This window comes from Salvelinus fontinalis, chromosome 26, assembly GCF_029448725.1.
Source record: "Salvelinus fontinalis isolate EN_2023a chromosome 26, ASM2944872v1, whole genome shotgun sequence".
Classification (NCBI taxonomy): Eukaryota; Metazoa; Chordata; class Actinopteri; order Salmoniformes; family Salmonidae; genus Salvelinus; species Salvelinus fontinalis.
In genome coordinates this window covers 23,552,331-23,605,188 of record NC_074690.1, presented here as the reverse complement: position 1 = coordinate 23,605,188, position 52,858 = coordinate 23,552,331, and the positions used below count along the sequence as shown (strand labels likewise).

At 43.0% G+C, this 52,858-nt stretch overlaps 2 protein-coding genes across 5 annotated transcripts; one reads left to right on the top strand and one right to left on the bottom strand.

Annotated features, from left to right (window-relative positions):
• Positions 1-1,509: 1,509 nt before the first annotated feature.
• Positions 1,510-3,764, top strand: LOC129823966 (transcription cofactor HES-6-like). Of its 2 annotated transcripts, none has more exons than XM_055883138.1 (4): positions 1,510-1,891; positions 1,986-2,072; positions 2,198-2,267; positions 2,613-3,764. In XM_055883138.1, the coding sequence occupies exons 1-4, from the start codon at positions 1,814-1,816 to the stop codon at positions 3,074-3,076; spliced, it is 699 nt and encodes a 232-aa protein (XP_055739113.1). In that variant the 5' UTR covers positions 1,510-1,813; the 3' UTR covers positions 3,077-3,764. The 2 variants fall into 2 exon arrangements, with proteins under 2 accessions (XP_055739113.1, XP_055739112.1); XM_055883137.1 differs by having other exon boundaries at positions 1,512-1,891; positions 2,186-2,267.
• A 2,842-nt stretch (positions 3,765-6,606) lies between these two features.
• Positions 6,607-35,186, bottom strand: LOC129823965 (period circadian protein homolog 2-like). 3 transcript variants are annotated; one of them, XM_055883135.1, is made up of 20 exons: positions 35,018-35,186; positions 28,602-29,348; positions 25,801-26,051; positions 25,523-25,644; positions 25,027-25,228; positions 24,341-24,392; positions 23,819-23,961; positions 23,600-23,678; positions 22,509-22,615; positions 22,211-22,364; positions 21,723-22,011; positions 21,168-21,279; positions 20,725-20,917; positions 20,170-20,291; positions 18,152-18,418; positions 16,772-17,775; positions 12,830-13,049; positions 12,343-12,511; positions 10,196-10,346; positions 6,607-9,946 (listed from the first exon to the last, which is right to left on the bottom strand). In XM_055883135.1, the coding sequence occupies exons 2-20, from the start codon at positions 29,210-29,212 to the stop codon at positions 9,875-9,877; spliced, it is 4,320 nt and encodes a 1,439-aa protein (XP_055739110.1). In that variant the 5' UTR covers positions 29,213-29,348; positions 35,018-35,186; the 3' UTR covers positions 6,607-9,874. The 3 variants fall into 3 exon arrangements, 2 of the variants coding, with proteins under 2 accessions (XP_055739110.1, XP_055739111.1); XM_055883136.1 differs by having other exon boundaries at positions 21,168-21,276; XR_008754701.1 differs by having other exon boundaries at positions 9,857-9,946; positions 10,196-10,390.
• Positions 35,187-52,858: the final 17,672 nt, after the last annotated feature.

Below are 52,858 nucleotides of genomic sequence, written 5' to 3'. Positions count from 1 at the left end.
GGGGATGTAGTGGAGCAGGTTGAGAGCTTCAAGTTCCTTGGTGTCCACATCAACAACAAACTAGAATGGTTCAAACAAAGCAAGACAGTCGTGAAGAGGTCACGACAAAGCCTATTCCCCCAAAGCCTATAAAAATATTTGGCATGGGTCCTGAGATCCTCAAAAGTTTCTACAGCTGCAACATGGAGAGCATCCTGACTGGTTGCATCACTGCCTGGTACGACAATTTGCTCGGCCTCTGACCGCAAGGCACTACAGAGGGTAGTGCGTACGGCCCAGTACATCACTGGGCGGTGTCAGAGGAAGGCCCTAAAAATTGTCAAAGACCCCAGCCACCCCAGTCAGACTGTTCTCTCTACTACCGCATGGCAAGCGGTACCGGAGTGCCAAGTCTAGCACAAAAAGGCTTCTCAACAGTCTTTACCCCCAAGCCATAAGACTCCTGAACAGGTAATCATATGGCTATCTGGACTATTTGCATTGTGTGTGTCCCCCCAACCCCTCTTTATACGCTGCTGCTACTCTCTGTTTATCATATATGCATAGTCACTTTAACTATACCTTCATGTACATACGTCCTCAATTGGGCCGACCAACCAGTGCTCCTGCACATTGGCTAACCGGGCTATCTGCCTTGTGTCCCATCACCCATCACCCGCCAACCCCTCTTTTACTCTACTGCTACTCTCTGTTCATCATATTTGCATAGTCACTTTAAACATATCTACATGTACATACTACCTCAATCAGCGTGCCTAACCGGTGTCTGTATGTAGCCTCGCTACTTTTATAGCCTCACTACTGTATATAGCCTGTCTTTTTACTGTTCTTTTATTTCTTTGCTTACCTATTGTTCACCTAATACCTTTTTGCATTATTGGTTAGAGCCTGTAAGTAAGCATTTCACTGTAAGGTCTACACCTGTTGTATTCGGCGCACGTGACAAATAAACTTTGATTTGATTTAATGTCCTATTCTGTTAATTGTGTTGCATTGGGTTAGAATTGGCCTCAACTTTGGACACCATATGAAATGGCCCACAATTAAACTTGAAATACACACAAAGGTGACTAATGACTTACGATGAGAATTGTCTGTGAATGTCGCAAGAGGCTAATGGCTTTTGTCAATTGGTTGTGACTAGGCTAAGTGTTTGTTTGAGTTGTAAGGTATGGTGAGTAGGCCTACAATATAAAACATTTATAGGGCACATTCAAAATGATCCTTTAGGCATTTTTTTTACCTAGCGTTTTATATTTGCTAATTTAATAAATATTGTTTTTATGTGTTAAGTATAATGCTGCTTTTAAAGTTGACGATAAAATACTGTCTCTTTGCTATTTATTATCATCATTCCATTCCATCTCTTTCAAAACATATTGGTCTCAGGAGCACTACTAGAATGGTGGGTTATGAAAGAATAAACTATTTCGGGCCGGGACACAAACCAAAGAATAGCTCTCATACGGTCTAGCCAAGTCCTCTCTCTCTCTGCGGACAACTGCCATAGCGCTCAGAGGACAAAATGCTAGACCAGCGATTGGCTGATTCACATTGCGCTCAACAATCTTCTGCTCGCGTAGTCAGCCCCTCTATTCACATGTAAATTGGGTGAGGCGTTATAAATACCTACTACTGGCATTATCGTTGCGCTTGAGGCTGCATAACAAATCAAGTGCCCGTCTGCACAAGTACAGTTCGGCTTTGTTTGCAACAGGGACCGGAGGCCATCTGTCCCATTCACGGTGTGTAACGGTCGTGTGGATTTATCAACCCTCCGTTTTTGGCAGTGTCTGGGTTAAACTTCTCCAACATGGCCCCCACTCCCAATAATAAAAACGGACTGAGTAGAGACGAGAGTGAAAACTATGGCATTAAAGTGGACAGAAAGGTAGGCCAAAGTGTCGCTGATTGTTGTGTATTGAGTGTTATTTAGTGTAACTTAATATAGTTTATTAATGTGCGGTTAATTGGGTTTTTTTCAGACCAGAAAACCGTTGGTTGAGAAAAAGAGACGGGCTCGCATCAATGAAAGTTTGCAAGATCTCCGAGTTCTGCTCGCAGACACAGATGTACGTTTTTGCACATTTTATGTCACTTTATCTGACATTCTCCCTCTCTTTGTGTAGCCTATTGTCGTTACATTGTAAACCAGTTATTTACATTTTATCAATCTGACATTCAGTTACAATTAAAGATGGAGAACGCCGAAGTGCTGGAAATGACTGTGAAACGAGTGGAGAGTATCATTCAAAGCCGAGCACAAGGTAAGATAGGCCCATAGGCTAGATTTATGCACGTGGACATTTCATACAACTAGTGGAAAGTAGTGTGTAGACCTACATATATATGTAGGATCTTAATTTAAGACAGTTTGCTACAGCAGGAAAACAGGAAATGTGAATTATTATGTGGATTATAATTCATGGACATTTTTGTAGGGTTGATACAAGTCTGAAATTTCAAAGCGTTAATAACAAACTTCAGAAGCCGTTTTAAACCTCAAATACATAGCATGTGTTACATTTCACGCATTGCAGTAATGTTCTCCTGCAACAGGGTGATCAAATTAAGATTCTTATAAATGTATCTTTCTGTCTGTGATTTGTCAGAGGTCGACACCGTGAACCGGGAGGCAAGCGAAAGGTTTGCTGCGGGCTACATCCAGTGCATGCATGAGGTGCACACCTTCGTGTCCAACTGCCCGGGAATTGACGCAACCATCGCGGCAGAGCTCTTGAACCACCTCCTCGAATGTATGCCCCTAAACGATGAGGACAAATTCCAGGTGATGATCCAGGATATCATGACAGACTGCTCCACTAACAGTAACAGCACTTGGCCCAGTTCTGAGGGCATATACGCAGCACTGGTCTCCCCGGGGGGAAAGAGCATCTCCAGCGGCAGCTCCTCAGCCCTCTCCCCGGCGCACTCCACTACCTCCAGCGATGACCTGTGCTCGGATCTGGAAGAGACTGACTCTGAGCAGAACCACATCTCTGTGGATGCTGAGAACCAGGATGTTCTGAACATGCCCACAGCGGCTTATTCCGAGTCCATGTGGAGGCCCTGGTAGAGCCCAAATGAGGCCTACAACTGTCCTGTACTAGAGGAATAGCCTACAATAGTTCTTGTATATTGGGTTTTATTCTGTAACGCTGAAGATCAAATTCCTTGGAATGTTGTTAGGCTGTTGGATGAGAGATATTGTAGGACTAGCATGTGAAGTGGGACACTATAACTTCACTTCAATGCAAAGTGTTTTTGCAAATAGGCTAGAGGTGGCATCATTTTAAAAAAGCTCTTTTTTGTATTTCAACCATTCTATTAATGCGTTTGAACAACTAATAAGTATTCAAGTTATTTAATGAATTAATTGTATGTAATAGTTCAACTTTGAATAATTCCACATTGTTATAGATCTGAGATGTCTTTTTGCCAGATATAGGTGGTTTATTTACCTTCAGTGAAGGGAGGGTACAGTAGGCCTGAATGCAGATGTAAATATGTAATTGTTAATAGTATGGCTGTATAGAAAAGAACCTGTCCCATTAAACCACACATAGTAATACAGTATTCGTTTTGTGTAAATGATTTTATATGTTTAGGTTTAGGAAAATAAATGTTGTAACATTAGTCTGTAACATTGTAATAACACCGTTTTTTAAGTGTTTGTGCCTGATTATGTCATGTCCATATCTAATTTCAGACATAAATTGTCATACACTGACTTAGTTAATTTTATTAAAAGCATTTTCTCTTCATATTGGACTCAGTTTATCCTATTTATTCTAAACCAAAATATAAATGCAACATGCAACAATTTCAGAGATTTTACTGAGTTACAGTTCATTTAATGAAATCAGTCAATTGAAATAAAGAAATTAGGCCCTAATCTATGTTTTTCACATGACTGGTCAGGGGTGCAGCCATCGGCTGGCCTTGGAGGGCATAGGCCCACCCACTGGGGAGCCAGGCCCAGCCAATCAGAATTAGTTTTTCCCCACAAAAGGGCTCCCTCAAAACTTGAGACATCTGTGGCATTGTGTTGTGTGACAAAACTTCACATTTTAAGGTGGCCTTTTATTGTCCCCAGCACAAGGAGCACCTGTGTAATGATCATGTTTTTTAAATCAGCTTCTTGATATGCCACACCTGTCAGATGGATGGATTATCTTGGCAAAGGAGAAATGCTCACTAACAGGGATTTGAACACATTTGTGCACAACATTTTAGAGAAATAAGCTTTCTGTGCTTATGGAAATTTTAAGGGATTTTTTTTATTTCAGCTCATGAAATATGGCACCAACACTTTACATGTTGCGTTTATAGTTTTGTTTAGTGTACTTAGCTGTGAAGAATTGAACACAAAGTAATGGACAATCGATCCATTCAGGGAAGTCTACTGCATAGCACACTTCTAAAACAGGGACCAGAAATGGCAAAAATGATTGCCTGCTAAACTCAAACAGTCCTTCCACAGTAATCACATTTCAGCTTTACACTGGTAGCATTGTTTTTAAGATCTGAATCATACATGAACATTTGTATGCCATTTGTGTGTGAAGGTAGGCTTGGAAGTATTAATTTAGGCCTATTTTAGCACAGCTGGGCCAGTGGGCCATTATGAGGTGAGATGGTCTGCCTTGGGGCTTCTCTACAATGCAGTGTGAGATCTGACAGCTGGTTCATTTGATGGCTGGGCCTTCATTGATATTCTGACAGCTTTGATTCCTTGAAATATGCCAAGCAGATGTCAATAACATGAGATGTTAGTTCACCATGAGGTTGTGTGGGGAAACGTAAAGAAACGTAAAGTGATCCATCCCACTCCCTATTTATTTCTGGTTCATATCCAGACAATGAACTAAGCAGACCAGACACAGCTGCTATAGCATTGGTGCTTATGGGAGAGCCACCCTGAAGTAGACCGTAACTGTGACCTTTTTTTCCAATGGTAAACGACCGAGACTCTAAGTAAGACATCTTTATTTATCCACCATCTTGGATAATATGACCTCAGATTATGCGTCATGCGTAACGGGTACATGGACACCAGAAGAACATTGCACTCTGTTCACAACCTTTATATCCCGTTCAGTCACAAGTTGAAAGCACTAGCACGTGTGGGAATCTTTTAAGAAGTATACTGTTTGAGCATGAAAGATCTCAACAAACCCACAGACCCCCAACAGCCCACCACAGATACCTACACTGAATATGAAAGTGCCTAAGAGAGGAATAACAGGGTCTTAACATGTTTATGTTGGTGGGAGTTGAGACGTTGCTGGTATATGGAGGTGTCAGAAGTGACACTTAGGGACATCAGAGAAACTTCCAAGGTGCCACTAGGTCGTCCACTGAACCCGAGGAGAAGCGCTTTCATATTGTTATTCCTCTCTTAGTTTTCCAAACCACAGACGATAAACAATGTTTTTCTAAAGACTATTTCGTTATTCCAGTGATAATTGTTATTGTTATTGTATAATTGAATACATATTCATGCATGATGAGAAAAAAAGTCTAAGTTATAATGCCATTTCATTAGCCTATACGCAACGTTCAGTGAGTTATATGGCTAATTTGCAAGAGTACCCTAGCTAGCGTTTAAATAACACACATCAACAACCAAACACCTTCTCTGTAACATATAGCCTAGCCAAGGTGGCTCTATAACGATTGGATGAATTGTATATTCATTCTCTACCTGAAATCCACATTATTAGGAGACATTCACAGACTGTTTGTTGTCAGTTTAGGATGGAGCCGACTCCAGATTAGCGGAACCCCAAAGGTGGCCATCACCGCAGGGGGGAAACTGTCCAGATTCACACCTGATCATCAAATTGGGAGAGGTGCGAACGGCGAGGCATGTGAATGACCGTGGCCGCTTTGATCCAAGCTACTAAAAGCCGTGGGAAAATCGTTCCAACTATCCCACTGTCTGTCTGTCTTCCTGTCCAGTTCCCACTGATAACATCTAGCCATGGGCTTTTGGTCGCGAGCATTATGATTTTATTTGACCCTCTCCTCTTGCATTTTCAGGCAAATCGGAATTAAATGTTCTATACTGCAGGAAAAGGTGGAATAACTAACATGCGGTGGTTAATAGCCCTATTTTGGCTGATAGGCCTATTTTGAAATGCCACACTGCCATTCAATTCGAACAGTTAGTGAAGTGAGCATATGGCCAATCATTTCACCAACGGTCAATTTTCTGTAACTGCTTAAGTCATTCAGGTCCTCCCAAATTAAGAACGTGCCATTAATGGTCCATTACATCATCTACCGAAATTAACCTAATTAATTAAGAACTGAAATCACTTAAGAGTTGCAATGAATTGATCTCGGGAAAAACATGAAATTGTCTCTTTGGTCTAAAGCTTTAGGAGCTGTCGACATCAGAAGGAGAACTTGCTAGGATATCCTTCAATATTGATCTATTTCCACTGAACGTATTTCCACAATAGCCTTATCCTGAATACACACAAACACGAAAAAGATATCCTAACATATGGCATGAAATAAATGTATTTTACCTACTTGATTTTATTACAGTTATGTCCGATTATTGTGTTTTCATAAAGAGTAGGCTAGAAGCGTAAATATATTTAAATGTTAAAATGTTTGACTTTTATTTTGAAACATTAACACATTAACACAGCCAATGTGTTTACAGTTTTTAAAGTGACTATCCAACAACACGAGAAATACAGAAATACAGAGACATACAAGACCCACTGTAAAGAAATCATTTCGGAAAAATGCAGGTAAACAATGAGTGTTTCGAATGCTTAAAAAAAGAAAAAAGAAAAATAGACAGACGAGGAGACCTGACAAATTCTTAGACCCAATAACTATCCCAGCCATATTACAATGCAGAAAGTGTTGCTACTACCATGTGCTCTTAAACACTGTTTCAAGGCCAGCAAGCTTATAACGGTATGCTTTGTGCTTGGAAAGCGGATCCTAGAACAGTGCTATAGGACACTCTTTCCTCAAAGCTTGGTCAAACCATCAATCACAGGCTAGAAAGAAAATGGTGAACAAAAAGCACCTTCTCTATAAGCATCCCCTACCAACTGTACTCTTTAGTCAGCCAACACGCTGTACTATGAACCCTGTAAATTAAGCGCTTCAAAAACAAACACATTAATTATCAAATCAAAAATCAAATCAAATCAAATTGTATTGGTCACATACACATGGTTAGCAGATGTTACTGTGAGTGTAGCGAAATGCTTGTGCTACTGGTTCCGACAGCGCAGTAATATCTAACAAGTGATCTAACAATTCCCCAACAACTACCTAATACATACAAATCTGAAAGGGGTAAATGAGAATATGTACATATAAGTATATGGATGAGCGATGGCCGAGCGGCATAGGCAAGGTGCAATAGATGGTATAACATACAGAATATACATGCGATATGAGTAATGTAAGATATGTAAAGCATTATTCAAGTGGCATTACTTAAAGTGGCATTGTTTAAAGTGACTAGTGATCCATTTATTAAAGTGTCCAGTGATTGGGTCTCAATGTAGGCAGCAGCCTCTCTGAGTTAGTGATTGCTGTTTAGCAGTCTGATGGCCTTGAGATAGAAGCTGTCCCAGCTTTGATGCACCTGCACTGACCTCGCCTTCTGGATGATAGCGGTGTGAACAGGCAGTGGCTCGGGTGGTTGTTGTCCTTGATGATCTTTTTTGCCTTCCTGTGACATCGGGTGCTGTGGGTGGCATGGAGGGCAGGTAGTTTGCCCCCGGTGATGCGTTGTGCAATACGCACCACCCTCTGGAGAGCCTTGCGGGTGAGGAATGAGCAGTTGCCGTACCAGGCTGTGATACAGCCCGACAGGATGCTCTCGATTGTGGATCTGTAAAAGTTAGTCAGGGCTAACAGTGGGTGACAAGCCAAATTTCTTCAGCCTCCTGAGGTTGAAGAGGTTGAAGAGGCGCTGTTGCACCTTCTTCACCACACTGTCTGTATGGGTGGACCATTTCAGTTTGTCATTGATGTGTACGCTGAGGAACTTTCCACTTTCTCCACTGCTGTCCCATCGATGTGGATAGGGGGTGCTCCCTCTGCTGTTTACTGAAGTCCACGATCATCTCCTTTGTTTTGTTGATGTTGAGTGAGAGGTTGTTTTCCTGACACCACACTCCGAGGGCCCTCACCTCCTCCCTGTAGGCTGTCTCATCGTTGTTGGTGATCAAGCCCACTACTGTTGTGTCATCTGCAAACTTGATGATTGAGTTGGAGGCGTGCATGGCCGTGCAGTCATGGGTGAACAGGGAGTACAGGAGGGGGCTGAGCACGCACCCTTGTGGGGCCCCAGTGTTGAGGGTCAGCGAGGTGGAGATGTTGTTTCCTACCTTCACCACCTGGGGGCGGCCCGTCAGAAAGTCCAGGATCCAATTGCACAGGGCAGGGTTTAGGCCCAATGCCTCCAGCTTGATGATGAACTTGGAGGGTACTATGGTGTTGAATGCTGAGCTGTTGTCAATGAACAGCATTCTTACATAGGTATTCCTCTTATCCAGATGGGATAGGGCAGTGTGCAGTGTGATGGCGATTGCGTCATCTGTGGACCTGTTGGGGTGGTATGCAAACTGAATGAAGTGGGTCTAGGGTGTCAGGTAAGCTGGCGGTGATATGATCCTTGACTAGCCCTTCAAAGCACTTCATGATGACAGAAGTGAGTGCTATGGGGCGATAGTCATTTAGTTCAGTTATCTTTGCCTTCTTGGGTACAGGAACAATGGTGGCCAACTTGAAGCATGTGGGGACAACAGACTGAGATATGGAGTGATAGAATATGTCCTTAAACACACGGTAAACACACGGTAAACACATGTATATTGGTCCAAGTTCTCTTATGCTGGTTTCTTCCTATATTTATATTGTGAGACTCAGAACATAGAAACACATATACTGTACATATGCTTTCCTAGCAGATATTATTCTCTGGCATAAAAATAGAGTATCTCTTTGAAACCATTGGGGGTAAAATAACATTTCACCAACCATTTACAGGTGCTTCAAATTATATATATTTTTCTCATATTGAGAGATAGTTGAAAAACAGCAAGTCCACAAAATATTCTTGGCTACCATCAACACAAAAACAAGGCTATAAGTCTTAAACTTCTTCAGTGAAAGCATTCATTTTAATCAGTGAAACAACACAGGAAAAGAGATGGAATTGAAAGAACAGTGTTTTGCACACACTGGAACTCACTTATTTTACATTTTAGTAATTTAGCAGACGCTCGTATCCAGAGTGACTTACAAAAGGAATTAGGGTTAAGTGCCTTGCTCAAAGGCACCTCGATAGATTTTCCACCTAGTCGGCTCGCCGATACAAACCAGCGACCTTCAGGTTACTGGCCGATCGCTATTAACCGCTAGGCGACCTGCCCACCGCTAGGCGACCTCCCCACCGCTAGGTTACCTGCCCAACCTCAATCTCATCTTCTTTTTCTCACACATTCACACACAGAAAATTTATTGACCAGGCGGGCCGTTGGTCTCTCAGGTTGTAGCAGAGTTTCCATACGGTTTAGCTGGTTGTAGAAAAGGTGTGTACCACCAGCAGGACGCATGCATTACTAGGTAGTCCAATATGGTCATTCCCTGGTCAGGGACAGCTGTTGGTCTGAGGGTGGGACCCGGTCAATAATTGATGTCGCTTGAGAACTAGTCTTGGGCGGAAGTGCTGATGTTACAATCAACAGCGGTGGGTGGATTCAGGGTGTGGATGTGGCTATGATGATCCAAGGCCAGAAGAGGGGCAAGGGCAGGTGTCTGTGTTTAAGGGCTCCTCGCTGGGCTTCCTGGGGGGGCTGACCTCCCCAGTCTCAGTCTCTGTGTCTCACATGTCTAGGTCAGACTGCTCCTCAGACATCACTGCCTCTGGAGCATCCTCCTCACAGCACACACAGGCCTAAACAAAACAACACACACACATCTGTTAGTTAATGTTAGACTTGCTTTTGACAATCGTGAATGACTGCCCCGAGTATAAGAGAGAGAGAGTAAGAGAGAGTGAAAGAAGGAGAAAGAGAAAAAGAAAGGAAGAGAAAGAGAGTGATTGTGAAGAAGAGAGGGAGGAAAGAGAGAGGAAGAAAAAAAAGAGAGCGTTAAAGAGAAAGCAATAGAGCGAGAGAGCCATACAGAGAAAGAGCGAGCTCACCTTGACGTCCATGACCTTGGGCAGCCCTCCACTCCTCATCCAGGGGTGGACCTCTACCAGTTCCCTCTGCTGCTCCCCAGTGAAGCATGGCTGACTCTTTTGCATCCCACGCAGCCTCTCTCTGTCCTCTCTGAGAAACCTCTCGATGGCCCTGAGTAGACCAAGGGACATACACAGTATTCTGAACCATGGGACCTTTGTGACCAGAGAAAAGATACTCAAACAGTAAGAATACTATTGGACATACAGGTAACACAGAGAGTGGTATTGGGTATTAGGGTGTCGGGAAAGGTATGTCTGGTTAGTGGTTAAAAATGTGTATTTGGTATGAGGGAGTCATGTGTATCAGATGACAGTTTGATATAACTGATCTTCATGGTTAACTAGATTGGGTGTCTGGTACCTGGAGAGTAGTCAAACTAGCATTTAAGAAACCACACATTTCCTCTCAATCCACCTTGTCTAACAACTGTGGGTCTTTGTGTAAAAGCCCCATCTGGTGGACATAAGTCAGAACTGCAATTTTACTTTAATATTAGCAAAGCTTTTAATACAAATGGTCAATTATAATTCAGCATGCCAGGTGAATATGGTAAGGGAGTGGGAAACAACAAGGGTGTACAGTGCAATGTACTAGGAAAGTATTTCACAAAAATCTAGAGTGCTGTGTCCCATCTAAACATTTTCTTATGGCCTACCAAAAAATACCCAACAAATATTTAAAACCCCAGCATTCACAGCCACTCATCATGCCCTGGGTAGAAGCTGCCTGTAGTCACAGATCTAGGATCAGTTTATCCTCCCCCATCCCAAATCCCAAACTGACCCCAGATCTGCATCCACAGACAACTTTCTCTTACTCCAGGGCACATTGCGAGCTGCCTCTCTCCGGTCTCCTCCAACTCACCGCGAGGGCATCAGATTTTTTATTATTATTTATTGAACCTTTTTTTAACTAGGCAAGTCAGTTAAGAACAAATTCTTATTTACAATGATGGCCTACCCGGTCAAACCCTAACCCGGACGATGCTGGGCCAATTGTGTGTAATTTATTTATTTATTTACCGTTATTTTACCAGGTAAGTTGACTGAGAACACGTTCTCATTTGCAGCAACGACCTGGGGAATAGTTACAGGGGAGAGGAGGGGGATGAATGAGCCAATTGTAAACTGGGGATTATTAGGTGACCATGATGGTTTGAGGGCCAGATTGGGAATTTAGCCAGGACACCGGGGTTAACACCCCTACTCTTACGATAAGTGCCATGGGATCTTTAATGACCTCAGAGAGTCAGGACACCCGTTTAACGTCCCATCCGAAAGACGGCACCCTACACAGGGCAGTGTCCCCAATCACTGCCCTGGGGCATTGGGATATTTTTTAGACCAGAGGAAAGAGTGCCTCCTACTGGCCCTCCAACACCGTAAAAGTATAGCTTCCGTCCCTCTCCTCGCCCCAACCTGGGCTCGAACCAGGGACCCTCTGCACACATCAACCACAGTCACTCACGAAGCATCGTTACCCATCGCGCCACAAAAGCCACGGCCCTTGCAGAGCAAGGGGAACAACTACTTCTAGGTCTCAGAGCGAGTGACGTCACCGATTGAAACACTATTAACGCACACCACCGCTAACTAGCTAGCCATTTCACATCGGCCACACTCACCCCCCTTTTGACTTCCTCCTTTTCCGCACCAATCAGTGATCCGGGTCAACAGCATCAATGTAACAGTATAGCTTCCGTCCCTCTCCGCTCGAACCAGGGACCCTCTGCACACATCAACCACAGTCACTCACGAAGCATCGTTACACATCGCACCACAAAAGCCACGGCCCTTGCAGAGCAAGGGGAACAACTACTTCTAGGTCTCAGAGCGAGTGACGTCACCGATTGAAACACTATTAGCGCGCACCACCGCTAACTAGCTAGCCATTTCACATCGGCCACATGTGCGCCACCCTATGTGACTCCCAATCATTGCTGGTTGTGATACGGCCTGGAATCAAACCAGGGTCTGCAGTGATGCCTCTACTACTGAGATGCAGTGCCTCAGACCGCTGCACCACTCGGGAACCCTGATAGGTCAACATGACCTTGCTGTCAGCGTTGGGGGTGACCAAACACGGCGGGTCCTGCAGTACATACTTGTCGTGTTGGCCCTGCTCCATCTTCATTGGCCGCACCTCCATGACGCTACTGCTTCTCCCACTATCGCAGCCGGTGGAGTGCCCTTTGACCTTCTGGCTGCTGTTTCGGGAGGAATCCATGCTGCCAAAGTAGTTTCTGATTTTTTTGCTGGTGTGGCTGCTGCATACTTGGGGGGAGAATAACAAAACAGAGTTAGGATATTTTACTTTTGAATCACCAGAGTTCTAGTCTCAAAGTGCTTTATACATGAAGCAACAAATGTTTGAATGTAATGTCTTGCTGCCATGTCATTCTGTCATGTGTTTGTTATTGTCCCTGCCAGTCTTGTTCAGAAAATATGCTTAATAATAGGTTTTACAGTTTTAAATGGGAAAAACCCCTCAATACGTTTACAGGAGTTATGTTTGGTACAGTGCAAGTGACTGGGATAGGAACAAATGTCTGACAAACGTACAAAAAGTCTATGGTAGGTGTGTGTACAGACCTGTGCCATTGCCAGATACACCACTAGTTGACGTTCCACTAGCTGACGTTCTACATCCCGACGTCCTGCTATTATTAGATCTTCCACTGTTAGACGTTCTAGCTGAGGTTCCACAGTCATTAGACCTTGAACCCATGAACCCTGAGGTGGCTGAGTGAGAGTCTGTATGGAGCAGGATGTCAAGCATGTCGCTAGGGTTACCGTCACCTGGCGAACTCACCTGCAAGACAGAGGTCAAAGGAAAGGTCAACAAACAGAAGGTCCACTCTCAAGTCGTATTGGTGTCTTTTTTCTTTAATCAGTCCCATCCTTTCTTTCTTGCTACTCTGCTCCTATATTTCCTTATCATGATCCGAGAGGCACCTCAACCATATTGTCCTGAAATATTCATCCAACAGAGACCCGGTTTACTGTAACTACGGTAACTTTTCTTTTGTGCATTCTAACAATGGAGGAACTGGAAGTTTAGTGAAGCCACACCAATCCAGCCATACTTCTCCTGACACGTTGGCAAAATTTGATTTACCTGTATGCCAAAAGCCATCTTTTTTTGAATGAATTTTTACGATATAGCCAATTCTGACTTTGCAACTGGCCCATCTAGCGGAAATTTCTCAGTTCTGCCTCAAGGACAACATTCATGACAATAAACATCAACCTGCAGAGCAGACAGAGCTGGGATTTAAAGGGATACTTCAGGATTTTGGTAATGAGGCCCTTTATCTACTTCCCCAGAGTCAGATGAACTTGTGGATACCATTTGTATTTTTCTGTGTCCAGTATGAAGGAAGGTAGAGGTAGTTTCGCAAGCCTATGTTAACATAGACTTACAGTCATTGTGCTTACGCTAGTTAACATTGGCTCGCAAAACTACTTCTAACTTCCTTCATACTGGACATAGAGACATAAACATGGTATCCATGAGTTCATCTGACTGGTGAAGCAGATAAAGGGCCTCAATGTCAAAAAATACTGAAGTATCCCTTGAACACCCTTGGCATGTTTCCACTGTTTTGACCGATTTTGATGTCAAAATATGTTTAAAAACTATAGTCTGTGCCTTTAAAGTTGTACTCCAGCCTCCTTTTCAGACCAGAGGAATTGGTGAAACTATAACATCATATCACAGTAAAAGCATTCTTGAAATTTTGAGGAAAATGTCAAATTAATCTATAGCCTATGTGCCGGACCACCACTTGGCTGCCAGCTGAAGACAATATAGGATTGACTTGTGAATACCTTACGGATTAAGCAGCCTTTTAAACATCCTAACCCTAGCCTAACACCTCCAGTCTAAAAACAACACTTTCGTAGTGTTGCTGCGATTTTGGGGAATCTCAACATTACTGCCATAACCTCACACCGACTCTCTGTTATTTTTTATTACATTTTTTTATTTCACCTTTATTTAACCAGGTAGACCAGTTGAGAACAAGTTCTCATTTACAACTGTGACCTGGCCAAGATAAAGCAAAGCAGTGCGACACAAACAACAACAGAGTTACACATGGAATAAACAAGCGTACTGTCAATAACACAATAGAGAAATCTATATACAGTGTGTCCAAATAGAGTGAGGAGGTAAGGCAATAAATAGGCCATAGTAGCGAAGTAATTACAATTTAGCAAATTAACACTGGAGTGATAGATGTGCAGATGATGATGTGCAAGTAAAAATACTGGTGTGCAAAAGAGCAAAAAAGTATGGGGTATGGGGATGAGGTAGGTAGATTGGATGGGCTATTTACAGATGGGCTGTGTACAGTTGCAGCGATCGGTAAGCTGCTCAGATAGCTGATGCTTAAAGTTAGTGAGGGAGATATGTCTCCAACTTCAGCGATTTTTGCAATTTGTTCCAGCCATTCGCAGCAGAGAACTGTAAGGAAAGGCGGCCAAAGTAGGTGTTGGCTTTGGGGATGACCAGTGAGATATACCTGCTGGAGCGTGTGCTATGGGTGGGTGTTGCTAGGGTAACCAGTGAGCTGCGATAAGGCGGAGCTTTACCTAGGCAGCGTGAGTGAAGGAGGCTTTGTTGTGAAATAGGAAGCCGATTTTTGGATTGGAGATGTTTAATATGAGTCTGGAAGGAGAGTTTACAGTCTAGCCAGACACCTAGGTATTTGTACTTGTCAGAACCGTCCAGAGTAGTGATGCTAGTTGAGGGGGGGGGGGGGGGCAGCGATCGGTTAAAGAGCATGCATTGAGTTTAACTAGTGTTTAAGAGCAGTTGGAGGCAACAGAAGGAGTGTTGTATGGCATTGAAGCTCGTTTGGAGGTTTGTTAACACAGTGTCCAAAGAAGGGCCAGATGTATACAGAATGGTGTCATCTGCGTAGAGGTGGATCAGGGAATCACCCGCAGCAAGAGCGACATCGTTGGTATATACAGAGAAAAGAGTCGGCCCGATAATTGAACAGAGGTTCGGACAACAGGCCCTCCGATTTGACACACTGAACTCTATCTGAGAAGTAGTTGGTGAACCAGGTGAGTCAGTCATTTGAGAAACCAAGGCTGTTGAGTCTGCCGATATGAATACGGTGATTGACAGAGTCGAAAGCCTTAGCCAGGTCGATGAAGACGGCTGCACAGTACTGTCTTTTATCGATGGCGGTTATGATATCGTTTAGGATCTTGAGCGTGGCTGAGGTGCACCCGTGACCAGCTCAGAAACCGGATTGCACAGCGGAGAAGGTACGGTGGGATTCGAAATGGTCAGTGATCTGTTTAATAACTTGGCTTTCGAAGACTTTAGAAAGGCAGGGCAGGATGGCTATAGGTCTGTAACAGTTTGGGTCTAGAGTGTCACCCCCTTTGAAGAGGGGGATGACCGCGGCAGCTTTCCAATCTTTAGGGATCTCAGACGATACCAAAGAGAGGTTGAACAGACTGGTAATAGGGGTTGCAACAATGGCAGAGGATAATTTTATTTCCAGATTGTCTAGCCCAGCTGATTTGTACAGGTCCAGGTTTGCCAGCTCTTTCAGAACATCTGCTATCTGGATTTGGGTGAAGGAGAAGCTGGGGAGGCTCGGGCAAGTAGCTGCGAGGGGTGCGGAGCCGTTGGCCGGGGTTGGGGTAGCCAGAAGGAAAGCATGGCCAGCCGTAGAGAAATGCTTGTTGAAGTTCTTGATTATCGTGGATTTATCGGTGGTGACAGTGTTTCCTAGCCTCAGTGCAGTGGGCAGCTGAGAGGAGGTGCTCTTATTCTCCATTGACTTTAGTGTGCCAAAACTTTTTGGAGTTAGAGCTACAGGATGCAAATTTGTTTGAAAAAGCTATCCTTTGCTTTCCTAACTGACTGTGTGCATTGGTTCCTGACTTCCCTGAAAAGTTGCATATCGCGGGGACTATTCGATGCTAGTGCAGTCCGCCACAGGATGTTTTTGTGCTGGTCTCGGGCAGTCAGGTCTGGAGTGAACCAAGGCCTATATCTGTTCTTAGTTCTACATTTTTTGAAAGGGGCATGCTTATTTAAGATGGTGAGGAAATTACTTTTAAAGAACCACCAGGCATCCTCTACTGACGGGATGAGGTCAATATCCTTCCAGGATACCCGGACCAGGTCGATTAGAAAGGCCTGCTCGCAGAAGTGTTTTAGGGAGTGTTTGACAGTGATGAGGGGTGGTCGTTTGACCGCGGACTCATAGCGGATGCAGGCACTGAGGCAGTGACCGCTGAGATCCTGATTGAAAACAGCAGAGGTGTATTTGGAGGGAAAGTTGGTCAGGATAATATCTATAAGGGTAACCATGTTTACGGATTTAGGGTTGTACCTGGTGGGTTCCTTCATAATTTGTGTGAGATTGAGGGCATCTAGTTTAGATTGTAGGACATGTGGTTGGATAAAACGATAGAAAATAGAAACAGGGGAGGGAGAGAGGAAAAAAGCTAAAGAAAAAGAAGACAGTAGGGGGAAAGACAACGAACAGGGTTATGTCATACCTGCTGAAGCGTGATCTTCTCCATGGCTTGGCAGACCACACTCCTTCCCTTATCGCGGAAGGTGTTATTTCCCGGGGGATCATCACTGGAGGGCGCTACCACCATGCTGTCCTTCCTCTCCAGGGAGCATGGTGTCTCCTCCAGCTGCAGTAAGTTGAGCTGCAGGGGCGAGCTGCACCGTGACTGGAACACTGGAGGGGAGGGCACTTGGTCCCTGCCGTCCATGGACCCAGGCGTGCCCCGAGAATGGGTGGTTTCCCCAGAAGGCTTGGGGGGCTCCATGGCCATGGAAGAGAAAGGCTGGGTAGGGATTGGGAAGCCTGTCTGGGGGGCGAAGGGGTTCTGGCCCGGGAACTGGGCCTGGATGGTGGAGGATGACTGTGGTGGGAAGGGAAGAGATGTCTGTAGGGGGAAGGACTGCGGCTGTGTCAGGAAGGGACCCTGGGCAGGGAAGGTGTGGGATGTCTGTGGGAGGAAGGGCTGTGGCTGGGAGGAGTAGCCTGCCGTCTCAACCTGGTAAAAAGGCTGCTGTCCTGGAGCCCCGTTCCCCATTTGAGGGAACATGTAGTTGGGGAGAACTAGAGCCACCACGGGGGTCACCATGGGAGTAGAGAAGGGGGAGGGCCGGATGTTTGGGGGCGGGCACTGGGGATCCTGGTTGCACTGGCTGTCGCCGAAGCCTGGCATTGAATTCTCAGGGCTGGTAGGCATGGTTCCAGCCATGGTGCCCATCCCGGGGTTGACCTGGAGAGGAAAGGCTGGCACTATGTTGGGGTAGGCCAGGGGCGGCAAGGTGGACTGGGAGGAGTTGGAGGGGGACCAGGACGTCTGGTTGAGGCCCTGATTGAGGAGGTGGGGTCGGGGCTGCTGCTGTCTCTTCCTATGGGACAAAGAACTATCGGACGACTCGTTCTGTTTTACCCGCTTGGACTTGGTCTTCTTGTTGCGCCCGCTTCTACGGGCAGCGGGCTCGGCCTGCCTGCATGGGTGCACAGTGGGCACAGCTGGAGAGGGGGAAAGAGCGGGGGAAGAGAGAAAAAGAGGGTTAGATTACATTATGTATTTGACTGTGAGAAGTTGAGTGTATGAGAGCATTAAGGTACTGTGTGTGTCTGTGTTGAATTGTACTAGCCTATGTCTACAAGCTATTTTGAGTTTGTATTGTATTGTATTGTACTGTATTGTAATGTACTATAATGTGTTGTAGTGTATTGTATTGTAGTGTATTGTATTGTAATGTATTGTAATGTAATGTATTGTAATGTAATGTATTGTAATGTACTGTAATGTAATGTATTGTATTGTATTGTACTGTATTGTATTGTATTGTAATGTATTGTAATGTAATGTGTGTAAAGCGTGTTCGCTGCTGTACTCTACCATCAGTGGCACCTTGTCCCTTCTGGCGCTCCAGATATTGGGAACAGTTGGACTGGAAGGCCTGGACTCCCTGAAGCTCCCTGAAGCGACACAGGAAGGCCTGCTCCTCTCTCTGGGTGTGGGTTGCTAGGACCTGCTTGGTCAGACCCAGCTTCTTATAGGGCTCCCTCTGCAGGCTGGGAGGTGAAACAGCACTAGGGGGAGGCCCAGGAGTCTGGCTGACCCGCTCCACCGCCTCCCCACCACCAGATACATCCTCAATGATCTCTGTATGGAGAAAAACAGATAGAGACACATTAGTTCCAGCAGACAACCATGGATGTAAAAGTTAGATACAATATATACATAAAACATCCAACCGTTCAGGACATAAGAGATGAGCAGCTGTGATACCCTCAGCAACATTGATATATATATATATATATATATATATATATATATATATATATATATATATATATATATATATATATATATATATATACAGTGATATACATTACAGTGATATACGTTACAAAGAAGCAGATAGGAAAGTACATGCAGGACGCCAGTGTGTGCTAGGGTCATCTACTGTATATCACACATCATGGTATAGTCTCGTGGAACCAGACGAGTGTGAATCTCTGGGATTCTGGGAAGCGAGGTTATGCATGGTATATGTATCTTCTGGAAGATGCATGACCTCAGAGTACAGACATGATACTGCACCAATGGTGTGCGATAACATTCAGTACACAACATCTAGCTACATCTATACCCACGTAGGTACACACACACACACACACACAACCCACCACCACAAAAAAGAGCAAAAACCCCGAGAACGAGTCCATGTAGTGTATACCTGACTCGGTCTGCAGTTTCTTGTCTCCTACATGCACGATGGTGCTACTGTAGCTACACTGGCTTGTTATTGACACCACACTCTCGGTTTTGCTGCACGGTGGCACAGCGAGGGCCGCCAGGGAGGAGGAGCCCACTACCCCTGAGGCTGTGGTCGTAGCCTCAGTCTTTTTGTATGCGATGATGTCATCCACAGGGGTTAGACCAGGCTGAGCCTTAAATAGCGCAGGGTCTGCCAGGGTGACAAGGAGAGACTGAGAGAGGGTGACTAGGGGAGTCACATATAAAGTCCCATAATTGTGGATTATAGAGAGAGAGAGAGAGAGAGAGAGAGAGAGAGAGAGAGAGAGAATTTGGCTATGTCTGATTCAGTTGGTTAACCGGTCAAACAGATATTTGGCATGAACTAAAAGATGACCTCTTAATAAATTAAGAGGTATAAATATTATATTTTATTTATTTGTACATAATAAGTATTGATCTTTTGATAAATTGGTATGTGTTCATCCGTTCTGATTCCCTGGCGATCGGTGGAGCCAGATGGAATCTGCAGTGATGTTTTATCAACGTTGTCACACCATATCTAATAAAGGTATCCATGCCTATTCATCTAGCAGTATTATTTGGTTTGAATTGAATTCATCCATTTTTACATTACATTTTAGTCATTTAGCAGACGCTCTTATCCAGAGCGACTTACAGTAGAGTGCATACATTTTATTACATTTTACATACTGAGACAAGGATATCCCTACCGGCCAAACCCTCCCTAACCCGGACGACGCTATGCCAATTGTGCGTCGCCCCACGGACCTCCCGGTTGCGGCCGGCTGCGACAGAGCCTGGGCGCGAACCCAGAGACTCTGGTGGCGCAGCTAGCACTGCGACGCAGTGCCCTAGACCATCGGTATAGGGCACTGGTATCTCCAATTTGAATTAAGAAATTAAGGAAATTCAAACTGTGTATTCAGTCTGAGATTTAATGATGACGGGCAATTCAATTTATGGTGCATTCAATGACTGGTAGAAATGGATAGCGGTGTAGGAAAGGTCACTTGCAATATAGGTTTCATGCAACATCATACCAACCATACTGTAGTCAAGAGTTGTCAATTTTTTATTGTAAGTAATGGAGTAAAGCTAGATAACGTTAGTATAACGTTGGTACAAGGTACCTTCAGATATCTGCATGCGGTTGTCCCCTCCTTTCTGCTTGTCCTCGTCTGAGGTCGTGGTGTTGTCAGAAGAGTGGCACTTCCTCTTCCTAGCGATGGGAACGTTACAGCCCTCTAGATATCTGTCAAGAGAGACACAGGAGAGACTGCTTTACTTTCTATCTTCATCAAAAACAATAGCCCACGATGTAACTACCATGTAATTGGGTAGCAGTAAGTTTAAATAGCAGCTACGTAGTACCTACCACTCTCCTTCCCACATAGCTACCCAGAAATAGTACCTATAAGTATTTTGCCCCATAAAAGACAAACTAGATGAATAGACAGATGACTGCCTAGATGACCAGAGAGATGTTCAGCACAGGAGGCTGGTGAGGGGAGGACGGCTAATAATAATGTCAGGAACAGAGCGAATGGAATGGTTTGATACCATTCCACTGATTCCGCTCCAGTCATTACCACGAGCCAGTCAAATTAAGGTGCCACCAACCTCCTGTGATGTGCAGATAAATGATTAGCAAGATTTAAAAAATAAGTGACTAGTTAGAAGCTGACCTGATGACGTTGTCCAGACAGCTGATCTGTTGGTAGGAGTAGACCGCCTGGTCATTGAAGGCCAGCTGCTCCTCCTGTACTGCAGGACTGTAGTTCTCCAGGGGGGTGGCCCCACTGTCCCTCCAGCACAGAGGTGCCACGGGGGCTGCAGTGTCCTTGAGACGCACCACTGCTGGACTCTTCTGGAGGAACTCTGCTAGGGAGAGGGCAACGGTCAGGACTGGAATGGGCATGAATATGAACATTCTGTTACCACCTGACTACACCCATATAACTACACCCATGTATTAAACACACACATATACATCTCGCATTCATATCTGTACATCCACACACATCCACTCCCCACTTTACATGATCAAATGCACACACAAGCATATCTCAAAAAGTATTTTTCCTGCAGATTGTAAATATTTCTGTTTTGGTTTTCTTGTGTGACTTACTGCCAGGGTTCCTCTTGGTCTCAGACCTGGCTGAGGAGGAGGCTTTGTAGATTTGTTGTTCCTGACTGTTCTGGAGGTGGATACCTTTACAGATCACCTGGAATGACCTCTGCTGGGGAGGAGAGAAGAGACATGCTCACTATCATGGAGAGAGAGAGAGAGAGAGAGAGAGAGAGAGAGAGAGAGAGAGAGGGTGAGAGAGAGAGAGAGAGAGAGAGAGAGGGTGAGAGAGAGAGAGAGAGGGTGAGAGAGAGAGGGTGAGAGAGAGAGAGAGAGAGAGAGAGAGAGAGAGAGAGAGAGAGAGAGAGAGAGAGAGAGAGAGAGAGAGAGAGAGAGAGAGAGAGAGAGAGATATGTGGGAAGCAACGACCACCTTGCAGCATCCCAGGGAGCGGGGCCTCGAACACAGAGAGAGAGAGAGAGAGAGAGAGAGAGAGAGAGAGAGAGAGAGAGAGAGAGAGAGAGAGAGAGAGAGAGAGAGAGAGGAGGGAGAAATAGACTGGGAAAAGTGAGAGAAAGAGATAGACAGGTAAAACAGAGGTAGAAGGGTACTCACAGGTTTGGCCCAGTTGCTCTCCCCCTCCTCCTCGATGCGTGTCCTGATTGGGCTGCTACTATTGCTGTTGATGTTTCTGGATGAGCGTGTGTTGCTCTCGCTGGTCATTCCCTGGGATGCTGCAAGGTGGTCGTTGCTTCCCACATGCCCACTGGAGCTAGTGCTGTGAACCGGCTGTAGTAGCAGTCTGTGGATCTGCTCAGTGATCTCCTGGACTTCAGAGTCCATGATCTTGGTCTCTATGAGGGCAGGGAGCGGGGCCTCGAACACATCCTCATTCACCGGGCCCCTTCAAGTGGAAACAACCATATTATCATTATTAGCAGTAATTTCTAGAACAATAGACACAGCATAATAAAGTATTTTTTTGCCATTTAAAAAAATTATGCCAAGATACTGTAACACAAAAAAAGTGCTGAGCAGGGAGAAGTGCCAAGATACTAAAAAAGTTCCAAGATAGGAAAACATTGTGCTAGGCAGACACTCACATGCGGACTGTGTGCCTCCCGATGATGAAAGAGACCCTACGGCTCCAGGGATTGACAAAGCTGGACCAGCTGGTGTCGATGATGGCGTACTCTCCGTTCCGCATGCAGAACCTGATGGAGGAGTGGTCGAACGGCTGGCCAGCATACTGAAGGACTATGGATAGGAGAGAGAGAAAAAGGAATATAAATGTCACTAAAATATGCTGTAAAGGGACATTCCATTTGTTTTGTATGCAGCCCAGTGATGTAATAATTAAAAGTGTAATAATTGTTCATGTGTTGTTCTAGTTTGACTTACTCCTCTTGTGAATGGCCAACATGATCTGCCTGTCGTTGGGGTGCATGAGAAGAAGGACTGGGGTGCCAATCAGATCCTGGGGGAGGTAACCAAGGAGAGGAACAGCCCTGGAACACACACACAATGACATCATGAGTCAGCAATCAGCGTACAGTATTACTACCCCAGGAGGTTGGTGGTACCTTAATTGGGAAGGACAGGCTCGTGGTAATGGCTGGAGCGCAATCAGTGGAATGGTATAAAAAAAGGACCCTGGGACTAAACACCTCTCTCTGCAACTGGATCCTGGACTTCCTGACGGGCCATCACCAGGTGGTAAGGGTAGGCAACAATACATCTGCTACGCTGATCCTCAACACCGGGTTGCAGTTGCCTGGTATGGCAACTGCTCGGCATCTGACCATAAGGCGCTATAGAGGGTAGTGCATATGGCCCAATACATCACTGGGGCCAAGCTTCCTGCCATCGAGGACCTACTGTATATACTAGGCGGTGTCAGAGAAAGGCCCAAAAAATGGTCAAAGACTCCAGCCACCCAAGTCATAGACTGCTCTCTCTGCTACCGCACAACCATAAGTCTGCTGAACAATTAATAAAATGACCACCCGGACAATTTTCATTGACCCCCGTACACTGCTGCTACTCATTGTTAATTGTCTATGAATAGTCACTTTACCCCTACCTACATGTACAAATTACCTCGACTAACCTGTACCACCGCACATTGACTCTGTACCTGTGCCTTCTGTATATAGCCTCGTTATTGTTATGTAATCTTTTTGTGTTACTTTTTAATAAATTTTTTACTTTAGTTAATTTAGGAAATATTTATTGAACTGCATTGTTGGTTAAGGGCTTGTAAGTAAGCATTTCATGGTAAGATCTAAACCTGTTGTATTCGGCGCTTGTGACAAATAACATTTGATTTGATTTGAAATACATCAAACACATTGTTTCAATGTGTTTGATGCCATTCAATTTTCTCTGTTCCAGACATTATTATGAGCCGTCCTCCCCTCAGCAGCCTCCACTGATTACTAGATCATAATCCCAATACAAACACATTATCAGAAAAATGTTTGGTGTCTTGCCTCTCGTCCACATCCTGGAACACACAGCTAGGAGTGTGTGTGGTGGTGAAGATGCGCTCGTCGCTAGGAATTCTGGGAGCTGTAGGCAAATTAAAACACTGTTAACACCACTGTTCCCACACACTAATCGCACTGTTATACACTATTAAAGATGCAGTTTCAAAAGTATTCGAACATGCACAACTAAGGTGGTGTGATGGCATTATGATTGGTCCTTACCCTCGTATCCGGAATGCAATCTTTCAGCCAGTAGGAGGCAGCAGAGCTGGTCCTCAGAATGGACCTTGTCCTGCACCTTCATCAGGAAGGGGGTCATACGGAACGGGTAGTACTGCAGGTCCCCCTCACACTCCTTACCCCCACTACAGAACACAGGAGAGAGTGGACAAAGTCAGCAAGTCACTAAAGCAGCAACAAAACCAATATAGCCTATAGTATGATAATGATTGACCATTTGTGTCAGTGGATTTCCCTTCTTCAGTAGCTATTTCACAGAGTTCATCTCTACTATGCTGCTTGGGTTTTTACCTGCCTCTTGGGAGCAGAGTTGAGCCGTAGTTTTACTTTAACAACAACTATGAATAGTGAGTGAGTGCATGCATGTATACGTGTACGTGTGTGTCAGAGGAGCGAGATGAGACCAGCCGAGACCCTAACTAATTTAAATCTATTCAAAGTGGGAAAAGGGAATGAATAGAAACGCAAAGAGAAGCTGGCACACGGTCATAGCCCTACACACACCTGATCCGACAGAAGAACGATTTCTCCCGCATGCAATCCGACGGGGATGACTCTGAAAAGAGAAGAGGGGAAGGGGAACATTTTTTAATTCAAAAGAAGCCTTTACTTCCTCAGCTTACTGACGACCCTCACCTCAATGTTTCCATGCCTACACTACGCATGTTTCCCAAGCTCTTATTAATCCCTCTGTGTTACCTGGCTTTAGGGACTCTGTCATTGATTTGTATTGTTTAGCATGGCTGACTAGGGTAGGGCGACTAGACTCAAATCCAGGTAAATGTTTTCATGTTTTCCTAGCAACGGTTTAGCGTGTGCTGTTTTAAATGAATTTGTTTTCTGATCATTATTACTACATGGGATTTGCCTGTAAAGAGTTGTGAGTGTCTCAAAAGGGCGCTATAGATTTCAAAATAATGATTCACTATCATTAGGATTGGGGACCACTCTTAAAGCCAGCTGTAATGGGTAAACATGCATGTTTTCTTTTCCACCTTACCTTAATCTTTTTGTGCACACCTTGTGATGTATCTAAAACTGTTTATAGACTGTCTATAAGAGATTATAAATTAAAGAGGGTGTTAGCTACCTGCTCCGGTGCACATGCTCCAGGAGGGCAGGCGGTAGGGCATGCTTATAAGTGTTTAACGACTGTCCATGGTTATAAGCGTTCTTAGAGGGGTCATTACCTGCTCCTGTACACATGCTCCAGGAGGGCAGGCGGTAGGGCGTGGTGAAGCTGTAGAAAACACTGACGTCTTGGGGAGTCAGGAACTCCACAAACTTAGCGTCCTTGAAGATGCCCCGTTTACAGTTGAGGATAGAGGCAGCCTGGTCTGAGATGTAGACGATCTTCCCCGTGATCAGAGATATCGCTACCGCAAAGTTGTCCTGGAGGGACACACAGGAATACGTATGAGAAAAACATGCATATACAGTACACACACAGCTGCAAGCGTGGATTATTCCTAATCGCTGGGATATCTGATCTGTTGTTGTTCAGACACTGTATGTCAAATAAGGACAGAGATGGACACAGGTGTGGGCATGACTATGAGTCACGCTATCAATGTACTTTGGTATTGTTGGGTTTTGTTTACAACTGCTTTATGTATTTAAGATAAAATTGTCTCTTTTTCATGCTTTGAAGGTGTATTCAGAGGAAATAGGGTGTTAGTAACTTACATTGTTTTTGAGGGTGTACTCTGAGGTGATGCTGTCTATCTCCTTGATGGTGTAAGAGGACACATCCAGGCCGGATGGCTGACTGTTCTTGGTCATCAACAGCTGGTAGTACACCTCATTGGCTGAAACACAACAACACAAACCCACATTGGTTTCTTATTGGCCTTTTAAGATACATTAGACAACAACAAACTATAATGTAATGATGCTAAATACATAATCAAATCACATGTTCAGGCTTACTACCCAGAATGCTTTGCGGTTGAGTTATCTCTTACCTTCCACCTGTTTGACACAGCGCAGGGCGTATTTCAGAGTGTTGAGGGAGCTGGACTTGTTGCCCTTGTTCCTCTTGTCAGCAGGAAGGTGGCGCTTGAGCTCCTTCAGGGTCCTGAGAAGCTCCTTCTGTGTCTTGGCCTTAGCTGACTCCTCACTACTGCAGCCGCTGGTGGAAGGGTTGTCCTGCTCAGAACTCAGCAGGCTGAAAGCATTGGAACTACTGGGAGGAGAGGGGCTGTGGGAGTTAGAGCTGGGGAGACAGACAGAGAGAGATTATTAATGACATAAAGTAACATGTTTTCATTGAAAATTGTTTCAAACCACGAGAATTAAATTGTTATAAGCAAAAGTGCTACACTAAAAATAGACTCCAAAGCTACTACCATTGATGAATTATTTAATTCCTCAATCCTGGACAATAAGTGGATTTCATGTTTATGACGAGGGTATTTTCCACAATATCTTACAGAAATGATTTTAAATGAAATAGCAAAACTAAGTCCTTGAGTTTTGCATGAAATGAGTGGGTTCATTTCTTTGCCCACCTGGTACAATGGCTTGGAGTTTGCTCTACTTTTATTGTGTTCAGGAGAGTACAATGCTACAATGGTACATGGATACCGGAGCAGCTCTTAAAAATGATATTTGTTTTTTTGTTATCCCCATCCATTCCGCAGTAGTCTGGGTTCCTGTCTCTGTAACATTCCACTCCTTGTACTCCGTAAAATGTGCCATCTTTGGCAAATGACACCTTGAGTGGAATGTCAGTCTGACTTTCCTCCTTCTTTGAAAGAGCATAATTACATTACCTAGTGGTCAAACAGGGAAATGGTTCCAATCGTTTTTCCACCATTAATTTTTGTGTTTCGTGTAGGCTTACCCTGGCGTGACGTTGTGATAACCATGTAAATCTTTATCGGACAAGGTGACTTATATCAATATATTTACACTCAGATTCGAAAATGCTAATTAGCATCAAAGTATGGGGAAAATGAATGGTGGAAAAACGATTAGAACCATTTTCCAGTTTGACCACAAGGTTTTATGGGTATTATGACTCTGTGGTACTCTATTGTGTCTTTTTGAAGCAAAGACTGGACAATGGCACAGGTTTTGGCCCAGTAAACTGGATTGTGTGTGTGTGTGCGTTAATGTGTGTGTGAGAATCTGTAGTAAGTATGAGCCGATGTGTGTTTTTGTGTCACAGGCATTAGCCTAAAGGCTTAGCAAGAGCGCTAATACATCCAAAAGCTATAAACAGCTGTGGAAGACAGCCAACTCATGAAATATAATTCAGGTGTATTTAAATAGTAGCTCAGAATAGAAATCACATTTAGAAATAGCCGCTCTAAGCATTTAGAGATCTAATGATATAAAAGAGAGCCATCTAAAGTATCAGCGGCATCTGCTTTTGGCACTAACAGAGTGGTCTGGCAAACGGTTTCAACTAATTATAGAGGTAGGTAAATAGAATAAACTAATTATAGAGGTAGGTAAATAGAATAAGCTAATTATAGAGGTAGGTAAATAGAATAAGCTAATTATAGAGGTAGGTAAATAGAATAAACTAATTATAGAGGTAGGTAAATAGAATAAACTAATTATAGAGGTAGGTAAATAGAATAAACTAATTATAGAGGTAGGTAAATAGAATAAGCTAATTATAGAGGTAGGTAAATAGAATAAACTAATTATAGAGGTAGGTAAATAGAATAAACTAATTATAGAGGTATGTAAATAGAATAAGCTAATTATAGAGGTAGGTCAATAGAATAAGCTAATTATAGAGGTAGGTAAATAGAATAAGCTAATTGTAGAGGTAGGTAAATAGAATAAACTAATTATAGAGGTAGGTAAATAGAATAAACTAATTATAGAGGTAGGTAAAAAGAATAAGCTAATTATAGAGGTATGTAAATAGAATAAGCTAATTATATAATGATAGTAAGAGCAGCTGTAGGCCTCCCCACTGTTGCAGTGGAGCTGACAGGTACATACTGTATTGTCACAGAGTGGAGACAGGAAGCGAAAGACAACTTCACCATATGACACACAAGTACTGCGACCTCAGCAAAAAAATACCTCGATCACTCTTTGCTTTAACGAGAAGTTCCACACAATCGAGATGTGCCTTTCTCTTCAATGAGTGTTTTGAGGTGTTTTCAGCCCAGCTGCTGAGGAATAAGGAGGGGGCAGTGTGTCATTAGGGTGGTGAAGTGGGCACCGCCATCCAATTACAACCACTCCATTGTCAGCTTCCATAGGTTCTCAATGGGGTCCATCATTACTTTCTATGGGGTTTTCACTTCTCTCTGTGAGGGTCTCACTTCCAATATGTGGTCCATCATTTCCTGTCTATGGAGCAGCCTGCATGGGCACCATGGGGAGAGAAGTGAGAGACAGGGTCCCGCTGTCAGTATCTAGGGCATGTCAGATGTAGACCAGCATGTGCCAACAGAGGAAGATAGAGGGATGGAGGGACCCTGATACAACATGAAAGACAGCCACCATCTCTAACGGCTTCAGAATGTGCTGCCAGTGAGTCATATTGATGTCAACCTACGTCAAAGGGGGACACAGACACAACAACAGAGGATGATAAAAAGGACATGCATCATCATGTAGCCTTGGATTTAGATGGGATGTTGATGATGTGTGGTGTTGGATCAACTAATACTGTCAACTCTTCCTAGTTTGATGGGCTGCCGGCAAAATAAGACTGGTAAAAAGGTACCCATCTAGAAATGTGGTCTATTCTAACCCCTCCCAAAAACGAACTAAAGCACACTCCCTCACTGACCGCGTGTTGCTCCCAGACGACTCCAGGAGAGCCGAGTCTCTGCTGTTGCCATTGGAGCTACCTGTCGACTCGTTTCCGTGACTCTCGTTTCCATGGCTTCCGTGGCTCTCGTTGCCGTGTGACTCGGTCCCGCTGGATCCACTGCTCTTCATGTCCACGTCGTCGTGGAAGGAACGTGAGCAGGCGCTCCTACGGCCACTGTGAGGTGAGGCCGAGGGGTCCTGGCAACTGCTGTCACTGCCTTCTGAGGCTAGACACAGGCCTGGACCAACCTGGCTATAGCTGCACCTACAATGAAGCTGGGCTATGGAGCTGCACCCTGAGGCCCCCCTGGCCATGGAGCTGCACCCTGAGACCCCCCTGGGCATGGAGCTGCACAAGGATTCCCCCCTTCCCATGGAGCTGTACCCTGAGGCCCCCCTAGCCATGGACCTGCACCCTGAGGCTCCCTTAGCCATGGACCTGCACCCTGAGGCCCCCTTAGCCATGGACCTGCACCCTGAGGCCCCCTTAGCCATGGACCTGCATCCTGAGGCCCCCTTTGCCATGGACCTGCACCCTGAGGCCCCCCTGGCCATGGAGCTGCAGCCTGGGTCTGAATCATCCGACATTGGAGGAAGGGAGGTGTGGTGTGTTGAGGGTTTAAACCAGAGAAGTGCTGAGTAGAGGATGGAGGAAGCAAAACTTAATCACCCCATTGTCCACAAGACGCCAAAGAGAATGGATGGATGAGCTGCAGAGAGTTTTCTGGAAGAGAGGAAGAGGAGGGTCAGTTAGCTACACTATTGTTGTGACTATTTCATAACAATGTTAAAACCATTTAAGCACACCATGCACAATTAAATAAATCCCAGGAACAAATATATAATTTGATACAGTAGAATTCCTCTGAAGCTATCAGACAAGAAACACCTAGACAAGACCCCCAAAGGTGTCACCTGCCCCTGTCTTCTGTCCTGTAACACAACAGAGCTAGCTAGATATTGGCTATCCCAGTACCTATATCAGTTCTATCTAGACCTCTGGGATCTATCCAAGTGAGGACCAGGCCAGCGGATGGTCCATCAAAGCGGAATCCACCGACGGTACTCCTTATTGGGGTAGCCCCCTGCCCTTTCTCCCCTCTCTGGGGAGCTCAGTTGAACCTGTAACTTGTCTAGGCAGGGCTAGAGTCAGGCCAGCTCAGTGTATGAGTCTACTACACTATCCTTTCAAAGGGTCTCCCAGTCCCTGACAGACATGAAACGTGCCAAACCAAACCATTGTGTTCTGTAAACAGCAGTTGGCACGGCCGCGGTGGAAAAGTAACTCTCCTCTGCACTAAGTCCACATGCCTTCACGCAACATACTGTCCTCTCTGTAATTGACCAATTGAATTACGGCCTTGTGTGTGTGTGTGTGTGTGTTCCCAGAGTAACTTGGTGACCCAGAAAGAGACTCGCATGAGGCAGAAGTAAAATGCACTACGGACCGTCTGTCTGTTATTGCAGAGACTGGTTCTAACAGGCAGGCAGTATGCGAGGCGGCTACTCCTGTTTTTGTATTTTTTTTGCTCTGTGGAGTAATGGGCACGTTGGCAGGTGTGAAGAGGTGGCAGATAACTGGCCGGCTATTAGTAATATTTCAAGTTTTAAGTTTCAATGTTTATTCACCACATGCACAGGATACAACAGTGTCCAAGACTAGACTTGACCTGTGTCCAGGAAACTGGCCCTCAAAGCCAACCCCCCCCTGTTAGTGATGTATCACTCTCCTCGCTTTGCCCTGAGCAGCATCATATGAATGACACAATGCACCCAATCAGTCATGAACGACACAATGCACCCAATCAGTCATGTAACGACACAATGCCCCCAATCAGTCATGAACGACACAATGCACCCAATCAGTCATGAACGACACAATGCCCCCAATCAGTCATGAACGACACAATGCCCCCAATCAGTCATGTAACGACACAATGCCCCCAATCAGTCATGAACGACACAATGCCCCCAATCAGTCATGAACGACACAATGCCCCCAATCAGTCATGTAACGACACAATGCCCCCAATCAGTCATGTAACGACACAATGCCCCCAATCAGTCATGAACGACACAATGCCCCCAATCAGTCATGAACGACACAATGCCCCCAATCAGTCATGAACGACACAATGCCCCCAATCAGTCATGTAACGACACAATGCCCCCAATCAGTCATGTAACGACACAATGCCCCCAATCAGTCATGAACGACACAATGCCCCCAATCAGTCATGTAACGACACAATGCCCCCAATCAGTCATGTAACGACACAATGCCCCCAATCAGTCATGTAACGACACAATGCCCCCAATCAGTCATGTAACGACACAATGCCCCCAATCAGTCATGTAACGACACAATGCCCCCAATCAGTCATGTAACGACACAATGCCCGCAATCAGTCATGAACGACACAATGCACCCAATCAGTCATGAACGACACAATGCCACCAATCAGTCATGTAACAACACAATGCACCCAATCAGTCATGTAACGACACAATGCCCCCAATCAGTCATGTAACGACACAATGCCCCCAATCAGTCATGAACGACACAAAGCCCCCACATCCGTCATGAACAACACAATGCCCCCAATCCGTCATGTAACGCATTGGGCTGCCTGCCAATGTCCTCTGGCTGAATCTACCACTGTTGTCCTCTGGCTGAATCTACCACTGTTGTCCTCTGGCTGAATCTACCACTGTTGTCCTCTGGCTGAATCTACCACTGTTGTCCTCTGGCTGAATCTGCCACTGTTACTATAAGGTCATAAACATAATCAGCATAACTTTATGGTGTTGCATTAGTAGTCAATAAAGTAACTTAAAGCATAAAGCATTATTGAATTGAACCACGCCGTGCTGGTGACAGAAGACGTGCTGTCATCATGGGACTATTGTAACTGAACGAGGTTGTACGTTTACTGAGCTACGCAACACTCAGACTACTGACCCATTTCCTCCACAATATCTTTATTATATTACTTCCTGACTACAGAAGCCTGAAATAGAAGAACATGGAAAGAACTACTGGTGTTTTGGGATGACAAAGATAAGCACACTTGTTCTTACACCACCTACTTTCACACTTACACTGCTGCTCATAGATTATTGATTAGATTCATTACTACCACTACACTACTGCTAAAATGATTATTGATTAGATTCATTACTACCACTACACTGCTGCTAAAATGATTGTTGATTAGATTCATTACTACCACTACACTACTGCTAAAATGATTATTGATTAGATTCATTACTACCACTACACTGCTGCTAAAATGATTATTGATTAGATTCATTACTACCACTACGCTGCTCATTAAATTTACATTACATTTAAGTCATTTAGCAGACGCTCTTATCCAGAGCGACTTACAAATTGGAAAGTTCATACATATTCATCCTGGTCCCCCCATGGGAATTGAACCCTGGTCCCCCCGTGGTAATTGAACCCACAACCCTGGCGTTGCAAGCGCCATGCTCTACCAACTGAGCCACACGGGACCAATCAATAATCATTGATTATTGATTAGATTCATTACTACCACTACACTACTGCTAAAATGATTATTGATTAGATTCATTACTACCACTACATTGCTGCTAAAATGATTATTGATTAGATTCATTACTACCACTACGCTGCTCATTGATTATTGATTAGATTCATTACTATCAGTTAGTCTCTGTAGATGGTTTGTCCTCTGACAAATCAACTGTAAATGTTGGTGTTCCTCAAGGCTCCGTTTTAGGATCACTATTGTTTTCACTATATATTTTACCTCATGGTGATGTCATTCGGAAACATAATGTTAACTTTCACTGCTATGTGGACGATACACAGCTGTACATTTCGATGAAACATGGTGAAGCCCCAAAATTGCCCTCCCTGGAAGCCTATGTTTCAGACATAAGGAAGTGGATGGCGGCAAATGTTCTTCTTTTAAACTCAGTGTATATCTACCTATCACCCCCACACAGTAACACCCACACACTTACACTTTCCCTACACACACTAACACCCACACACTAAGACCCACACACTTACACGTTCTATACACAAATGTGAAATACATAGAAAAGGTAGAGACAAGAGTGCATTTTCTCAGCAAACCCATGCACACACCCACCACTTACGCTGCTGACATACTGTTTACTATTACTATTATTATGTATCCTGCTACCAGTGACTTTCTCCTAATCCCTGTCTACATGTACATATTTAACTAAATTACTCCAGTATACCTGCACATTGTACATGTGGTATTGGCACTGACCCTGTATATAGCTTCCTCTCTTATTTCTCATGTTTTCTTTATTATATATTGTCTTTATTTATTTGTTGTACAATTCATATATTGATTACTGTACTGTTGGCTAGAGCTTGCAATTTAAGCATTTCGCTGTACTTGTGCATGTGACAATAAAACTTGAACTTGAAAGTACTTGCCAGTAGTTATGAATGGAAAGAGGAAGTGAGGGAGATAAGAGGGAGAGGTCTGTTCCGAGCGTGGCCTACTGCCAACCCTTCTCTCTGTTGTTTAAAATGGCCTCATATCTCCATAGTGATTTCCCCTCAAAGGCACTTAAATTGTCTCTCTCCCTCTCGTGCGTCATCCACCTTCTCTGCTCCCTCCCTCCCATCCAAGCCCAGCCCAGCAGCATGCATGGAGCCATACTCTCCAAGTTCTAAAAACGCCTAACAAAACTGCAACCCTCCAAAACAATGAAAAGTTGTTTAAGAAAGTTTGGAGAGTGTTTTAGAGGATCAATAAAGTTGACAGGGCTTGCTATGAATGTATGTAGCCTGCGTTAGCCTGTGGGTGTGACATCACCTCTACCTTTGTCTTGTGATGCTGCTTCCAAGAATATTGTATTTCAACACAAATTCAATCTATTTTACTAGAGTTACTAACCCCAGGGCTACACCGGGCCCACGTGCGCCATTGTGAGCATTTAGATTTTGTCTCTCCCCACCAGACGCGATCATGACACGCAGGTTCAAATACCAAAACCAACTGTGAACCAACTAAATTAAATTGGGGACAGGTCGAAGCAATAACCCTGTTATAGGAAACAATAACCTTTTATACGAAGTAATAACCCTGCTATACGGTAGTAATTAAGAAATGTACTTATGCAGTACTTTCCACTGGTGCACCCCCTCATTTGTATATTCATGTAAAACAAAATAGAACACTGGTAAGTACTATAACCATGTAGTAGTAACACAGAAGTTGTTTCTATGTATTGTTTCTATGTATGTGTAAAGGTGTAAAGTGTTGCCACTGTAGAAGACTCATGTAGTAGTGGGTATCGTTAAGCATGTGTGGCCTATTGTGGTCTATGAGGGTTTACTGTATGCCTTTCACAAGCATTTATTTTTAGAAGGAGGTTCATTTTATAAATTGTGTATGTATAATATTATAAATAATATAAATAAGTAGGTGAGGTGAGGACACTGTAGCATTTAGATATGTAGTTTAAACACTTTATTTGTACATTTTGAAATTAAAATGATCTAACTTGTTTGTAAATGTTAGACATTTTAGTAAGTTGGCTATTATTACTGAAGACTAATTTCGGATGAACAAAAAATATTAATCCTCCTCCATACCATTGACCTTATGATTGTGTCTCTCTAGCAAAGAAAAATCTAATAAAATTGGAAAATCAAACACAGCGATTATTGTTTAGTCGGCTCTGATCAGGCTGCTGGCTGGTTTAATTGTTTCAAGACAGACAGTGGCTGGGTGCCTTGCGGTGCTGTTTTATAACACATTCATTAGGCCTAAATGAAAAATCGCCACCGCATGGAGCCGATGTTGTATCCTGTATCCTGTCATTTTTAGGATCAGTTCATAATGTTTTGTACCAATGTTTCACTGCCAGAAAACACCCCAATAGACTTGCCCGTTCAATGCACTAAGCATGTTTTTGAAAGATCTCTGACACATGCAATGAGGACTGATCACTCATCCTCACTCAAGCTTGATCATACAGAGGGCAAACATTTCTTATTGTTTTGCATAATTGTTTCTATGTATTGTTTCTATCACTATGGCACAGGCTGCGTATAGTCCAGCCTTAGACATATAAGGAGCGTTACTAACACTGTCAGTGGGCAGGGCTTACTGTCCCACTATGACCCGCACACTGACAGTCATGCAACGCAACTTTCAAACTCATTTTAAATTATTTAAAATATTTTGTCTGTGACTGTCTAGCTAAGGCACAGACAAAAGTGTTATAATAAAGATGTATATATGCTCTGACCACTCCCAGAGTTTCGAAGACGTAGGCTTTCGTGATACAGTTGAAAATCACCCACAAACACCAAACCATAGGAGCCAACAAAAATATCACAAATTCACCAACCTGCCAGTTCAAGTAGATTCTCGTATCTTTTCTGTGATTTCAACGACTTCTGTTGGATTGCAAAACTAATCGTTTTATTTTGCTTACTAGTAATTCAGGCTTTGGTGTGCACACTACACTACTCTACACATAGCGCTCGAGTTTCGTCATAGTATCCCTAATAAGTGACCTCATTTTGAGCTCCGCCCTTAGCACGAGCTACCGCCTTCCTCTACCCTGCGTTCATTGGCTCAGGTAATTATGTTTCCATGGCAAGTATATGGAAACAGCCCGAGACGTAGGACCATTGGTGAAAAACGATGTCAGTCTCTTTATATAATGATTTCACCTGGAATCCCATGGCCACAACCAGCGTGCAGGGAGTGAGGTCGAAGCACTACGAGAGACTGTAGGTGAATGGAGCGCTGTCGGTGGTTGGTTCATAGAGGCTCAAACGACTGGCTGTTATCTAACGGTTATACAAGTGTGTGTATTGTCAATGTGGGTGAATTGTTTAACCAAATCCATGCATGGTAATAGCAAAGGAAAACTGCTGATGCATAACCAAGTTTCGAAATTGCACCTTGTGTGTTTTATTATTCTAACTCCCAACAGCAAGTTGAGACCTCGACTGTGTTCAGAAAAAAAAGTATTATTATTATTTTTATGTATTTTTTATTCAAAAAACGTACAGAGGTCCGGACCTCGATGTCCTCATATGTGTTTTTTTTTTAAATTTATTTAACCTTTATTTAACTAGCAAGTCAGTTAAGAACAAATTATTATTTACAATCATGACAACCACACACCACAACAAGAGAGACAAGACAACACTATATAAAGAGAGATAAAGAGAGACCTAAGACAATAACATAGCAAGGCAGCAACACATGACAACACAGCATGGTAGCAACACAACATGACAACAACATGGTAGCAAAACAACATGGTACAACCATTATTGGGCACAGACAACAGCACAAAGGGCAAGAAGATAGAGACAACAATACATCACGCAAAGCAGCCACAACTGCCAGTAAGAGTGTTCATGATTGAGTCTTTGAATGAAGAGATTGAGATAAAACTGTCCAGTTTGAGGTTTTGTTGCAGCTCGTTCCAGTCACTAGCTGCAGCGAATTGAAAAGACGATGTAGCTAAGGCCCTGAATAAGAAGTACAGTATTCACCATTATACATCATAAATCTATATTTTCCTGTGTGCATTTGTCAGCACAAGCTTAGGGGAAAACACAGTAGACTTGGCACTGATTAAGGAACAGGTGTTGTTTACATAATGCAGTGTGTTTAAATCTCATCCTTATGGCTCCCGTGTGGTCTAAGGCACTGCATCTCAGTGCTAGAGGCGTCACTACAGACCCTGGTTCGATCCCGGGCTGTATCACAACCGGCAGTGATCAGGAGTCCCATAGGGCGGCGCACAATTGATACAGCGTCATCCGGGTTAGGGGAGGGTTTGGCTGGGGTAGGCCTTCATTGTAAAGTAAGAATTTGTTCTTAACTGACTTGCCTAGTTAAATAATGGTTAAAAACACACACACACACACACACACACACACACACACACACACACACACACACACACACACACACACACACACACACCAAATCAACAGAATAGCAGCAGATGGTAGTCAAGAATAGCCATTCTTAACTGCTATCACTGGCCGTTGCTATGCATCCGTCCCATCCGTGCAGACAACGTGAGAAAGTAGTCCTGTCTGATGCCAAGAGCATGCATCTGCACGCACACGTACTAATGCACCTGACTCTCCTAATGTTCTAGTATAGAGCCACAGGGCCTGATGTTCTGTCTTTGGCCTTTAATACCAACATGAAAATACCATTTAGAATGAGAAACATTTTAAATCAGTAAGAAAATAAGTGCCTGACCCTTCTAAAATAAACCCATGATTGGCTTCCAAAATGGGTCTCGCTCTTCTTTTCCTTGAAAGGTTTATTATTAAGTTTGATCTAATTCGAAACCGGTTGACCAAAGTCACTAATGGACGATTAAAACTACTAGCTAACCTCTTTTCAAATAGAACATTCTGGAATTGTTTGTAACATGGGAGTTTTGGGAAAGAGCCCCCATCCTCATGGCTTAGCGGAAGCTGCTTTGAATCGGCACATTCAATGACGTAGAAGTCCTAGTGACTCACCAACCCAAAGTGCACCAGTCTCCCCAAACACACGTTTTGGTGCTCGGCTGACGGTGTCTCTATCTCTGTATGTAGGGCAATATGAGGATGAAGTGTTTATTATTGTCTCCCTGTGTCTATGTTTGTCTGTGGCAGTGTGAGAATGACGCACATTGGCCCCCGGTTCTGGCTTGGAGGCTTTCTCATGACCCATCACTTTGCTGCAGAAGACACTCAGAAGTAAGTAAGAGAGTGAGTGAGTGAGTGAGTGAGTGAGTGAGTGAGTGAGTGAGTATGTTGCCATCTATGGACCTTCTAGAGCACTGCAAGTCATGGAACTAGAACGGTTGAGACAGACTCTATCAGGGAGGAGAGGTGTGAGTTATGGATGGAATCGAGACAGAAAGAAATGTCTAGAAACACATCTATGATTCTTGGGAATTGTTGGGTGTGTATGTGTGTGTGTGTGTGTGTGTGTGTGTGTGTGTGTGTGTGTGTGTGTGTGTGTGTGTGTGTGTGTGTGTGTGTGTGTGTGTGTGTGTGTGTGTGTGTGTGTGTGTGTGTGTGTGTGCGCGCGCAGATAAGAGAAACAGAGTGTGGAGTGGGCCCACCCAACCAGCCCCAGATCCAGATACCACCCAACCAGCCCCAGATCCAGATACCACCCAACCAGCCCCAGATCCAGATACCACCCAACCAGCCCCAGATCCAGATACCACCCAACCAGCCCCAGATCCAGATACTACCCAACCAGCCCCAGATACCACCCAACCAGCCCCAGATCTAGATACCACCCAACCAGCCCCAGATCCAGATACCACCCAACCAGCCCCAGATCCAGATACCACCCAACCAGCCCTAGATCCAGATACCACCCAACCAGCCCCAGATCCAGATACCCCCCAACCAGCCCCAGATCCAGATACCACCCAACCAGCCCCAGATCCAGATACCACCCAACCAGCCCCAGATCCAGATACCACCCAACCAGCCCCAGAACCAGATACCACCCAACCAGCCCCAGATACTACCCAACTAGCTCCAGATCCAGATACCACCCAACCAGCCCCAGATCCAGATACCACCCAACCAGCCCCAGATCTAGATACCACCCAACCAGCCCCAGATCCAGATACTACCCAACCAGCCCCAGATCCAGATACCACCCAACCAGCCCCAGATCCAGATACCACCCAACCAGCCCCAGATCCAGATACCACCCAACCAGCTCCAGATCCAGATACCTGTCCACCCACTGACCCGCCCACTTGGCTTCTTCCCCTGTGATCAAGCCATCATGCTCTGTCCCTTCTCCATCACCCTGCTGTGCTACCCAGCCATCCCTCCACCTTCCTCCTGGCTATAAATTGACTCACTATCACTCCATCAGCTGGGTTAAATGAGGAAGACACATTTCAGTTGAATGCATTCAGTTGAACAACTGACTAGGTATCCCCCTTTCCTTTCCTTTCACTGCTGGACTCCCTAATGTTGTGTTGTCCCTAGGGACAATAGATGGCTAGATGGCCAAGAATAGATGGTGTGATAACTGGTTTGATAACCATAAATAGATGATTTGATAACGGGTTTGATAACCAAGAATAGATGGTGTGATAACTGGTTTGATAACCATAAATAGATGATTTGATAACGGGTTTGATAACCAAGAATAGATGGTGTGATAACTGGTTTGATAACCATAAATAGATGATTTGATAACGGGTTTGATAACCAAGAATAGATGGTGTGATAACTGGTTTGATAACCATAAATAGATGATTTGATAACGGGTTTGATAACCAAGAATAGATGGTGTGATAACTGGTTTGATAACCATAAATAGATGATTTGATAACGGGTTTGATAACCAAGAATAGATGGTGTGATAACTGGTTTGATGGTGAATATAGTAACAGCACAGTATAGTATACAACTTTATTATTCCCTATGGAACTTCAGTATCTCTTTATGTAAAATGTATCTATTAATGGTATAATATACCGTTCAAACAGAGTAGGCCTACAAATGTACTGCCATTCTATGAATTTCCCATATTTTATTTGATATTACCTTTCTCCTTCTAACTGGTTAAGGGTTGTTGTATGAAGGATCAATGGTTTGATAACTAAGAGTGAATTAATTAACAGCATAGAATAGAATAACTTTATGTTTCCCTATGGAAGTTTGCTATTTCAATATCATGTGAAAATATATTCTTACTATAATGGTATTATATATACAGTACAAAGTACAAACACACTGTCGAAATCATTGTTCTATTCTGTGAATGTAACATTTTCCTGTGAATGTTCAATGTTTCCTAGGAATTGTTCCTCTGTTGCTTTATGGTAATGAAGTAAGGAAAAAAACCTGCGTCCTTGTAGAAATGCTAAGAGGTGGTACTGTACGTAGGACCTGAAATAATTCAGGTGAAAACAACTAACATGTTCTTCCATTTCAAACATGGCTCAATAGTACAGTGGACCTTTGCTTCCTCTACTTTTCAATTATGGAAGTTACTTCCACACTGCACCACTTAGTCTGAGTGTCCCCAACCTGAAAGACAGAGAAAGAGAAAGACGAGAAAGAATAGTGTGAGTCACTTCCGACTGGTCCTTACATCGTAGGAGGGTGTAGAAACATTAGTGTGGAAACATAGGGAGAATCTCAATTGCTTACTCCTTGCATCCTCTCTCCTTGCCTCTTTCTCAAAACCCATTGGAGGAGAAGGACAGAGGGGCGGGACCTCTGGGTTTCTCATCCAATGGGTTTTGAGAAGGAAGCGAGGAGAGAGGACGCGCGGAGTATGTAATTGAGATTCTCCCTATGTTTCCACACTAATGTTTCTACACCCTCCTACGATGCAATGACCAGTCGGAAGTGACTCACACTATCCTTCTCTTCTCCTCCGCGATGGAGAGATAGAGGGATGGAGGGATCACCCTCAAACATCAGCGGATCTTCCCTTGTCTGTTTAGGTGGGTACACTCATCAGGGCAGCCTCAAGTGCGCTCTATCTCTCTCATCTCTCTGCCAAGGAGTTCCATGGCCACATAAGGCTTGAGCAAGACCATAGCACAGATAGAAGAATTAGCTAGATATTTAACCAGATGTATAAATGTGAAGCATCCGGTTGGCGTTTCCACTCACTACCAAATATGGTGGTGAGAGGAAGCCCAGTGGCCGGCAGTGGGAGAAGATGGATCAAGATGGATTTTGGCTGACATTCTGCTAATTTTCTCATCAATTAAACATTTGATCTCCATACAGTATTCTGTTTCCAAAACTAGAATATGTAACAAAAAGAGTGTACTGTGTTTTGTAGACTTTACTCTTTGCCAAAGTTTTTAAAAAATAACGTTGTTTAGAAGGAGTGCAAGGCCGTATTGAGTTATTGCACATGCGCACACTTCACAGAGTAGATGTTCCCCAATGCAAATTTGCACAAAAAAATTAGAACACGCCAATATCATCTCAATAACTGGTGCTTGGCTCTGCCCAGCTCCTTGCTTGTTCTACCCACTATGATTAATTTGCTCCCATTGGAAACAACAGGCTCTGGACTATTTTGGATTAGTTATAAAAATCTTTGGCATTGATTATGGATTTCACTCTCAAAAACCAGGTCATCCGAGAGCCCAGGCATAGAATTAAACTAAACAATATATTGTACTACACTGAACAAAAATATAAACACTACAGGTAACAATTTCAAAGATTTTACTGTTACAGTTCATGTAAGGAAATCAGTCAATTTAAATACATTAATTAGGCCCTAATCTATGGATTTCACATGACCGGGCCTACCCACTTGGGAGCCAGGCCCACCCACTTGGGAGACAGGACCAGCCAAACGGAATGAGTTTTTCCTCCAAAAAGGGTTTAATTATAGAAATAAATACTCCTCAGCACCCCTCCTCCCCCCTCAGACGATTCCTCAGGTGAAGAAGCCGGATGTGGAGGTCCTGGGCTGTCGTGGTTACACGTGGTCTGTGGTTGTGAGACGTACTGCCAAATTCTCTAAAACGATGTTGGAGGTGACTTATGGTAGAGAAATTAACATTAAATTATCTGCCAACAGCTCTGGTGGACATTCCTGCAGTCAGCATGCCAATTTCTCACTCCCTCAAAACTTGAGACATCTGTGGCATGGGGTTCTGTGACAAAACTGCTAATTTTTGAGTGGCCTTTTTTTATCCCCATCACAAGGTGCACCTGTGTAATGATCATGCTGTTCAATCAGCTTCTTGATATGCCACACCTGTCAGGTGCATGGATTATCATGGCAAAGGAGAAATGCTCACTAACAGGGAAGTAAACAAATTTGTGCACACAATTTGAGAGAAATAAGCTTTTTGAGGTTATGGAAAATTTCTTGGATCTTTTATTTTGGCTGATGAAACATGGGACCAAAACTTTATATGTTGCATTTCTATTTTTGTTCAGTATATGATCCTAGGGCTACACAGATCATAACAATTGAAAAGTTATCACAAGAAGTTTATTATTTTTACATCATCCTCACCATCATTATTATCATCATGCTCACCATCATCATTATCATCCTCATGATCATCATTATCACCATTTTCACCCTCACGGTAATCATTATCGCCACATTATCGCTATCATTATCATCCTCGTGCTCATCATTATCACCATCATCATCATTATCACAAACGTCATCATCACCATGACTAAGAAACCAACTGCACTGTGGTATTCATCCCGTCAAACGGAAGCCATAGAAATGGAATAACAATTTGACTGTCTATCTCCATTGGCTTGGTTATGTCTGCGTTGGCATCGGCAGTGGTGGGTGCGACCACCCACATATGTGAACTCAGAGATTTTCTATAGCAAACGTGACGCAGTTTAGTGTCGTGTCTCACTGGCACAGGCAGCCAGGCTTGGTACCATTACTGGCTGCTGGAGGCATCAATGCCCACTGCCCAGTCACCCACCATACCCACCATGTGTTAACCAGTGACGTGCATCAACTAGGTATTTCTGATACTCACCATCATGTGGTGTAAAATGACTGTAGGTTGTAAACCAATGGAAACGTCAGATGAGATGTGGTAGCGAATATTTTGCGAAGGGGTTAGACACACATTACATTGAGTATTGTATCACCTACCGTTCAATTACAATGGTTGGATCCCACATAGGGTTAACTATATTGTGACGTTTATGTGTAGCTGGTTTCCTTGAATCACTGAGTCATCTGGCTTGCCTATATAGAGTGCATAGTAATGTAGAGATTGAGGGGGAAAAGACTGAGGGGGAAAAGCCTCCCTGGATGCTAGGATTTGACAGCCTTCGTTGAGAGGTCAGGACACAGATGGCACATGATGTAGTGCCCTGTAACTGTATGGTCACGGGTTCAAGTACTGCATCGGCTGTTCCCCTTCAATCACTGCAGCTCTGGTGACGTTGCAAAGCATATATCGCCCCCTTCTGGTCTGGAAATAGCTCACACCAGCATGCATGTTCTGCACATTGGATGGAGAAAAGGATTCTGTTATTGACAATACCATTTATAATTTATTTTAATTTAGTGGTACATACAAAAAACGAGAATTGTGCCAATGTTACAGAAATCCGTAATAAATTGTGTCCTCATGGATCCGCCCCACACCTCTAGTAAAGCCCAGTGTGCAGTAATCAGAACATCCACACCAGAACAGCAGGAGTGCTTCAGTCAACCAAGATCTATAATAAAAATAACACAAACATACACACATCTTCTTGCCCCTCAGCTTACATTATAAAAGTGCCTGGTGTCATTCACAAAGAATGTTCATAGGAACATAACCCACTGGATATGGTGAGGGGATACAGGTGAGAGGTAAGGGGTTAAAGATCAGTGGTGACAACTGGCATTAACCCATGGATGAGCAGGGTGGGTCCCAGGTCTCTACCCAGCAGATCTAACTGGTGATGGGGTTAGAAGTGAGAGGTCAGGGGTTAGAGGTCAGTGGTGATGATAGGCATGACCCCATGGATGAGCAGGGTGGGTCCCAGGTCTCTACTCAGATCCAACTGGTGCAGGTAGGAGTAACGCCTCGTGTCCGCCGGAGTGTGGGGCAAATACAGGAAGCGCACGGCGGGGGGTGGGTCGATGATGGCTTCGACTAGGCCTAGCACATACAGGGCACTGCCACACACGTTGTCATAGAAGAACATGATGCCAATGCTGCGTCCAAACTGTCCCCAGAGCTCGACTGATCATGTCTGGTTGATTATAGTTAGGGTATGGATGCAAAGCAAGTAGAAGTTGCCCCACAACTACTAATATAGGGTCGATTATTTTTCTGGGCTAATACATATGCTTTTGACCTACATAAATTACTCATTACACAAAAGACATTTGCAAGACTAGCCACCTCCTTTAAATCAAAGAAACTAAACTCAAGTTTGAGCTATTATTACAGATACATGTAATGTGTAGGCCTAGACATAAGTTTGAGATTTATTTCTGAGTAGTTTACATCCTCTACCTGTATCCTCTTTCTGAGTAGTTTACAACCTCTACCTGTATCCTCTTTCTGAGTAGTTTACATCCTCTACCTGTATCCTCTTTCTGAGTAGTTTACATCCTCTACCTATATCCTCTTTCTGAGTAGTTTACAACCTCTACCTGTATCCTCTTTCTGAGTAGTTTACAACCTCTACCTGTATCCTCTTTCTGAGTAGTTTACAACCTCTACCTGTATCCTCTTTCTGAGTAGTTTACAACCTCTACCTGTATCCTCTTTCTGAGTAGTTTACAACCTCTACCTGTATCCTCTTTCTGAGTAGTTTACAACCTCTACCTGTATCCTCTTTCTGAGTAGTTTACATCGTCTACCTGTATCCTCTTTCTGAGTAGTTTACAACCTCTACCTGTATCCTCTTTCTGAGTAGTTTACAACCTCTACCTATATCCTCTTTCTGAGTAGTTTACATCCTCTACCTGTATCCTCTTTCTAAGTAGTTTACAACCTCTACCTGTATCCTCTTTCTGAGTAGTTTACAACCTCTACCTGTATCCTCTTTCTGAGTAGTTTACAACCTCTACCTGTATCCTCTTTCTGAGTAGTTTACAACCTCTACCTGTATCCTCTGTCTGAGTAGTTTACAACCTCTACCTGTATCCTCTTTCTGAGTAGTTTACAACCTCTACCTGTATCCTCTTTCTGAGTAGTTTACAACCTCTACCTGTATCCTCTTTCTGAGTAGTTTACATCCTCAACCTGTATCCTCTTTCTGAGTAGTTTACATCCTCTACCTGTATCCTCTTTCTGAGTAGTTTACAACCTCTACCTGTATCCTCTTTCTGAGTAGTTTACAACCTCTACCTGTATCCTCTTTCTGAGTAGTTTACAACCTCTACCTGTATCCTCTGTCTGAGTAGTTTACAACCTCTACCTGTATCCTCTTTCTGAGTAGTTTACAACCTCTACCTGTATCCTCTTTCTGAGTAGTTTACAACCTCTACCTGTATCCTCTTTCTGAGTAGTTTACAACCTCTACCTGTATCCTCTTTCTGAGTAGTTTACATCCTCTACCTGTATCCTCTTTCTGAGTAGTTTACAACCTCTACCTGTATCCTCTTTCTGAGTAGTTTACAACCTCTACCTGTATCCTCTGTCTGAGTAGTTTACATCCTCTACCTGTATCCTCTTTCTGAGTAGTTTACATCCTCTACCTGTATCCTCTTTCTGAGTAGTTTACAACCTCTACCTATATCCTCTTTCTGAGTAGTTTACAACCTCTACCTGTATCCTCTGTCTGAGTAGTTTACAACCTCCACCTGTACACTCGGTCCATTGGAGCTTCATACATGGATGGCGGCTACAATGGGAGAATGTCAATTGTATACCCATTGGAGGAGAATGTGAAAGGGGTGGGACCTCTGGCTTTCTCATCCAATGGGTTTTGAGGAGGCGGCGAGGAGAGAGGACATGAGGAGTATACAATTGAGATTCCCCATTGTATCATTCAATCTTTTTTTGACTGCGCGCCATTTGTAATGTTTCGCTTGTTAAACCAATCAGTTATGTTTCCTCCTTGACCTCGTGACCCCAAAACTGTTGACACAGCTGATTGGGTTCAGACAATATTTGTATTACTTTCAGAAAAGTTTAATTAAAACATGATGCATATAATGACATTTTATGAGAGAGGCTTTTTGAGTATAGTTACAATTTACTTTGAGGGTTTAATTTTAATAATGACATACAAATATAAACACATATTTCTATAGCCTGATTAATGAATTAATAAAAAATACAGTTATAAAACTAATGTAATGTACAGTGAACAATAAATAAAAAAAATACTAAGTGGACCATTATCTGATCACATCCAAATGCTTGACATGTGTTCCAAGTGCTCTGTTGGTAGGTGCCATGAAATGCAAGCCATCAATTGGGTCAATTGTCTCTCATATGTAACATGTACATTTTTATTCCTTTTGTCCTGGTTTTACTGTAGAAACAGCATGCAGTCAGTCTAAGCTGAATGCCTGAAACAGTGAGCTGTCGTTCCAAATAATGACCAGCAGAGGGTGACGTATCTCCATGTTCCATTAAACAAGTCTTTACTGTCTCTAATGTCTAATCAACCAGAGAAAGGTCTGCTTGGTGAGTGACAGCTTTCAGGCGGTTGTGTCATTTCTCCTCTCTGAGCACCTCACTTCTCCACATCGCCTCCCCTCTCTGGGTGCATCACAATACTCTACAGCAGCTCCCCAGCCTCCTCACGTATCTGGGTGCGTCTGCATACCACTGCTGGCTTGCTTCTAAAGCTAAGCAGGGTTGGTCCTGGTCAGTCCCTGGATGGGAGACCAGATGCTGCTGGAAGTGGTATTGGAGGGCCAGTAGGAGGCACTCTTTCCTCTGGTCTAATAAAATATCCCAATGCCCCAGGGCAGTGATTGGGGACACTGCCCTGTGTAGGGTGCCGTCTTTCGGATGGGACGTTAAACGGGTGTCCTGACTCTCTGAGGTCATTAAAGATCCCATGGCACTTATCGTAAGAGTAGGGGTGTTAACCCCGGTGTCCTGGCTAAATTCCCAATCTGGCCCTCAAACCATCATGGTCACCTAATAATCCCCAGTTTACAATTGGCTCATTCATCCCCCTCCTCTCCCCTGTAACTATTCCCCAGGTCGTTGCTGCAAATGAGAACGTGTTCTCAGTCAACTTACTTGGTAAAATAACGGTAAAATAAATAAATAAATAAAATAAAAAATACTCTGAAGTAGCTCCCTCCCCTCATCTATTATTATAATGGGAGATTTTAATACGGTCTTAAATAGTTCTATAGACCGGAAAGGAAATCACACTACAAATTATCACCCTCAGGCACTTAAGGAAATCATGAATGTCATGGATATATTGGAATTAGTGGATATATGGAGACTTAAATACCCTGATTTAGTGAGATATACATGGCGGAGGCTGAATCAAGCTAGTCGTCTTGACTACTTTCTTATTCCATTCTCTCTGGCACCAAAAGTTAAAAAAGTGTTGATAGGGGATAGAATGCGGTCGGATCATCACATAATTGGCATATATATTTCTCTTACAGAATTTCCACGTGGGCGAGGATATTGGAAATTTAATCAAAGTCTACTAGATGATAAATTGTTTAGAACTAGGACAGAAGATTTTATAACTGACTTTTTCAGACATAACATAGGTACAGCAGATCCCCTTATTGTATGGGACACTTTTAAGTGTGCCTTTAGAGGCCATGCAATTCAGTACTCATCTATAAAACAAAAGCAATTTAGATCAAAAGAGTCCATATTAACAAAGGAAATTGAAGGACTAACAGTACAGTTAGATAGCAATAAAAACGGTACCATAGAGGCACAGAATAATTTAGAGGAAAAACAAAAAGAAATGGAGGAACTTATTCAAGAAAGATCCAGTGTAATATATTATAAAAATAAAGCGAACTGGATGGAATATGGGGAAAAATGCACCAAATTCTTTTTCAATCTTCAATATAGAAATGCTACCAAAAAAAATGTATTAAAACTTGTGACAAATGATGGAGTCACGCATGATTCACCAAATGATATTTTGAAAGAGGAAGTAAAGTACTTTAAGAATATGTTTTCGTTTCAGGCTCCTCCATCTCCACTAACTGAAACTAATTGTATGGATTTTTTTCCTATTAATAATGTAAAATTAACATCTGAACAGAAAGACTCATGTGAAGGCCAAATTACAGAGGAGGAACTGCTTGTTGCAATTGGGGCCTTTAAAGATGGGAAAACTCCAGGGCTGGATGGCATACCAGTGGAAGTATACAAAACGTTTTTTGATATACTCAAAGGACCATTATTAACTTGTTTTAACCACTCCTATATAAATGGTAGATTATCAGACACACAACAAGAAGGTCTGATATCGTTATTACTGAAACAGGACCCAAGTGGTATATATAAAGATCCAGTCCAATTAAAAAATTGGAGACCTCTTACACTTCAGTGTTGTGATGCAAAAATCCTAGCAAAATGCTTGGCGCATAGAATAAAAAAAGTTTTGTCAGATATTATTCATCCTAATCAGACAGGTTTTTTACATGGACGATACATTGGAGATAATATAAGGCAAGTACTGGAAACAATAGAACACTATGAGATATCGGGGACACCAGGCCTGGTTTTCATAGCTGATTTTGAAAAGGCTTTTGATAAAGTACGACTGGAGTTTATATATAAATGCCTAGAATATTTCAATTTTGGGGAATCTCTTATAAAATGGGTTAAAATTATGTATAGTAACCCTAGGTGTAAAATAGTAAATAATGGCTACATCTCAGAAAGTTTTAAACTATCTAGAGGAGTAAAACAAGGTTGTCCACTATCGGCATATCTATTTATTATTGCCATCGAAATGTTAGCTGTTAAAATTAGATCAAACATTAATATTAAAGGATTAGAAATCCATGGCTTAAAAACTAAGGTGTCATTGTACGCTGATGATTCATGTTTTCTTTTAAAACCACAACTAGAGTCTCTCCAGGGCCTCATAGAGGATCTAGATACCTTTGCTATCCTCTCTGGATTAAAACCAAATTATGATAAATGTACCATATTACGTATTGGATCACTAAAAAATACACATTTTATATTGCCATGTAGTTTACCAATTAAATGGTCTGACGGAGATGTGGACATACTCGGTATAAAAATCCCAAAAGAAAGAAATGATCTCACTCCAATAAATTTTTATAGAAAGTTAGCAAAAATAGATAAGATCTTGCTACCATGGAAAGGAAAATACCTGTCTATTTGTGGAAAAATCACCCTAATTAACTCTTTAGTCATATCACAGTTTACCTATTTGCTTATGGTTTTGCCTACACCTAGTGACCTGTTTTTTAAATTATATGAACAAAAAATATTCAATTTTATTTGGAACGGCAAGCCAGATAAAATTAAAAGGGCCTATTTATATAACGAATATGAATTCGGAGGGCAGAAATTATTAAATATTAAAGCATTAGACCTCTCACTAAAGGCATCGGTCATACAAAAGTTATACTTAAATCCAAACTGGTTCTCTAGTAAACTGGTACGAATGTCTCATCCTATGTTCAAGAAGGGCCTTTTTCCCTTTATTCAGATTACACCTGCTCATTTTCGGTTGTTTGAAAAGGAAATGATCTCCAAAATATCCTTATTCTTTAAACAAGCCTTAGAAAGTTGGTTGCAATTTCAGTTTAATCCACCTGAAAGGACAGAACAAATAGTACAACAAATATTGTGGTTAAATTCAAATATAATAATTGATAAAAAAACTGTATTTATCGAAGAAATGTTTAAAAAAGGTATAATTTTTGTGAATGATATCATAAATAGGACTGGTGGAGTTATGTCACACATGCAGCTAACACAGACATATGGAAAAGTCTGCTCTACCCAAAATTACAACCAATTAATTGCAGCATTACCACAAAAATGGAAGAGGCAAGTAGAAGGGGAAAAAAGTAAGGAACTTGTATGTCGGCCCTGTATTAAAGAACAAAAATGGTTAAAGAAAAGTGTGATAAATAAAAACATATACCAATTTCATTTAAGGACCAAAAAACTAACAGCTGTGCCATACAAATTGCAAAATAGTTGGGAAGAGTTTTTCGATGTACCCATTCCATGGCACATGGTTTATGAATTGATACGCAAAACAACGCCGGATTCAAAACTTCGAATTTTTCAATATAAATTACTGTACAAAATTCTTGCAACTAATAGAATGTTATATATATGGGGTATACAATCTTCCCAGCTCTGCAGATTCCGTTGTGAGGAGGCAGAGTCATTAGATCATTTATTTTGGTATTGTCCATATGTAGCTCGTTTTTGGTCACAGGTCCAGGAATGGCTGAAGAATTGCAACATTTGCCTAAAACTAACGCTACAGATAGCAATACTGGGGGATTTGAAAAGCCATAGTCAATCAATCAATAATATAATAATTATTTTGGCAAAGATGTTTATTTTTAATTTACAATCTGTAGAAGCTATGAGAATAGGAAGGTTCAGGTCTTTTGTGAAGCATCACAGCACAGTTGAGAAATGTATGGCAAATAGAAATCCGAAATGGATGATGTTGGAAGATAGATGGGAGGGGTTGGGTGGAGCTGAAGGGTGGGACTAATAACAAGATAAACAATATAGGGCATACGGGATCTGTGAAATGTGTATAGGTGCGGAGCTTTTGTGAAATAGCACAGTTACAAGTGGAAATAAAATTGGATGGACAACAGAAATAGAGGAAGGACTAAGAACAAATAAGAGAGAACTATTGTAAAGTGGACTGTGTCTGTAAGATAGGTATAAGATGTAGAAATTGAAGGTAAAAGCAGAAGTGTTTATAAGTTTACTCCAATTGGGGGATTGGTGGTAGGGTCGCGGGGAATAATAATAAAGGCATATTCTTTAAAAAAGTATGTATGTCTATATAGGTATGTGTATGTATATATGTGTATATGTATGCATACGTATATGGATATATATATTTACCCCAAAAAATATGGGGGAATGGAAATGATGCAGACAATTACATTGGAAGCAACATTCTTTCCGCAATACTAAGCTGATCCACCCCAAAAAAAAAAAAAAAAAAAAAAAAAATGTTGATAACAGGTGTAACCCCATCGCTGGGTATGGTCGGGCGCAGGTCTCTATTGAGCAGGCCCAGCTGGTGATAAGGTCAGAGCCAGGTGAGGGGTGAGGGGTTAGAGGTCAGTGGTGACAACTGGCATTAACCCATGGATGAGCAGGGTGGGTCCCAGGTCTCTACCCAGCAGATCTAACTGGTGATGGGGTTAGAAGTGAGAGGTCAGGGGTTAGAGGTCAGTGGTGATGATAGGCATGACCCCATGGATGAGCAGGGTGGGTCCCAGGTCTCTACTCAGATCCAACTGGTGCAGGTAGGAGTAACGCCTCGTGTCCGCCGGAGTGCGGGGCAAATACAGGAAGCGCACGGCGGGGGGTGGGTCGATGATGGCTTCGACTAGGCCTAGCACATACAGGGCACTGCCACACACGTTGTCATAGAAGAACATGATGCCAATGCTGCGTCCAAACTGTCCCCAGAGCTCGACTGATCATGTCTGGTTGATTATAGTTAGGGTATGGATGCAAAGCAAGTAAAAGTTGCCCCACAACTACTAATATAGGGTCGATTATTTTTCTGGGCTAATACATATGCTTTTGACCTACATAAATTACTCATTACACAAAAGACATTTGCAAGACTAGCCACCTCCTTTAAATCAAAGAAACTAAACTCAAGTTTGAGCTATTATTACAGATACATGTAATGTGTAGGCCTAGACATAAGTTTGAGATTTATTTCTGAGTAGTTTACATCCTCTACCTGTATCCTCTTTCTGAGTAGTTTACAACCTCTACCTGTATCCTCTTTCTGAGTAGTTTACAACCTCTACCTATATCCTCTTTCTGAGTAGTTTACATCCTCTACCTGTATCCTCTTTCTGAGTAGTTTACATCCTCTACCTGTATCCTCTTTCTGAGTAGTTTACAACCTCTACCTGTATCCTCTTTCTGAGTAGTTTACAACCTCTACCTGTATCCTCTTTCTGAGTAGTTTACAACCTCTACCTGTATCCTCTTTCTGAGTAGTTTACAACCTCTACCTATATCCTCTTTCTGAGTAGTTTACAACCTCTACCTGTATCCTCTTTCTGAGTAGTTTACAACCTCTACCTGTATCCTCTTTCTGAGTAGTTTACAACCTCTACCTGTATCCTCTTTCTGAGTAGTTTACAACCTCTAACTATATCCTCTTTCTGAGTAGTTTACAACCTCTAACTATATCCTCTTTCTGAGTAGTTTACAACCTCTACCTGTATCCTCTTTCTGAGTAGTTTACAACCTCTACCTGTATCCTCTGTCTGAGTAGTTTACAACCTCCACCTGTATCCTCTTTCTGAGTAGTTTACATCCTCTACCTGTATCCTCTTTCTGAGTAGTTTACAACCTCTACCTGTATCCTCTGTCTGAGTAGTTTACATCCTCTACCTGTATCCTCTTTCTGAGTAGTTTACAACCTCTACCTGTATCCTCTTTCTGAGTAGTTTACAACCTCTACCTGTATCCTCTTTCTGAGTAGTTTACAACCTCTAACTATATCCTCTTTCTGAGTAGTTTACAACCTCTAACTATATCCTCTTTCTGAGTAGTTTACAACCTCTACCTGTATCCTCTTTCTGAGTAGTTTACAACCTCTACCTGTATCCTCTGTCTGAGTAGTTTACAACCTCCACCTGTATCCTCTTTCTGAGTAGTTTACATCCTCTACCTGTATCCTCTTTCTGAGTAGTTTACAACCTCTACCTGTATCCTCTGTCTGAGTAGTTTACAACCTCTACCTGTATCCTCTGTCTGAGTAGTTTACAACCTCTACCTGTATCCTCTGTCTGAGTAGTTTACAACCTCCACCTGTATCCTCTTTCTGAGTAGTTTACATCCTCTACCTGTATCCTCTTTCTGAGTAGTTTACAACCTCTACCTGTATCCTCTGTCTGAGTAGTTTACAACCTCCACCTGTACACTCGGTCCATTGGAGCTTCATACATGGATGGCGGCTACAATGGGAGAATGTCAATTGTATACCCATTGGAGGAGAATGTGAAAGGGGTGGGACCTCTGGCTTTCTCATCCAATGGGTTTTGAGGAGGCGGCGAGGAGAGAGGACATGAGGAGTATACAATTGAGATTCCCCATTGTATCATTCAATCTTTTTTTGACTGCGCGCCATTTGTAATGTTTCGCTTGTTAAACCAATCAGTTATGTTTCCTCCTTGACCTCGTGACCCCAAAACTGTTGACACAGCTGATTGGGTTCAGACAATATTTGTATTACTTTCAGAAAAGTTTAATTAAAACATGATGCATATAATGACATTTTATGAGAGAGGCTTTTTGAGTATAGTTACAATTTACTTTGAGGGTTTAATTTTAATAATGACATACAAATATAAACACATATTTCTATAGCCTGATTAATGAATTAATAAAAAATACAGTTATAAAACTAATGTAATGTACAGTGAACAATAAATAAAAAAATACTAAGTGGACCATTATCTGATCACATCCAAATGCTTGACATGTGTTCCAAGTGCTCTGTTGGTAGGTGCCATGAAATGCAAGCCATCAATTGGGTCAATT

What these genes read in the sequence shown, in the direction of transcription:
- LOC129823966 (XM_055883137.1), top strand. Translation starts at nt 1,814, where the DNA reads ATGGCCCCCACTCCCAATAATAAAAACGGACTGAGTAGAGACGAGAGT. An exon ending in GCATTAAAGTGGACAGAAAG is followed by an intron (nt 1,892 to 1,985) that starts GTAGGCCAAAGT and finishes GGTTTTTTTCAG; the next exon opens with ACCAGAAAACCGTTGGTTGA. An exon ending in CATTCAAAGCCGAGCACAAG is followed by an intron (nt 2,268 to 2,612) that starts GTAAGATAGGCC and finishes GTGATTTGTCAG; the next exon opens with AGGTCGACACCGTGAACCGG.
- LOC129823965 (XM_055883135.1), bottom strand. Translation starts at nt 29,212, where the DNA reads ATGTCGGATGATTCAGACCCAGGCTGCAGCTCCATGGCCAGGGGGGCC. An exon ending in GTTGGCCATTCACAAGAGGA is followed by an intron (nt 22,365 to 22,508) that starts GTAAGTCAAACT and finishes TCCTATCCATAG; the next exon opens with TCCTTCAGTATGCTGGCCAG. An exon ending in AGAAGATCACGCTTCAGCAG is followed by an intron (nt 13,050 to 16,771) that starts GTATGACATAAC and finishes TCTGTCTTGCAG; the next exon opens with GTGAGTTCGCCAGGTGACGG.